This window comes from Lolium perenne, chromosome 3, assembly GCF_019359855.2.
Source record: "Lolium perenne isolate Kyuss_39 chromosome 3, Kyuss_2.0, whole genome shotgun sequence".
NCBI classification, from domain to species: domain Eukaryota; kingdom Viridiplantae; phylum Streptophyta; class Magnoliopsida; order Poales; family Poaceae; genus Lolium; species Lolium perenne.
In genome coordinates, this window is record NC_067246.2 from 316,786,553 (window position 1) to 316,858,641 (window position 72,089).

The following is a 72,089-nucleotide window of genomic DNA, read 5'->3' on the forward strand; positions in this document are numbered from 1 at the left end:
CTCCTCTTTCGTCTCTCTCCAATCCTTCCCTTCAAGCGAGCCGGAGTGGAACTCCGATCACGCGCCAGAGAGCAACCTGCCTCTGACCGATGGGGAAGAGGACCTCAAGTTCCTCATCGATGGGGAGCTGATGAGCGAAAGAGAAGACGACCTCCATCCTTGGGTGAAACCCACCTCCCCCAACGGGAAGGGGGAAGAAGTAAAGGAAGAAGAAGAAAAAGAGGAGGGCGGCCCCTCTTCCTCCGCTAAGCTTCTGCCGGCCAAGCGATTCCGCGCTTGGGCGGACAGCGAAGACGATGATGATGACGAGGAGGAAGAGGAGGAGGATGAATCCTCCTCCTCCATCGGGTATCCGCCGACCAAGCGCTTCCGCTCCTGGGCGGACAGCGAGGATGATGATGACGACGAGGAGGACGAGGCTCCGGCCAAGGGCTGGGGCAGCAGCGACGAGGAGCTTCCTGGGAGCAGCGCCGACGACATCGACGGCGGTGATGACGAGGACATCGACGACTAGTAGAATAGGACTAGTAGTAGCAGTGCACTAGGCACCAGATCCCCCTTTTGAGAGCCATCGGCTCTTTCTTGTAAAGCCGCTCCTTTGAATTAATGAAAATTGTTCTTTCAATTCATCTTTCAATTAATCCAATTTCATTCCTTCCGCCTGTCATGCCAAGACCGATAGCAACGTATCGGATTTCTTTTCTTTTGGACGCCCGTGAAGCCGGACTCACATGCCGATTAGCCCGTCGGTCAAGCACTTCTCAATTTCAGGCTGCGATTTGATATCTGACCATAATTTTTCGCAATCCCTTAGCCGATGACTACTCATCGGCTATTTTGAGAATCCAGTCCCTTTCCTTCTCTTGCAGCGACAGGACGGTCCAAAACCTGTAAAAGCCGACGGCCTCCTTTCCCGATTCCTCTCCATAGCTTCAGTAGTCTTCTTTTGCAACACCTTACTACTTCAGAGAAGATCACAATGCAAGGCCAGTTGATGTGACTCCAATCGGCTCCCAAAACAGGACATCTACCAAGTTAACTGCCCCCCGAGCCTTAATCAAGGCGAGAATACAGGCAAGGATGCACAGGTCGCTGATCAGCTTTCTTCTACTGCACGTCGATGTTGATGTAAACTTTGAGCACATAGCCAGTAGGTCTTGGTCTTGTGTAACTGTACTAGAGTCGATGACTGCGCATCGGCTGTACGTCATAAATTTTTATTTGGCCGATTTTTCTAATCGGCCCCAGAATGTTTCACTGCACGCATGTTTACACATGTTTATCTGCACATGTTCATCTGACTATATGCCCCCCGAGCCGAATCTGCCAGATGACTGCAGATATCGGCTTTTATGGTTAGCCAGGGGACTGCACTTGCACGTCGGCTCCGTAAGGATTCGTGCTGACTTTCATCCGCCGACGTGGCCGCTGTCCAGTGGATCGATGTTGAACACAAGCAGAACATGTGGTGAAGATAATTTTGGCCGATTGCTGGAATCGGCCTCCATATCCATTGGAGCGCTGACTGAAGGTTCTGTAATGCTCCTTCATAATTTTTGGGGCCGATCACAAAGATCAGCCTCGCCCCGTTTGCTCATCGGTTTGTTCTTGCTACTCGGTCAGGCTGGTGGATAAAACCAGCCCAACCTCTGACTTGATGCGCCTGCTGTCGTCCACCTTGAGTGCATCGTAGAATCGTGGAGCACTAAGCTCCGTCGGAAGGACGAGCACCATGTTTGTGCCAGCCGATGTTTCATCATCGGCTTTCCTTTGCTTGGGGCGCCACTCCATTTTCCATGGACGACCCTCTTCATCCAGGGTTCGCTGAACTTTCGCAGCCAGATCAGGTCGTGCCTTCCTTAACGTATGCAAGTATAACCTTTCGGCTTCCTCGAGGCCGCGCAATCACTGAACCCTGCGCTTTTGGGAACGGCTGAGTCCGTCAGGGCACCACCTTGGACGGTGGCACCTGTCTTCTTCCTCTTCTTGTCCCTCGTCTTCTGAATCCTCGAGATCTGCCCACCGAGGGGACTCAGCACGTTTGCTTTGTGGCGGGAGAGGCCCTAGGCGCTTGAACACAGACACGTTGGCTGCCTCCTTCTTTTTCTGGTTGCATTCTGGGCAATTGCCGATTGTGGGCAATTGGCTCATTCCTGAATCCCAGCAGTGTCTGAAGAAGGGGCAGTCCGGTGCTGTCGTTGTCATCTTGCTCCCTTGATTTTTCCGTGGCACGGCGCTCGTGCTCCTCCTCATCGCGATCGTGCCGACGATGTCTTCTGGCTTCTCTAGCCAGACGATCTCTCTCATCATCATCGCTGGATCGTCGGCGTTGGTCATACTGACTCACATACTTGTTGAGGAGGTGATCAGAGAGGGGTCTTTGATATCTCATGTTCTTCACTTCTCCCTCTGTGACGTAGCGTTTGCCATCATGATGGAGCCGATCGCGTGGAGCGGCCTCCTCTGTGTCTTTGCTCCGAGAGCAGCTGCCCTCGTCTACATCTTTGCCAGAGTGGTGCCCAGGTCCTACCATGTTGATCTTTGAACGAGGATCCTGGTGGCAACCTCCAGGGTAAGTGCGGTCTACCATGTTAACGGCGGGAAAGGGCTGGGTGTCGACCTTCATGGCGTCTTGGTTGAAAATTAGACGCCCTTTTTCTATCGCCGCTTGGATGTGCTGACGCCATACCACTGCGATCGTTGGTGGCATGGGAGAGCGAGTTGTGCCATTTGCGGTATGGCTTTCCGTTCAGCTCTTGCACCGTGGGGAATTTGAGACCTTCGGGAATCGTCAGCTGTTTCTCCTTGAGCAGGAGGTCGAAGATTTGCTCGGTCTTGGTCACGTCAAAATCAAACCCCGGGGCGGGCTGGTGGCTTTACCCATTTGCGGGACACGGGGTTCCTCCCCGAGTCCATTCAGCCACTGCTACCTCTTGGTCTCCGCGGGAACCGTCTTCCTGCATCGACCGGGACTACTGCACGCTTGAACTTGTCTTGGTACAGGTCCAGGTGGCGCTGTTCATATGCCGATAGTTTACGAACCATGTGCGCCGGTGAGGGGTAGTACGCAGGAGGCCATGTCCTTGAGCGGTGTTGCGAGGCCCGCTACGCCAACTCGGCGCTTCCTTTTCGGTTATACGAACCGAATAACATCGGTTCCTAAGATTTCTGAAGCGGCGGATGTATTACGTCACGGTTTCTCCGCGCTTCGACGTAGTTGTGCTAGATCGGCAATGCCGGACTCGGAAGCCTACGAATGGTACTGCATATGGAACTGCTCTTCCAATCGCTTCCAAGTCCGGATGGAGTCTGGTGGCAAAGAGGTGTACCATCCAAAAGCCGATCCCGTGAGGGACTGTGAGAAGAGCCTCACGCGTAGTTGATCCGACAACGAAGCCGGTCCTAGTTGCGCCAAATATCGGCCCACGTGCTCGATGGAGCTGGAACCATCTGATCCACTGAATTTGGAGAAATCAGGGAGCCGATACTTAGGTGGTAGCGGGATCATCTCGTAGTCGTCGGGGTACGGCTTGGAATAGCCGATTGCCCTCCTCTTCGGCACCATGCCGAACTGGTCTCTCAGTATGGTACTGATCTGATCCACTGTGGCTGCGGGCAGAGTTGAATTCTGAAGATTCGCCGGGGTGGCGTACTTAGCCAGCCATGTTTGCTTTTCCATCTCTGAGCCAACTGCAGGAGCTGAGCTCTGGAGGTTCGTCGGGGTGGCGTACTTAGTTAACCACGTCTGCTTCTCAAGCTCTGTCGCTGACGTCCCTCCTGTTTTCCCAGAAGTCCCTGATGTTGTGGCCTGGTTTGTGAGTGCCCAGTTGCCACAATCTGGCACATACGTGCACGTGTACCCGTGAGGGATCTCCTTAGGCGCCTCGGGCAAGAACTGGTAGTCACTAGGGTCACCACCGATCTTGTAGACGACGAATGCCGGTGTAGCCGGCACTTACAGTGCTGCCAACGCATATGGCAGCGGTGGACGGGACTGGAGTGGCAACTCTCCTTGATGCGTCCCGAGAGCTGGTCTGACGGCGAGTGCGGTGCCTCATGATCTCTGGATCACGTGAAGAGCGACACGCTCCAACGTGTTGACCAGGTTCTCGAGTGGCGGTGTAGCGAGTGAGCCACCAAGTAGTTGATCTCTGCGCGAGGACCTGGTGCGTTCTTCCGACGGGCGAGAGAGGTCTATCCCATCTAGCGCACCATTAGGCGAGAACCCCTTCCACCGATGCCATGTGAACGGGTTACGTGGAAAGAGCCGATGAGATCGGCTTCGAGGATGACTTTGATCTCGTCATACTTCTTCTTGAGCTCGTCCGTCAGATCCTCGTACGTGACTGGCGTGCCGTCCGCCATCTCAGATGTAGATGGCGATGTGGTTGATGTAGAAGCTTGTCCCACCGGGCGTGCCAGAATGTGTTGTCGTCAGAAACCCACCGGCGGGCAGCGACGGGCAACACCGTAGAGCCGGGAACAACCTAGAGCTGCGGCTGGCTGAGGTCCCTCCGAGCGACGGCCCGCAAAGCCTTTCTGGTCACACGTCCGATGCTGATGCAAGGGCGTGCCACCTGACCTATACACAGTCGGGAAGGTGATGAAGATGCCTCGCTTAGTTTCCTGCATGGCATACACGTAAACATTAAATACGAGCCTCGATCGGCTCTCAGGTTATCCTGTGAATCGGCTCAGGGAGCCGATCCACCCATGATTCGTACGAGGTGCACGAATATATGGTGGTCCTGCTTGATCAAGATAAAGCTAATGAGATCTACGACGATTTAGGGTTTTCACCGCATAATCGGATCATCCTACTCACGGTTGGGCCTCGCGGCCACGCATGGTGATCGTAAGCCGATCCTAAACAAGGCCTAAAAACCAACACGAGGTTGATCCCCGGAACATCCTGTTTAGGGCTAGCGAACGACACCCTACGTGCCGCTGGATCCTCCACCCCTTTGTAAGGCCTAACTATTGCAGATATTAAACTAATCCTTGTAGAACAAGGAGCAATCGTAACGGATCAGATCTACTAAATAATGATCAAGCGGGGTGCCGCCCCCACACCTAAGATAGGTGTGAGGGCGGCTAGACATGCAAGGGTTGCACTACGATAGCATGTTACGCGAAGAACTATGCTAACCCTAACACATCTATGATAACTACGCTGCTCGCCATCAACAAGGCTTCAGTACGAGCAACGCATGAACAACGTGGAGCTTGTGCTGCCTAGATCGCAAGATGCGATCTAGGCAGCATGTTGCTTACCGGTAGAAACCCTCGAGACGAAGGAGTTGGCGATGCGCCGAGATTGATTTGTTGGTTGAACGTTGGTTGTTGTTTATTCCATAAACCCTAGATACATATTTATAGTCCAGGGGACTTTCTAACTTAGACGTGCACCTAACCGTGCACGGGTAAAACTCTATCTAAGATACGATCTATTATATTACAGATATATGGGCAACCTAGCCCAACTTTGCATATAAGGCCGATCTACTTATTTTCTCCGTACATAATCTTCAAGCCCATCTTGATCGTGGCCCACCTCTGACTTGGTCAAATTCTGGTGATAACACATGCCCCCCTGGTTTTGGAATTATCAATTCCAAAATCACTCCGTTTTTTTCTTCGTCGGGTCATGTCATGGCAGAGCAGAACCGTCGCAGCATTCTTCATCATGATGCCCCGTCTTCTCAACTATTCCGCGTGATTTGACCGTTGTCTTTGGGCACCGCCTCCTCGGAAATTGCTGTAGCATTGAATTTTTTACCATAGCCCCTTTATTTAACCGCTCTGAGCAGTTTGCCATCATCATCCTGCTCTGTTCTGGTCATCGGCACCCAAAAAACCCCCAATCTCCCATAGCCATGTCTTCCTCTTCCTCCTCTTCCTCGTCGGTCTTTTATGACTCCTCCCCCTCCCGCGAGCCGACGCCGGAGTGGGGCTCGTTGGCGGCACACGACATTCTCGCCCCGACAACGTGGGACAAGGAGGAACACGATTCCTCCATCTGGTCTGAGGATGACAAGTCCCTGACCGACGGAGAGGGCGACCTTCAATTCCTCGTCGAAGGGGAAGAAGAGGCGGAGAGCGAGGACGACCGCTTCTCCTGGGACGACTTCACCTCTTCCGAGGAAGAGGCGGAGGAAGAGGGCGACGACGACGACTCCCTTGAAGGTTACCCACCAGCGAAGCGCCTCCGCACCTGGTGGGACGACGACAGCGAGGACGACGATGAGGAAGATGAAGCCCCCATAGAAGGCTACGGAAGCTCCGATGAGGAGCCTCTCAGCAGCTGCGCCGGAGGCAGCGACGACGAGGGCAGCAACAGCCCCCAGATTAGGGATCAGTAGTAGTAGTTGGCTTTTGCCCTCTTCTCCCTCGAGCAATCGGCTCTTTCTTTGTAAGGAATCCCCCTATTAATGAAGAAAAATCCCTTAATTAATTTCGCTTCCTTGTTAACCTTGCCGATTGTCGAATGGGGCTGCCGTACAGGGAGCCGATAGCAGAACATCGGCTCATATTGCTACCCGAGGCCAAGCAGTTGCCTAAACACCTCAACAGGCCTAACTCTCGTCCAAACCATCAGATTGAATCCCTCAGCAACCATTAGGAGATTCGTCTCTCATATCATGATTTACGGCACGAACCGATTCCGTTAACTTGCTAATCTGAGCTTATTCCTCTAGAGTCGATATCGGTGTATCGGCTTTGTTTTTCTGAAGTCGATGCCCGTGCATCGGCTGTATTTGCATCTTGTTATCTCCATACGTTTTCTCAAGTCGATGTCTGCGCATCGGCTGTGATTTTTGATTTTTTACTGGCCGATTTTAAATCGGCCCCCACATCTTACTGCCCATCGTCCCACATGCTTGGGAAATACTTCTTAAGGTGTTGACCATTGACAGCTACTGGGAACTTCTCGCCGCTCAACTCTTCTAGCATGTATGCATTACCCTTCAAGGCCTGGACAACCTTGTACGGACCGTGCCAATTAGGAGACCATTTGCCATATGCCTTGTCCCTGGTTCCCAACGGCAACACAGCTTCCCATACTAGATCACCAACCTGGAACTCCTTTGGTCTAACCTTTTTATTGTAGGCACGAGCCACCCTGGCTTTGTTCTCCTTAATCTTCTCCAACGACCAAAGCCTAAGTTCTGTTGCGTCCTCAATAGTGTCGCTCATCAAAGCTGCATATTCTTCAGCTGTCAGATCATTCTGAAACGTGACACGTCTTGATCCAGCCGTAATTTCCCAAGGCAATACGGCTTCCTGTCCATAAACGAGCTGGTACGGCGAAGTCTTTATAGCTCCATGGCACGACATGCGGTAGGCCCATAATGCTTCTGACAACTTCTCATGCCAATCTCTAGGGTTCTCGTCAATTTTCCTCTTGATCAGCTTGATTAGACTCTGATTGGACGCTTGACTTTGTCCATTAGCTTGAGCATAGTATGGGGATGACCGGATCAGTTTAATCCCCATGTCATCGCAGAACGTCCTGAATTTTTTAGAAACAAAGACCGAACCTCCATCGGTCGTGATCGTTTGGGGAATTCCGAACCTATGAATGACGTGTTCTTTCACAAATTTGATCACATCTTCCGATTTTACCTTCTTCATAGGGACGGCTTCCACCCACTTGGTGAAGTAATCTGTGATGACCAAAATCCACTCGTGTTTTTTGCTCGACGCCGGATGGATTTTGCCGATCATATCCATGCCCCACCCCCGAAACGGCCAAGGCTTGATGGTGGGGTTCATCGCTGATCTTTGGTACCATCTGAATCTTCCCGAACATCTGACACGCTTGGCACCCCTTGTAATAATTGAAGCAATCTTCAAGCATGGTGGGCCAATAAAACCCTGATCGTCTGATCAACCACTTCATCTTATGAGCCGACTGATGCGTTCCACAGGCGCCTTCATGCACCTCATGTAAGAGCCGATTAGACTCAGTCGGTCCCAGGCACTTGAGTAGCAACCCTTCCAACGTCCTGTAGAACATGTCGTCTCCTATAAGGACATACTTCATGGCTTTGTATCTTATCCGTTTAGGTGCCCCCCGAGCCGAATCTTTTAAATAATTGAAGATTTCGGCTCTCCAATCATCTGTTCCGGGGAATTGTATACGAACTTCTGATCCGTTATTTGTATCTATGTAGCTCCGACGCCATTTGTGCGAGATTGTTGGCCTCGGCATTTTGGGATCTTGGGACCCAATTAAAGTTGATGTCTGAAAGCTGTGTCATCAACTCACGGCATTCCACCCAATATGGGAAAAGCGATTCACTTTCGCACTTATATTCATCCGTGAGCTGGTTAATCACCAACTTTGAGTCTCCAAAAAGCTCTACTGCTTCAGCTCCGGCTTCCAATAGCAACTCCATTCCCTTACGTATTGCCTCATATTCTGCTACGTTGTTGGTGCAAGGGGTAGATAATCGATGGAGAAGGAGTATTACGCCCCCGAGGCGACACGAGCGAGAATGCCGATGCCACAACCATCGTCACAAACCGATCCATCGAAGAACATAGCCCATGCACGTATAGATAGTGCTGCTATATTGGTACCGATCCGTTCAGCGATAAGATCGGCCAGCGCTTGTCCCTTGAGCGCCTTCGCGAGCTGATACCGGAGATCAAATTCTGACAATGCGAACATCCACTTACCAAGTCGGCCTTTCAAAACAGGGGCCGACAACATGTGCTTGACAACATCCGACTTGCATATGACGATGATCTCTGCCGTCAAAAGGATGTGATGAAGCTTGGTGCAGGTAAAGAACAGGCAGAGGCAAAGTTTCTCGACCTCAGGATATCTTGTTTCCGCGTCCAGCATCCTTCTGCTGAGGTAGAAAACGACCTTCTCAATGCCATCGTAGAGTTGCACCACCACCGAAGCGATGGACGTGTCAGCTACTGACAAGTAGATGTAGAACGGCCTGTCTTCTTTGGGGCGGAACTAGCACAGGCGGCGTCGTCGAGATACCGCTTAATCTCATCAAACGCTTTATTCTTTGTTCTGCCCCAGTGAAACTCGTCATCAGATTTAGTCTTCACCAGCGCCATGAACGGCTCGATTCATCCTGACAGATTAGAGATGAACCGTCGGACAAAATTGATCTTGCCGATGAGGCGTTGGAGCTCCTTTTTCGTGGTCGGCGGCTGCATGGTACGCACCGCCTCCTGACTTTTCAGGCCGATCTCAATTCCCCGTTCATGAACTAGAAAACCTAGGAATTGACCAGCCGTCACGCCAAAAGCACACTTCTTCGGATTCATTCTCAGTCCGAACTTCCGAGTTCGGTCTAGGACGCGCCGTAGATCGTCCAAGTGTCCCTCCATGGAGACTGATTTGACTACCACGTCGTCGATATAGATCTCTACCAACTTGCCGATCAGATCATGAAATATATAATTCATGGCTCGTTGGTACGTTGCACCAGCATTCTTCAACCCAAAGGTCATGACCACGTACTCGAACAAGCCTACTGCCCCTGGTACTCTGAATGCGGTCTTGTGTATATCTTCCGGAGCCATGAAAATCTGGTTATAACCGGCGTTGCCATCCATGAAGCTCAACACCTTGTGGCGGCGGCGGCGTTTATCAACGTTTACGCCACGGGCATTGGATATTCGTCCTTTGGAGTGGCTCTGTTAAGATCTCGGAAATCGATGGCCACGCGCCATCGGCCGTCCTTCTTTTCCACAGGAACGATACTGGAGATCCACTCAGCATACCTGCATGGCCTGATGGATCCGGCGGCCAACATTTTCTCGATCTCTTTCTTGACTTCTTCCAGAATTTCGGCCCTCATCTGACGTGCTCGTTGTTGGAACGGCCGAAATCCTTTCTTAAGGGGGAGCCGATGCTCAATGATGCTCCTGTCCAACCCAGGCATCTCCGTGTAATCCCATGCAAAGCAATGCGGGTATTCTTTTAACGGAGATATCATCTGTCCCCCGAGCTGTGGATCTAGCTTCTTGCTTTGATAAAAGTTGGTCGCGGCTTATCCCCAGGACCAATGTCGACTTCCTCCAGCTCGTCAGCCGATGTAAACCCATACCCTAGCTTTCCGTCCCCTGTGAGGTCGACGCCATATACCGGGAGAGCAGGTGGTACGGATGATACAGGCCGATCGCTAGAACCGGCTTCCATCTTGATCATCACCAGGATCTTTCGGCAGTGTCGGAGCCGATCGCGTGGAGCAGCTTCTTCCTTATCTTCGCTGCGAGAGCAGTTGCCCTCGCCTCTACCCTCATCAGGGGGGTGCCCCAGTTCTATCATGTTGATGTTGAACGAGTATCTTGGTTGGCACCTCCCAGGGTAAGTGTCGTTAACCCTATCAACGGCGCACGACGGTGAATTGGGCACTTCTGGTGCCGCCAATGTGAATGACGACGGTGGACGGGACTGAAGTGGCACTTTTCCTCGGTAGGTCCCGAGAGCTGGTTCTAATAGAGAGTGCTGATTCTTCATGACCTCCTTGATCATCCGAACGGCGACATGCTCCAGAGTATTCACCAGGCTCTCAGAATGGCGATGCAACGAGTGAGTCACCATGCCACTAATCTCTGGCGCACGGCCCTGGTACGTTCTTCGACGGGACGAGATAGGTCCACTCCATCGAGTGCGCCTTCCGGTGAGAACCCCTTCCACCTGACGCCATGTGAACGGGTTCTGTGATATGAGCCGATGAGGTCGGCTTCGAGGATGACTTTGATCTCGTCATATTTCTTCTTGAGCTCGTCCGTCAGATCCTCGTACGTGACTGGCGTGCCGTCCGCCATCTCAGATGTAGATGGCGATGTGGTTGATGTAGAAGCTTGTCCCACCGGGCGTGCCAGAATGTGTTGTCGTCAGAAACCCACCGGCGGGCAGCGACGGGCAACACCGTAGAGCCGGGAACAACCTAGAGCTGCGGCTGGCTGAGGTCCCTCCGAGCGACGGCCCGCAAAGCCTTCTGGTCACACGTCCGATGCTGATGCAAGGGCGTGCCACCTGACCTATACCTGGTCAGGAAGGTGATGGAGATGCCTTGCTTAGTTTCCTGCATGGCATACACGTAAACATTAAATACGAGCCTCGATCGGCTCTCGGGTTATCTGTGAATCGGCTCGGGGAGCCGATCCACCCATGATTCGTACGAGGTGCACGAATATATGGTGGTCTGCTTGATCAAGATAAAGCTAATGAGATCTACGACGATTTAGGGTTTTCACCGCATAATCGGATCATCCTACTCACGGTTGGGCCTCGCGGCCACGCACGGTGATCGTAAGCCGATCCTAAACAAGGCCTAAAAACCAACACGAGGTTGATCCCCGGAACATCCTGTTTAGGGCTAGCGAACGACACCCTACGTGCCGCTGGATCCTCCACCCCTTTGTAAGGCCTAACTATTGCAGATATTAAACTAATCCTTGTAGAACAAGGAGCAATCGTAACGGATCAGATCTACTAAATAATGATCAAGCGGGGTGCCGCCCCCACACCTAAGATAGGTGTGAGGGCGGCTAGACATGCAAGGGTTGCACTACGATAGCATGTTACGCGAAGAACTATGCTAACCCTAACACATCTATGATAACTACGTTGCTCGCCATCAACAAGGCTTCAGTACGAGCAACGCATGAACAACGTGGAGCTTGTGCTGCCTAGATCGCAAGATGCGATCTAGGCAGCATGTTGCTTACCGGTAGAAACCCTCGAGACGAAGGAGTTGGCGATGCGCCGAGATTGATTTGTTGGTTGAACGTTGGTTGTTGTTTATTCCATAAACCCTAGATACATATTTATAGTCCAGGGGACTTTCTAACTTAGACGTGCACCTAACCGTGCACGGGTAAAACTCTATCTAAGATACGATCTATTATATTACAGATATATGGGCAATCTAGCCCAACTTTGCATATAAGGCCGATCTACTTATTTTCTCCGTATATAATCTTCAAGCCCATCTCGATCGTGGCCCACCTCTGACTTGGTCAAATTCTGGTGATAACACCAGGTGAGTGAATGTTCCATCTAACTTAGAACATTTGGAGTGAACGAGATAGGGACAGAGCGAATGGGTTAGACCCAAGTGGACTGGGCTAGGGTTTTGGGCTGCGAGGCACCTAAGTTGTCTCCTCACCCACACCCTATATAAGGAGTGGGATGGCGATGGGAAAAGGCAAGCAAGGAACTTCCTTGGAAGGCAAGTTGCTCCCTCGCCTCCACCATCCGTCTCCGGCAGCAAAGAGAAGTCTAGCACCTGCTCACAATTGTCCCGCCATCATACATGTGCGAGCCGACAAAGATGTTGCATGTGCGGTGCTAGGCCGCGGGGTCGTGAAAGAAGAAGGCGGAGAAGTTCACGGGCACCGGAGACGAGGGCGAATGAGCCGGACAAGGGATCATCGTCACTGGCTTTAGCGACGTGCTTTCTCGACTTCTGCATCTGCATGTCCAAGGGTACGATTTGTATGGTCATCTTTCTCAGCCGGATCCGTGGGCGGTGCTCGACGCTCATCGGAGAAGTTGTTAACACGGTGAAGAAACGAACGTGGCCCAAAAAAGTCTTACTCGGGAAAATAATTGTGGAGTAAATCATAGTGCTAGGGAGGAACAAATTAAGTGATTTAATGAATGAAATTTAAATATTTAGTTCAAGGTTAATTCTTAAATCTCTCTTACTTGGTGGCGAAGGCTAGCGGAAGGATAACAACATATGAAATCACATCCTTGAGCCAGTAAGAGTAATTGATTCAAGATGATGGTGATATTTTAAAGCATGGTAGTAACTGACATGTATGTCTTAATATTCCTCTAGATATTGTATCAAATTGTGTGTATACAAGAAATTTAGAAAAAGAGTTCAGTATGGAAGAGATAAAAAAATGTTGTTATTCAGATGAAACATAATAAGGCACTTGGTCCTTATGGGTGCCCTATATAATTTAGTCAACATTTTGGGATCTCATAATTACCTGCCTAGTCTGTTTAATGATTTTTTTTTATCTTGGAACAGACCGATACCATTACTTTGTGATATTCTAGGTTTCAGTGAGTGCTTTTGTTTATATGATGTATGTGCGTATATTTCTAGAGCATTGTGTGTTGATATTACTAGAGATCAGGTGTTGATGTATATTCCCTGCAATTTGAGCCAAATGAACCAAACAAATGAGCCTAGAGCATAATGGGATGACCACCAATCTTCTGTTCGGTTGAAATTAGTGGGAAGCTACGTCACTATCTATGCCAGTCAGACATCTGACGTTGCATTGTATTATATGATGATAATGTTCGTCACAGAGGCCCCGGCCCGGCCTACCTATGTATGCTGTCCATCGGTGACAGTGCACTCAAAATAATCACGGAGTATAGCGGTTTTTTGTGATACATGTAGTGCGGCCCCATTGCACCCGCGCCAAGCCTGCCCTAGTCCTTTAGTTAAGACAAGTTGGCACATTGATTAGTACTAATCCCCGTCTAAAATGTAAGGCGTCTTTAATTTCTATAGGTTGATAACTTACAATTTTATTATTATTTATATTTGTATTATGCTCACTAAATTAGTATAAAATTATGTGAAATAATTTTGCAAGGAAATATAACATATCACTTCTACATTCGGAACTCACATTATTTCCCTGACGGGGAATATACTTATATTAGTGGTTAAAGTTATACATCAAATGCGTGTCTTACATTTTAGAATGAAGGGAAATACCCAATTTACAGGAATATACAATCATACCATCTTGAGTGGGATATGTTAGACAACATGTATACCGTATAATGTACGCCATGGTAGAGGCTTTTTCTACCCTATATAAACACGTAACACGAGCCAGAGAGAGGTATCGTTTCCGCCCACATGGTATCAGAGCCACCTCTTCCTAAACCCTAGCCGCCGAACGATCACACAAAATCGCCGCCGCCGCCGCCCATCTGGCCGCCGCCGCCGCTCCACGACCCGCCGCTGTGGTGCTCTGCACTGCCGCCGCCAAATACCACGACCTAAAACCCCACGACCTGCCGCCGCCCTAGCCCCTTGCTTCGGCCGCCGCCAAAACCAAGACCCAAAAACCCCACGACCTGCCGCCGCCCTAGACCTCTGCTTCGGCCGCCGCCAAAACCAAGACCCAAAAACCCCGCGACCTGCCGCTTCCCTAGCCCCTTGCTTCAGCCGCCGCCAAACTACACCCCACAAACCCCTCCCGCCGCCCTCGACTCTGTTCGCCGGCCGCCGCCACGACAACAACGACCGATCTGATGGCTTCTTCCTCGACGGTTCCCCTCAGTGTCATGCTTGGATCTCCACCAGCCACGAAGCTCACACGCTCCAACTTCCTTTTCTGGAAGACCCTGGTGTTCCCCGCCATCCGCGGTGCCATGGTTATGGGTCTCCTTGAAGGTACTGACCGCGCACCTGCAAAACTCATCTCCTCCAAGGACGTCGACGGCAAGGACATCACCATCACCAATCCTGCTTATGCTGCATGGATGGCGCGCGACCAGGCAGTCGTCAGCTACCTGCTGCAGTCGCCCTCGCCGGAGCTCCTTCCCCACGTCTTCGGTCTCGAGACCACCAGAAGGCTATGCAGGAACGCCATCACACGCATGTTCTTCACTGCGTCTCCTGCCAAGGTGAATGCGCTGCGTGGAGCCCTCAACAACACCAAGAAGTCCTCCATGACTATGGCGCAGTTCTTCGCCAAGATGAAGGGCTATGCATCCGAGCTGGTCGCCCTCGGCAAAACCCTCGATGAGAGTGAACTCATCACCTACCTTCTCAATGGCCTTGACAGAACATACAATGACGCCGTCGCCTCCGCTAATGGACAACCTGGTATCACTGTTGATGAACTTTACGAGTTAACTGCTCATGATCTTCGTCATTCCATGCTCCAGGACACAGGCGACAGTTTCACCTCCTCTGTCAATCTGGTTCGTCGTGGCCAGGGTGACACACGCCCTCGAGGACGCTTGCGATGATGATGACCGCGGCCCCCACGGTCGTGGCGACGGTGGCTACCGCCGCGATGCTGATCGTGGTCCTCGTGGCCGTGATGATGACCGTGCACCACGCCGCGATCGTGATGATGATCGTGGCTATGGCAATCGCCGCGATCGTGACGATGATCGTGGTTCCCATGGCCGCGGCGACCGTCGTGATGATGGTGGCATCCGCCACCGTGATGACTCCACTTGGCGTCGTCGTGATGATGGACCTCGGCGTGATGGTGGTCGTCGCCGATAGTCGCGCGCACCCACTAAGTTTGTCGATGTTACTTGTCAGATTTGTACTATTCATGGCCGTCCCGCCAGCGAGTGTTGGTGGCGTTATCAAGACCGCAACAAGGAGGACTCTGATGATGACGGTGACCGCCAGGACAAATCTGCCAATGCTGCCTCTTATGGAGTCGATACGAACTGGTACACCGACACAGGTGCCACAGACCACATCACCAGCGAGCTAAGCAAACTCTCCACCCAGGAGAAGTACAAGGGATGCGACAATGTCAACACGGCCAATGGTCATGGTATGCAAATCTCTCATGTTGGTCATTCAGTTTTGCATACCCCATATAGTTCCTTGCATCTAGACAACATCTTACATGTTCCAAGTGCCTCTAAAAACCTCCTTTCCGTTCATAAACTTACACTTGACAACGGCGTTTTCATTGAGTTTCATCCTTTTTTCTTTTTGATTAAGGATCAGGCCACAAGGGAGGTTCTGTTTAAGGGGTCCATGTCTTGGTGGTCTTTACCCTCTACTTCCAGTCTATAGTGGGGGCGCAAGGAAGCTTTCATCACAATAAAACCATCTTCATCCACATGGCATCGTCGTCTAGGCCATCCATCATCCTTTGTGGTGCATCAAATAATTAGGAAAAATGAACTCTCTTATTCGCCAGAAATAAATCCATATGTCTGTGATGCTTGTCAGTTAGCTAAGAGTCACCGATTGCCATACCACTGTATCCACTAGTGTCTCTACGAGTTCCTCTTGAACAAGTGTTTTCTGATATATGGGGTCCAGCACCTGCTTCTGCTGGTAAACATGAGTATTATGTCAGCTTTATTGATGATTTTAGCAAGTTCACCTGGATTTACTTGCTTAAGAAACAATCTGAGGTGTATCAAGTTTTTCTCAACTTTCAGAAATATGTTGAAGGAAAGTTTGAAAGAAAAATTAAAACTATGCAAACTGATTGGGGTGGTGAATATGAAAAACTCAATAGCTTCTTTCAAAAAGTTGGCATAGTTCATCATGTCTCATGTCCACATGCTCATCAATAAAATGGTTCTGCTGAACGCAAACATTGCCATATCGTTGAAGTTGGTTTGTCTCTTTTAGCCAATGCCTCCATGCCACTAAAATTCTGGGATGAAGCTTTTCTCACTGCCACATTCTCTATAAACCTTCTCCCTAGCAAAGTCATTCACTTTGAGACACCAGTTGAGCGCCTCATGAATACCAAACCCAACTACGAGTCTCTTCGTGTCTTTGGTTGCGCTTGTTGGCCAAACCTTCGGCCCTACAACAAACGAAAACTTGCGTTTCGATCTACACGGTGTGTTTTCCTTGGGTATAGCCCTCTTCATAAAGGTGTCAAATGTCTTGATGTCAAAACTGGCCGTGTCTGTATCTCTCGTGATGTTGTGTTTGATGAACACGTTTTTCCCTTTGCTGAACTTCATCCTAATGCCGGCCGACGCCTCCGTAATGAAATTCTTTTGCTTCCCACTGATATATCTTCATCCACTTCCACTATTGGGGATGCACAAACTAATGACTACATGCCTTTGCCTATTGTGCCTGTTGTCGCTAACCATGATCAGGTACATCACGAAGATGCAGTCTATGATGATAGTGCTTCGATTACGATCGATCTGATGAAAATTTCGCTGAAAATGATCAAGAAATGGCCCGGTAGAGCAAGAATAAGATCCTGCCCCGTCTACACCGCCACGGGGCAACGCCGGCGCGCGATCCCAGGCGGATTCGCCATCTTCCTCGGATCGGCCGCCGCTCGATTCCCCTGGTCGCGCCAATGATTGGCTACCAGGACGAGCCAGCGATGCTGACGCTGCGCCCAGTCCGGTGCCGCCACGCGCGTGCACCAGCCCGGCTCCCGCGCTGCCTTCTCCACCAAGAGCTGCTTCACCGCAGGCGGCACGTGCCCCTTCCTCCCCTCCCGCGACCGTGCCTCCGACAGATGACGCTGTGGCGCGCCAACCTGCGCCAGTCCTGCCTGCCTCTGCTCCTGCGGGATCCTCTGCAGCCCCAGTGCATGTGGCCTCCTCTGCGCCAGGAATGCGTACACGCCTACAGCAAGGTATTCGCCAACCCAAAATTTATAAGGATGGTACCGTGCGCTATGGATTACTTACATCTTCAGGAGAATCTCAACATTTGTCTGAAGCTCTTTCTCATCCTCAATGGCGGGTTGCAATGGAGGAAGAATATACTGCTCTCATGAACAATCATACATGGCATCTTGTCCCTCCTGTCCAGCACAAAAACTTGATTGAATGCAAATGGGTATATAGCATCAAAAGAAATTCTGATGGCACTATTGATAGGTATAAGGCTCGGCTTGTTGCCAAGGGATTCAAGCAAAGGTTTGGTCTTGACTATGAAGATACCTTTAGCCCTGTTGTTAAAATAGCTACCATTCGCACTGTTCTGGCCCTTTCTCTTTCCAGAGGCTGGAGTCTTCGGCAGCTAGATGTCAAGAACGCATTCTTACATGGTGTTCTGGAAGAGGAAGTTTATATGAAACAACCCCCTGGTTTTGAAAATCCCGATGCTCCAACTTACATATGCAGGCTTGATAAAGCACTATATGGTTTGAAGCAGGCCCCTCGTGCTTGGTTCTCACGGCTGAGTTCCAAACTTCATGATCTTGGTTTTATTCCCTCCAAGACTGATACATCTCTCTTTATATATCACAAATCCACTATTATGATCTATGTTCTGGTATATGTTGATGATATTATTGTGACCAGTTCCTCAGATGCAGCCATAGATATTCTTCTCAAGGACCTCAATGTTCATTTTGCCATCAAGGATCTTGGTGAGATGCACTTCTTTCTTGGTATTGAAGTGACCCGTTCTCCCCGTGGACTGGTTCTCACACAACACAAGTATGCTACTGATCTTCTTGAACGAGTTGGTATGAAAGATTGGAAGGCCTCGCCCACCCCCCTCTCTTCCACAGATAAGCTATCTCTCACTGAGGGGGAGCCATTGGGCACTGAAGATAGCTCAAAATATCGCAGCATTGTGGGAGCTCTTCAGTATCTCACATTGACATGTCCTGATATATCCTTTTCAGTCAACAAAGTGTGTCAGTACTTACCTACTCCCATGACATCTCATTGGACTGCAGTTAAGAGGATTCTTCGTTATGTGTCCAATACTGCTCATCTTGGTATTACATTTCAGAAGTCACGTTCTATGTTGTTGAGTGCTTTCACAGATGCAGACTGGGCAGGAGATTTAGATGACCGCAGATCCACTGGAGGTTTTGCCATTTTTGTTGGACCAAATCTGGTTTCGTGGAGTTCTCGAAAGCAACCAACAGTGTCTCGGTCAAGTACAGAAGTAGAATACAAAGCTTTAGCTAATGCCACAACCGAGCTTATTTGGGTTGAGTCCCTTCTTCGTGAGCTTGGTGTACGACTGACAGAAAGGCCTTGCTTATGGTGTGACAACTTGGGTGCTACGTCCTGTTGTACGCTTACAGGAGTTTAGACGTAATCTAAATCTTTATAGAAGTTTAGATTAAGGGGGGCTGTTAGACAACATGTATACCGTATAATGTACGCCATGGTAGAGGCTTTTTCTACCCTATATAAACACGTAACACGAGCCAGGGAGAGGTATCGTTTCCGCCCACAGGATACTCTACATATAAGATTTGGCCAAATATAAATGTTCCCAAGTTTAACCAGTTGTATGTAAAAATATATTATATTTAGAAAATCAACATAATACGATTAGTACCATTATGCAATGATACTATCATATCAACATTTGAATATGTATATATTGATATTTCATGCTGAATAGTTTGTTAAAAAATTATAATGCTTGACTCTAAGTCTCTAACTAAACTTTATATGCGAAATAATATGAAACTGATGGAGTATTAATACATGGATGGTTGCGGCCAATGGTGGTGACCCGGCCTTGGGAAAGAGTAGCAGCAGCAGCTAGCAGAGGCATCAAAAGATGAGTTCGCTACCCCCCTCCCTCGTTGGCTACCCAGCGATTATCCCCTTTTGGAGCGGTTTTATGCTTGAGAAGGCTGCAAATCGGGGAGCCTTTCGTAGCATCAAGTGGCCAACCCTCCATTGGCATCTACGCTCTATTTTTCTCTCCGGAAGCCCACAGGCCACAGCGCGGGTACTCCTGTTGCTCCTCTATACGCGTCGCCTTTGCAAAGGTAGTAAAGCTCGCGGGTCTCGACATTGATCTGGGAGGATCCACGGCCACGTGCCGCGGCGCTGGAAGCCATGATCGCCCGCCATGCGAGGCCGGCACGGCCTGTCGGCAGGTGTCGACAATCCACCACCACCACCACCATGTCCGGTGTACCGTCGTAAAGAACGCCTCCTCATTGGCGCGGCTAGGTTAGCACTGCATAGATGGAGCTCCCACAACGTCTTGGCGTTAACTTTCTTCCTGTCATCCTGTGTTTGCTCTTTGCACCCAACGCAACGCAAGCTGGTAAAGACGCTAGAGCTAGCTACTGGCAGCAACCGTAGATCCGTCGACTTGCGCATACCTAGCTAAACTGTGCTGCCAATTACTCTAGTACTTTCTCCGTTTCATAATGTATGTCGTTTTGGCCAACTATTTTTGTTTGATAAAACGTTTTACATTGTGGAACAAAGTGATAACATATAAAGTGAGAGCAAGTTGCCAAGTTCACATCGACATGAATGGTAAAGTGGTACTACGTAAAGTACTTACTAATACCTCCAACTTCAAAAAAAAAAAAAAATACTACTACCTCAGGTTCCAAAAACCAAGTTCTTCAAATTTAGTCAAAACGTAAAGTTCACTAAGTTTAACCAAATATATAAAGAACATATTAAATATATATGTTATGTGAAATACATAGATATATTTTTAGTTTTAGATTTATGGACGTTTATAGTTCTAGCTGTAAAATTGGTCAAACTTAGAAGGCACTAACATTTGACTAAGTTTATACAGCTTTTTTTTCTAGAACAGAAGGAGTGCTGAAAAGATACACATATAAGTACTCTACACTTTCTGCTCAAAATGCTCTTAGTAAATTATTTTTTATTGGGCAAGATGGTCAGTTGGATATTTTTATCCCATGAGCGAATAAATGTGGCGTCTACAATTATAAAATTAAAATTTCCCATGGAAGAATAAATGTGTCATCTAAAATTTAAAAATTAAAGACGAATCATTAACCCGCAAGGAATGATGAACGACTGCAACACTATGCCACGATATAACATTCCGCACTTTTTGAGCATTCCAAGAATAAAATAGGCAAAAAATTGCGGCTCTCGATGTATAAGTAGAGCCAGGTGTGGTAGCTACTTTTGGTGTGTCTGAACTGTATATATTGTTGAGACCAAGATCGCGCCCTTAACTTATGCATATACAAGATAGATATGAGTAGAGAGGATTTCATCAATTTTTCAGGTTTTACCCAACCGGGCCGTCTCAGCGTTCCTAGGGCATCAACCTTAAGCTTAAGCTCAGTCCCCGGAGATGTCAACGCGCAAGGAGGCCTGCTGCCGATCGCCAACATCGGGCGAATCATGAAGGGCATGCTGCCGCCGGAGGCCAAGGTGTCAAAGAGCTCCAAGGAGACGATGCAGGAGTGCGCCCACGGAGTTCATCGGCTTCGTCACCGGCGAGGCCTCGGAGCGGTGCCGGCGGGAGAGGCGCAAGACGATGAACGGTGACGACATCTGCCATGCCATGAAGAGCCTCGGCCTCGACCACTACGCCGGCGCCATGCACAGGTACCTCCAGAGGTATCGCGAGGGCGAGGAGCTCGCGGCGGCGCTCAACAACAGCATTAGGGCGCCGCCGGCCGATGACGACATGATCCAGATAGACGTCAGGGCGCAGCTGTCCATCTCTAGGGGCCAAGAGAAGCATGGTAGGAATTGATTAACCGTGGGCAATGAAGCAAATTATACTCCCCCGATCGTCGATCGATCCTCTCACGGGTTAATTGTGTGTTTGTTGCAATTTGTGTGTGTACGCTGGTGACGTACTGACGTGAACTAGCTCTTGTGTTTATGCACTACTCTCGTATTCGTGCGTACTATCATGTATTAACAGTGTACCCTTCTTTTGCAAGAACACTGTACCTTGTCATGCAATGGATATTTTCATGAAATGTTTCAACTTGGTTGTCGCCCACTTAGTCATGTAAAGAGTAGTAATAAAGTGCCCATTATCTAAAAAAAAGTCATGTAAAGAGTTTTATAAATAAATGAGTACTGATTTTTGTAGTGAGAAAAGTTCTATTTCTGTCAGAACAATATGGTATGGTTAATTACAAACCAATTGCTTAAAGTTTCGTGGGGTCAAGATGAGTTACAAACAAAAAATAACACTCCAACTGGATGTGTGCATACAACGTCATTCTGGGTAATGAAACCAAGACATTCGATCTGATATATTGGGTCTTTTGATTGCTAGCTCTCACGTGTAGACAGAGGTTTTTGTTTCCTCTCGAGAAGAGATAGACATGGGTTTTCCTTTCACGTTACTCTATGATACATGCATGGGTTGTATTAGATTCATGTGCACCTAGCAGCAAAAGAAGAAAGTTTGGATCAAAGAGCCCAAGAGGGCACCGAAGATTAGGGTAAATTTGCAGTTCACTACAATTTTGTAGGGGCCATCATTCCTTGAACAATTCCCCTTGCTTTTGTTTTCGAAATGCCACTATTCGTCGTGTGTGAAGAGCCCTACGCATGGTTAATATATATTTGTTCTTCGCAAAAGCGATTTTTGAAGCATATTGATGTTGGGCAACAAGTGTCAAGTTGCGAAGTGAGGGTTGCCCTGTAAACGCACTGCCTGATAAAATCACCTCGAGTGATGCAATGAATGATAATGTTCACATGCTCGGAGGCTCGCTTTATGTAAACTCTGCCCCCTTATTGGTGCTAGCAAAAGAGATCCTATAATAGCAATACCGGTCTAGTGGTGAAATTTTATTTGATTAGTCAATCAGCCGCCATTCAAAGCAGGTAAAGGAACCGCACTACCAGTATTCGGTGAAGTCCTTATTGGATAGGGTTTATAGTGATAGGTTATATAGCTTTTTGTATCATTTTTTATATATTTACGGAAAGAGGGTGGGGGCTCATTCCCTATCACACTGAGAAACACTTGTTGGAAACTTCAAACTATGTTGTGTGTGTATCCCAAGTTATCATTGATAGTTGTTTCGCTACAACCATATGTCAAATAAATGTAGTTAGTTTGGTAGTAGCCTTTGCCAAATTTTGTATACACAAGCTTTCTTCGTACTTATAGATAAATCCCATAATTGTATGACCCAACATACCACTTCATGTTGTAGTACGCAAGTCATTGATATAACACCAGTGAAACACCATTCCACGAGTATTATATCCAGCAGAGTGGTACAATAGAAATATTTGCGGTTCCAAGGCGAGTCTATAGAATTAAAGCACTCATTCTTACAAAAGATCATCACAACCTCATAATTTACAATGAGTTAAAACTGCAAATAAACTTCAAAAGAATAACTCATGGACTAAACTTTTTTCTAGATCTACATATAGAGATACTTGGTTGGCTATAGAACTATGACTGAATTCTAGCTACTTAGTTTCTAGGATTAGGGAACTGATTTCCTTCTACTACTCGTCTAGGTTTACACCATAGTGTATGTAGAAATTGACTTTGTTGACTCCTCTGACTGGTTATGTGCTTTGACTCCTCTGGTTGGTTCACTTCTACTCATAGTCTAGGATTCCACCATAACTATGACTGAACTTTGACAGTTTAAGTTAGCTTTAGTTTTAATCTATCATAAGCATGCTCTTGGTTTATAATTGTGTACTGATGGGTATGTTCTTTGGCATTGGTATGGCTTTACAATGATCTTATGATCTTATGATCCTCTAGATACTCTTTTATGTTAATTATCTACATGTTGGTAAAGTGTTTTAGTGCTGGTATTTGATAAGAACATCCACATACATACTTGTCCCGGTTGTTGGTGATGATTTTCTAAGGCTGATTACTTCTAGGTTGTTGGTGATGATTTTCTAAGGCTGATTACCACCCTGGTGTTCCAGGGAATTACTTGGTGGCTTTATCCATTGAAATGTTGTAGTGGATTATTTCCACTCATATATAGGTTTTGCCATGCTTTGCAGATGCTTTAGATTATCTGATCATGACCTGATCATGTACCTACCTGATCATGTAGTGTGCAAAGTATTGGAATGTATCCCATGTACAAATTAATTGCTTATAGAGGGATGCTTTATTTGTCGGCTTGCTTATACTTAAGCTGATGATCTTGTAGTTTAGATTATTGTATTTTATTTCTTTGCATAAGTGCCCATGTGCTTCTCACTAGCATAATTATCATGTGGTTCCTTAGATGAGTGTGCACATGATAATGATATGTTGGAGTGAGTCCTGGTTCTGTAGGTGCTTGTGTAGAGAAGAAATAAGCATTTACATTGGCTAGATGATCAGATGATGTTAAATGTTCATCCAAGATCTTAGTGATGCTTGAGTTGATTTTAGTGGGCATACATATGCTTGCTTTAACTGATCACGCAAAGGCCGAGGCAAAATCTTGAATAAGAACAGATACTTTTGAGTGGCCATTTACTCTCTCTGATGAAATTAGCATATCATTTCTATGCCATCTATGAGAGAATCAATTCTTCTAATCATCCTATACAAAATCTGGTTGCAGGGTGGTTGGATTTGGTGGATTGTATGATTCCCCTTTTATTTTCCCTCTGATGATCATGCATAAGCTAAAAAATAAATACCCCTCGAACTAGCTTGTATTTCTGGTAAAATTTTACCTGCTATACTTCTATAGCTTGGTGGCTGTTCTTCTGGCCTTTGAGATCCATATGTAGTTCTGAAACTGTTCTTGTGTGTTGAGGCTACTATTGTTCTTGTTGTTCTAGTGTGACCAAATGAGTTGCAAAGTGAACTTGCGAGGAAGCAAAATGAGGTCTGGCTAACATTCTTAGTACAATTACTGTAACTATGTAATGTTGGGCTATGTCTCTGAGGTTGATAACACATAGTTGTATGTGAGCTACCTACTTGCATGGTTCAAGTTTCAACCAGATACATCCCCGTGGTGGATATGCATTGGCTAAGAAATATCTACTTCTTTTGTACCCTCTTTCTTTTTAGTCCTATGCCATTTGGCATTTCTATTGTTTGTCTTTGTTGTGGAGGTTTCCAATTGGTGAAAATGATCAAGACTTAAGTTAGGCTTTTACTATTCTTTTTCATAATTTGTAATTCTATTTGTAATATTGATTTTAAATTTATTCATTGTATTAATATCATTGTATAATACATATATTCTTGAATTACTTGTCTTGTAAATATTGGATGATTATAGATGTAATTAAGTGTTAAATGCTCTATCAATTTTTAGTTTATATATTTTGTTTTATTAAACATGTGTATTTTACATAATGGTTTAGAATTCAAATTATTATTTGAATTTCTATTATTCAAAATTGAGTTGATTTTAAATTGTGTCCCCCAAAACCAAATAGTTCAACAAAGGTCACATTGAAGTACATCGCACTGATGTCAATGACCTAAGATAATTCCCATCAACACAAGCGAAACCCCGATCTCTTTAACTGGTTAAATATATGCGTGAAATTTCCTCGGGTTTTCGATGCATGAATACAATGCATACAACTGGGTTCGCTCAATTTTTAGTCTCGAAATCCTAGGACGTTACAAAAATATAAGGCTCTTCTCTTCACAACCAAATAGGTATTGTTTAGTTTTCATTTTTCAAGGTCATCGTAAGCAATCATCTATTGAAATATTCCTCCCTTAATATATGTATGTTGTGTGTGTCTTTGTAATTATGGAGAGGTGTGTGTAGGAAAACTTCTTGAGCGGCCAAGGATGGGAAAGAGTGTATAAACCACACATTTTGAAGGAGCATCATGCCGCACATGGGTGACGGAATTGGTTTAGCTCAACTAGCGGAGCTTAATGTAAAAGAAGTTGGATATGTGGCGCCCAGATGGAGTCACACTAAACATGTTGATGTTGTGGCAATGACATGTGCGGATATATTTGCTAGCAACAAAATAGCATGAGCATGTGTTTTTTTTCTATTTTCTAGCATGAAAATTAAAATAAAATCATGAATAATTAACAATATCAATTTATATAATATAATTATTAATTTTGATAATATTTCTACCATCTAGTGTTCATGTGTGTTAAATAGGGTGTTTACGCTGTTTGTAAAATTCGCTCGAATAGATGAAGTAATATGCATGTAAAAAAATCTTGAATAGTGTTCTATGGTCCATAAAAAGTTTATGTGTGGTGAATACGATGTTCATGTTTGCATAACAAATCCAAAACAAACATCCAGAAATGGCTTTATAAGTTTTCTTGACAATTATTAATCGATTTGTACATTTTCTATAAACATTGTCCAACGTTTATTAAATATGCGGATATATGTTCTTGAAAAATATATCCATGTAACTTGATAAAAGTTTACAACATCTCACAAAAAAAATACGATATGTATCAGTGCTAAATATTCAAGCAGATATTACTATCAAAACAAATTATAATCGAGTTACCTCAACATTTTTGTACATGACGTATCACAGAACAGATGGAAACTTATGGAATATATTATATAAAAACAAAACAAAAAATTAAAACTGAGGTGAACAAATATAAAATTGAGAAATATGAGAAGAGAGAAAATAACAAAAGGCAATGAATTTCGTTGGTTCATTGAAGAGCGAGACATAGATACTACTCCCATGCCTTGGTGCTATGGTGTCCATAATTTCAGCACCATGATTTCGAATAACATTTGAAACTTTTGAAGTGCAAATACACCAGGACAAAAGGGAGGTGAAAGCCCGGTCACTGATTTTTCTTTTGTTTTTTGAGAAGTCCCTGTCACTGATTAGTGACAACCGTGTAGAAACTGAACGCCATACGTTTAGAATAACAAACGGTGTCATTTAAAGGCTCCAGCGGGCGCGATGCATTTTATTGTCCGCGATCGTCCGTTTACGTCGCGCCATGATGCTAAAATGATCATTTTTATCCGCACGTCCGTTTGCATCTGAGGGTGGCTCTAGCGAGGCGACGCATTTTTTTACTTGTTTTTTTTCCTCTTCTCCATTTAAACATAGTTCCAAATATTATATATTGAAACATGATTTTACACAAGCTAATACATAGCTTGGAACATGGTTTACACAAACTAATACATAGTTTGAACCATGGTTGACACAAATAAAATATTTTTTAAAAAAGAAAACAGTTGTGTTGATTTTCGTATGTTCGCTGCCAAGAAAGAACATCCGAGGGCACACCCAGTCACCCAAACTGGAAAATCCAGCTGGTGACGGTGGCCCTGTTGGTTCTTTCGAGAAAGAACAACCAGAAACCTCCACTAGCGGCTCCAATTGGCTCGTAACCATATTCGCTGCAAAGAAGAACACTCTAAGTTCTAACTATCGGTGTCCGAGCCGGATTCGCCGGTGTGTTAGTGCCTGCGGCACGCTGTGTCGCCGAACATCTTAACGATCATCTCGTCATCACCCTCGTAGAGGAAGGTGACCTGGCAGACGGGCTCATGCTCGAGGTCGCGGGCGAACTTGTCCCACCCCGTGTGCAGGTACATCTTGCCCTGCCCATCGAACAAGACCTCGACATTTCACCGGTAGAAGTTGCAGCTGGCCTCCCGTAGCTGCAACTGCGCCGGTTCGACGACATCGACAAAATCAGCGAACTTGTCCGGGAGCCGTTTGATGCCGAGTGGATCGTCGTCGATGCGGAGCAGGAACTCGAAGCAGTGGTCCTCCTGCGAAGACGAGGAGGACGCAGGCGATGACGACCGTGGTGTCGTAGCTGCTCCACCACGGCGGCCCCTGCCCCGGCCACGGCCCCGGGGGCGCCGAGGCCCGCGGCCTCGACCGCCTCGTTGGCTACTAGGTCCCGCCATGGACTTTCTCGCGGGCCTGGCTGCGTCACAGGAAGAGCTAGACGACACTACGGTGGAGCTTGTGGTGGCTAGGGTTTGCTTTGAGGAGTGGATGAGGAAAAAAACGCGCGTCCTCTTTATATAGGCCGAAGGCCCGCGGGACGCGTGGCGTCGCTATTAACTTCGTTGGCGGAGCTGGGCGGCGGCCGCTCGGCAGCAGAGGCATCGCCATTAACGTGGCGTAGACTTCCGAAGTGACGCAGCGGTGCCAGTCGCTGGCGCGCTTGAGAAGACACATCGACACAGGGTCGCTACCAGGCGGGCCCGACGAAACATCCGCTAGACGCGAGCGAACACTTCCGCGTCCAGCGTCCGCAGAGACGCATCCGAGACACATACTTGGGCCAGATTTGCGTCGCCACGGACGGCCTGATCACTTTCCGTCGCCCCGCTGGAGGAGGCAGACGTATTTTCGGTCACGGCGACGCAACCGTTGGAGATGCCCTAAGTGATCCACGGTTCAGAATAACAGTACACGGGCCTGGCCTGTGCTTATAAGCTGAAGATGGGCCGAGTGAAAACTTTTAAAATCTTATTAAGTTTCAGGCCATAGCCCATCCGCGTGTGTGTGAACGGTTGAATGAATTGGCGCACCGCGTTCGGACTGGATTTCGAATTTCCAGCGAGACGCCGGTAGTTGGCGCCACCCGCCGGAGCTATATATAGCAGCCACGGATGGAGTGACCAAGCAACGCAACGCCGCCAATGGCGACAATTAGATCCGCCACGGCCCCCCCAGTCGAGCACAGCATCGAGGTAGACACGATCTGCTTCTACGAGCAGGCCGCCCCCGCCGGCCGATTTGCGGTGTGCGTGGCATGCTATCCGATGAGTTCCATCGGCTTCTGCAGGCTCGGCGCCGCGCTGCCCCACGAATCGGTTATGCAACCCGGCGAGAACTCCCTGACGACGTTCCTAGTCGCTGACCCCGCCACGCTCCGGAGCGCCGCCGCCTGCCATGGCGCCCTGCGCGAGATGCTGGCGGCGCTCCCAGAGCTCCAGTCGCTCCGCCTCGCGGAGGACGAGTGGGACGCTGTCGTGCCCGAGGATGTGGTGCCGGAGATCGTGGGCGTGGCGGGCCGTGCCAACGGCTTCATCTTCTGCTTCCATATGGGGGTGCACCGCCGGGTGATACACGACGAGCGGGGTCTCCTCATGGCGTGCAAGGAGTGGCGGCTGGCGGCATCGGCGCTGGGAGAGAAGGACTGCGGGATCTGCCTCGATGAACTCGAGCGAGAGTCCGCCGTGCAGATGACTTGCTGCGAGCACGCGTTCCACCGCCGGTGCATTTCCGAGTGGATCACCAAGGCGACGTGCCCCATGTGCCGCCGCGACGTCTGGCGCCCTGCCGTGCCGGAGATCCTTGAACTGTCTTTCGCCGGCGCGCCGGCTCAAGGCATGCCAGATATTGAGTAGTTCAATCTCGTCTTTTTTCCCAGAAACCAAGATTGTAAGGCTGGCGTCATTATTTGTCGTTGTTGAGATCGATCTTGAAGAAACGTCGGGGGTATCATGAATGTATCTTGCCGGCCGGCCGGAGACAATATCAAATATATCACTGGCTACATGCTTAGCTCTATGCGTGTTTTTTTTCTTCTTCTTTAGTGTCAACCAATTTGCATCTACAATGTTTCGATCCCAGTAATTTTGTGCAATTTCCAATATGGGGAAGCTCCTTGAGGTCTCATATGATTTTGGGGAATCACTCTGACCATGCAACGCCGATGGAATCCTGCACAACCAGACAGCCACACTCCGATCTGATGGCGTGCAAGACGTAGAAGTCGACGGAGGAGAACAAAGTGGACAGCCAGACCCAAGGGACGATCTTGGAATACGAGAAGGTATCTATGCACCGCCCGATCGGGTGGGAGCACCGTCGTGAAGCTCCTAGGCTGCTCGCTTAGCTTCCTTGTTCCTTCCGCTGGGGATTCAGAGATGGTTGTAAGACTGCCAACATGATCAATGGGAAAGATCGTGCTATATTGCAGCTTTGTGCGCTAGGGTTAGCTACTTGTTAGCATTTTTGTTGATAATCTTCTGTTGTTCTAGATGGATATTCTATGTGCTCTAGAAAATGGATAATTTGTGTTTGTGTAATAGGAAAAAAGAGGGGTTCTGAAAAAAAGTATAACAAATGCTTGAATAAAAAGGGTTTTCTTAAGAGAAGTTTAAAAGTCGGTGAACATAAAAGTGCAGCCATGGAAATATACACCTCTATGAAAAAAATATGGATCCATTATCATAAAACTTATTTTTTTGGTGCATCACACACCATTTTAGTGTTAAATTGTGTGTGACTGCCTACAACATGACACATCCTTCTTAAGTGAAAACATGTTCGATTGATTGGCATAAAATCATTTAAATGGGTGAGGGTTGATAGAAAGCTTACAAATTTATACTAGCAAAGGAGATCTTTACAAAACGAGAATTCCTCCGGTGAAGGCTGGAGTCACATAGGGAAGGGAGTTTCTGCAGATGAAGATCGAGTCCATCCAACATGGTCTAGTTTTTTTTAATAAAAAGAGTGATGTCATTTTGCACTATATTGTTTATGTTTGCTTTCTAATAGAACACTATATTTGGCACTTAGAAAATGGAAAATAATTATTTTAAGAAGTTGGTAACTCTCTTTGTAGATGTTGTTTACCATGGAACTATGGAATTATAAACCTATATGCAAAAAAAAATGAACCCGATATCATGAAAAACAAATTTGGTGCATCACACACCATTTTTGTTTTAAAACCTTGTGTGATTGCCTCCTGCATCACACGGATTTCTTTTTAAAAACTTATTCGGTTGAAATCGGCATAAAGTCAAAGCAGGTTACTATAGATAAAAAAAGCCTACAAATTCCTAATAAGTGGGCGTTATCGATCCAATATGGTTAAAAAAAATATTCTATAGTGGTACCATTTTGCACCATTTTGTTTATGTTTGCTTCACATAAAACCCTATTTTTGGCACATAGAAAATGTAGAATGATTTTTATATACAAAACATGGAAGCTCAATTTGGTACTAATGTTGTTTGCCATGGCAATGTATACCGTTGTGCAAATAATGGACCCATTATTATGAATTTATTTTTGGTGCATCAGTCACAATTTTTAATGGAATGTTTGGGTTTGTGGCATACGGGTCACCCGCTCCCTAACCACCCCTATGCAGCAGGTTTGTGCCCACCGCCGACTCCTCAAAACCCACCGCCGACTCCTCAAAACAGGCGATCGATATAGGTCTTGCATGTAGCTTTGGTTACCGGTGCTCACCCTCCTTGACCCATCAACCACCCCTATGCAGCAGGTTTGTGCCTACCGCCGACTCCTCAAAACCCTCCTCCTAGCACCTCTCCTCCAATTGCCGCCGCCAGGGGCATCGTCAGGCAAAGCCTGTGTGGCGTGGCGGTGCTTTTCCTCGACCGTTATTTAGGTCTCAGTGGCGGCGTTCACTTAGGCCCTCCATGCGGCAATGGTATGGGTGGTAGCAGTGAGGATGGCTAGACGATCTCGCGGCGGAAGGCAGCGTGAGGCAGTGGCAGGGTACATGTAGTCATATGCTCAGACGAGCCGCGATCTTCACATCACATGTTGTAGCTCGCTGTCTTTTTTTAGACGGAAGGCTCGAAATGATCCCAACTTTAATTAACGAATCCATCAACCGGCCAGGAGTTACACCAACACACACTCAAAACGCAAACCAAAAACTAACAACAAAAGACAACACAGAGGACGACCAAGCGCCAGGTTGAGGGAGCCCTGTCTTCTGTTGCACCGGAGCTAGCACGTTCTAGACCACGCCAACAAACCTCCTACACAACAACACATCGGCTCAAGGGGGACTCGACGACGGGCCAACAGCATAGCAGAACTTGAGGATCCAAAGGAGAGGGGGTCTTGTGGCGACACCTCCAAGAAGGTGCATGGCGCCCGAATGCGTCATCGTCATCGGCAGAGACCGAGGTCCTGCAAAGCTTTCACCCAGACCCTGAACCGCCACCCCCCGAGCTCGGGTTAGGTCCATACCAGAAGCACAACATCTTCCAATGGCATTGGGATAGGCACATCGGCCAAGACTACAACTAGACGCCGACCTAGCAAAGCCCCCCAAGGCACTAGGCGTGCCGTCGGCTCTGAAGTCAAGGCCGTGTATAAGCAGCCAGGGGACGAGGTAGAGGGGCCCGGGAGACCAACGAGAGGTCAAAGGGTGATCCACAAGACACTACAAAAGAGGCTTGACCGAAGCGGGGCCACCAAGATTAGCAGGTTGAGGCGGAGGGACAAAATCCATCAAATTGATATGGAGGATCAACATCGGGACACCTTCAACAAGGGAACGACACGATAAGTGACGCCGTCACCGGCAATGGCAAGGCCATGCGTAGTTTTAGCCTAGATCCCATCGGGTCAAAATCTGGACGTCATCGCGAGGACGCACAACGAACATAATAGAATCGCTACCGCACCTCCAACCCAAGCCACACTAAAACCTAGCCCCAACTAAATTCACCCACAAGAAGGGCGCAAAAGCTGGTAGGCTAAGCCCGACCAGACCTGGAACGAGACGTCGCTCGACATTGTATTGGTGGCACCACGTTGGACACACCATCCCCAGCATGCCAACACCTGCGGCAGCGCGACCCAAGTAGATCGGAGGGAAAGACCGCAGTCGCACGAGCGGTTGCGATGCGAACATGCTTCCTACCCCTGCTAGCAAGCGCCAGCTTAGGAACCTATCCCAGAAAAAGCGGCCAGGACGTCGCCCAGTGCAGCGTCTGAGTGTCGAGATGCCTCTGCAAGAACCCGGAAGACACCGACACCGACGGGCTACTATGATGCCAGATTCGCGAATGGGGCCACCCCCGCATTCGAGGGCTTCATCGCCCATCACAGTAGAAGGGAAATCCAGCCAGGCCCTGCCAGGCCCAGATCTGGGCCCACAAACCTAGATCTGGCTGGAACCCTAAGGCTCAAGCCCATGGCCGACGGCGGCCAGAGCAGCACCGTGGCTGCCGGATAAAGCCCACACAGCACCGGCCGGAAACCGATGCCGCAGCGCCCCCCACCATGAAGCCGTGACCCGCCCCAATGGGCCCGCCTGATGCGCGGGAGGAGGACGGCCAGAGGCGCGACGACGGGCGAAGAGGCGCCGCCGCGACCACACGCCGCCGTCCGCGACCTCGGCCGGAGTCAGTGCCGCCGCTCTTCAACGCTGCGAGGAAGGGGCCGCCCTGTCGGGCCTCCAAGCACGCAGAGAAGAGGAGCTCTGCCGCCGCCGGCACCGCGCAGGCTTTGCCCGGCAGCTCGCGCCGGCGGCGGTAGGGGAGGAGGGGGAGGCAGCGAGAGTTGGCTGGGGAGGAGGGGACGCCCCGGTCGCCTAGGGGTGGCAACGAGAGCTGTCTCGGGTATGGGTGTTCAGGTCCCGGTAGTTCACCGTCTCTGACGATGTTGCCCGGATGTTCTCCTGGGCTAGGCCCATAGCATTAGAATGCCGGGGATCCTGGCCCGGTGGCGGTGGTGACCTCCTTTTTTTGTTGGAGGTGATCGATCAGTTGGTTGTGGCTCAGGATCCCACATCTTACTCCCTCAATTCCTAGATATAGGTCATATAGTTTTTTGAGAAAAAAATCCAGAATATAAGCCGTATTGTGTTGCACCATTTGTCTCGATAGTTTTTTAAGAAATTAGTTTATGTTTTCTTATCTTATGCAAAGTTCTCTATTTTCTCTTCAATTGTTCGGTGGTAATCTCCACAAAAACTGGTATGATTTTTTTCTCAATGTGCATTCATTAGTAGAGGTGCCAAAAACTATATGGGTTATATTAAGGAATGGCGGGAGTATCATTTAAGTCATCAACAGTTTAGAACAACAGTACACGGGCCTAGCCCATCTGGCCTGTGCTTATAAGCCGAAGATGGGCCGAGTGAAAATCCTTAAATCTTAGTACGCCAAGTTCAGGCCATAGCCCATCCGCGTGTGTGTGAACGGTTGAACGAATTGGCGCATCGCGTTCGGACCAAATTTCGAATTTCCAGCGCGACGCCGGTAGTTCGCGCCAGCCGCCAGAGCTATATATAGCAGCCACGGAGTGACCAAGCAAGGCAACGCGGCCAATATGGCGGCCAATAGATCACGGCGCGCCACCACAGCTCCCCCAATCCAGCACCGCATCAACGTGCCGACGATCTGCTTCAAGGAGGAGGCCGCCCCCGCCGGCCAATTTGCGGTGCGCGTGGTGTGCTACGTGACGGCTTCCATCCAGTTCTGGAGGCTTGGCGCCTACCGGCCTCACGAATCGGATATGGAATCCTTCGGGGCCAGCACGACGACGTTCCTCGTCGCTGACCCCGCCCCGCTCCGGAGCGCCGCTCTGCCCGCGGCGCCTGCGCGGGATGCGGCGGTGCTCCCACAGATCCGGTCGCTGCGCCTCAGGGAGGATGAGTGGAACGCCGTCGTGCCCGAGGATGTGGTGCCGGAGATCGTGGGTGCGGCGGGCCGGGGCACCGGCTTCACCTTCTGCTTCCATATGGGGGTGCACCGCCGGGTGATACACGACGAGCGGGGTCTCCTGATGGCGTGCAAAGAGTGGCGGCTGGCGTCAACGGCGTTGGGAGAGAAGGACTGTGGGATCTGCCTCGATGGACTGGAGCGAGAGTCCGCCGCGCAGATGACGGGCTGCGAGCACGCGTTCCACCGCCGGTGTATTTCCGAGTGGATCTCCAAGGCGACGTGCCCGATGTGCCGGCACGACGTCTGGCGCCCTGCCCTGCCGGAGATCCTTGAACTGTCCTTCGCCGGCGCGCCGGCTCAAGGCATGCCAGATATTAAGTAGCTCATTTCCAATCTCGTTTTTTTTTCAAGAAAAGATTGTAATGTTGCCGTCACTGTTCGTTGTTGTCGTTGTTGAGGTCTTGAGGAAACGTCGAAGGTGTAGCATCGTACTGCATAATGCATATCATGAATGTGTCTTGCTGGCCGGCCGGAGACAACATCAACAAATATATCATTGGTTATGCTTAGTTCTATATATGCGTTTTCTTCTTCTTCTTCTTCTTTGATGTCTCAAGCGATTTGCATCTAGAATGTTTCCTTCCCAGTAATTCCTGTGCAATATATATACTAACAACAATCTCCTTGAGCTCTCATATGATTTTGGGTAATCACTCTGACCGTGGAAAGTAGAGAGAATGAATAGAATGATTCAACTTTCTCCGTGACTTGTTGGTATATGTGGCGATGCCAGCGACAACTTCGCCACTATATACCTGAGCCCAAGGTCACTGGGAAGCTGGCTGTGGAATTTCATGGATTCAGAGATGGTTGTCAAATTCAGAGATGGTTTTAAGATTGCCAACATGATCACAGGGAAAGACCCTGCGAGTGGTTGGGGATGGTGGCGTGCTATATTTGCAGCTTTGTGGGCTAGGGATAGCTAATGGGTGATACTAGTACTAGCATTTTTGTAGATAATACTTCTGTTTTTTTTTAGATGGACAACTATGTGTTCTAGAAAATGGATAATTTGTGTTTGTCTAATAGGAAAAAAGAGGGGTTTTGAATGAAGTATAACAAATGTAGAATAAAAAAAGGTTTTTTTTAGAGAAGTTTAAAAGTGGCTTAACACAAATGCAGCCATGGCAATATACACCTCTATGCAAAATAAAAGTAGATCCATTATCATAAGACTTATTGGTGCATCGACAGACCATTTCAGTGTGAAAACTGTGTGTGATTGCCTACTATATCACACATTCTTCTTAAGCAAAATCGTGCTCGATTGATTGGCTTAAAGTCATTTAAATGCGTGAGCGTTGATACGGAGTTTTCAAAATTTATAATAGTCAAGGAGATCTTTACAAAACGAGAGTTCCGCATCCGGTGAAAGCTGGAGTTCACATAGGGAACGGACTTTCTGCAGATGGAGATCCACATTATCCATCCAACATGGTCTAGTTCTTTAAAGAAAAGTTAGAATGATGTATTTTGTAGTATATTGTTTATGTTTGCTTTCAAATAAAACCATATCTTTAGCACTTTGAAAATGAAAAATAAATTTTTAAAGACGTTGGAAACTCTCTTTGGCCATGTTATTTACCATGGAACTATGGAAGTGTACATCTATATGCAAAAAAATGAACCCGATATCATGAAAACAAAATGGTGCATCACACACCATTTTTTAAAACATTGTGTGATGCTGATACGTCTCCGACGTATCGATAATTTCTTATGTTCCATGCCACATTATTGATATTATCTACATGTTTTATGCACACTTTATGTCATATTTGTGCATTTTCTGGAACTAACCTATTAACAAGATGCCGAAGTGCCGATTCTTTGTTTTCTGCTGTTTTTGGTTCCAGAAATCCTAGTAACGAAATATTCTCGGAATTGGACGAAATCAACGCCCAGGGTCCTATTTTGCCACGAAGCTTCCAGAAGTCCGAAGAGGAGACGAAGTGGGGCCACGAGGTGCCCAGACCCTAGGGCGGCGCGACCCCCCCCCTTGGCCGCGCGGCCCTGTGGTGTGGGGCCCTCGTGCCGCCTCCTGACCTGCCCTTCCGCCTACTTAAAGCCTCCGTCGCGAAACCCCCAGTACCGAGAGCCACGATACGGAAAACCTTCCAGAGACGCCGCCGTCGCCGATCCCATCTCGGGGGATCCAGGAGATCGCCTCCGGCACCCTGCCGGAGAGGGGATTCATCTCCCGGAGGACTCTACGCCGCCATGGTCGCCTCCGGAGTGATGTGTGAGTAGTCTACCCCTGGACTATGGGTCCATAGCAGTAGCTAGATGGTTGTCTTCTCCCCATTGTGCTTCATTGACGGATCTTGTGAGCTGCCTAACATGATCAAGATCATCTATCTGTAATTCTATATGTTGCGTTTGTTGGGATCCGATGAATAGAGAATACTTGTTATGTTGATTATCAAAGTTATGTCTATGTGTTGTTTATGATCTTGCATGCTCTCCGTTATTAGTAGATGCTCTGGCCAAGTTGATGCTAGTAACTCCAAGAGGGAGTATTTATGCTCGATAGTGGGTTCATGTCTCCGTGAATCTGGAGGGGTGACAAGAACCTCTAAGGTTATGGATGTGCTGTTGCCACTAGGGATAAAACATTGGTGCTATGTTCAAGGATGTAGTCACTAATTACATTACGCGCAATACTTAATGCAATTGTCTGTTGTTAGCAACTTAATGCGGAGGGTTCGGATGATAACCTGAAGGTGGACTTTTTAGGCATAGATGCATGCTGGATAGCGGTCTATGTACTTTGTCGTAATGCCCAATTAAATCTCACTATACTTATCATAATATGTATGTGCATGGTCATGCCCTCTTTATTTGTCAATTGCCCGACTGTAATTTGTTCACCCAACATGCTGTTTATCTTATGGGAGAGACACCTCTAGTGAACTGTGGACCCCGGTCCAATTCTCTATACTGAAATACAATCTCTTTGCAATCTTGTTCTACTGTTTTCTGCAAACAATCATCTTCCACACAATACGGTTAATCCTTTGTTACAGCAAGCCGGTGAGATTGACAACCTCACTGTTTCGTTGGGGCAAAGTACTTTGGTTGTGTTGTGCAGGTTCCACGTTGGCGCCGGAATCCCTGGTGTTGCGCCGCACTACATCCCGCCGCCATCAACCTTCAACGTGCTTCTTGGCTCCTCCTGGTTCGATAAACCTTGGTTTCTTTCTGAGGGAAAACTTGCTGCTGTGCGCATCATATCTTCCTCTTGGGGTTCCCGACGAACGTGTGAGTTACACGCCATCAAGCTCTTTTTCTGGCGCCGTTGCCGGGGAGATCAAGACACGCTGCAAGGGGAGTCTCCACTTCTCAATCTCTTTACTTTGTTTTTGTCTTGCTTAGTTTTATTTACTACTTTGTTTGCTGCACTAAATCAAAATACAAAAAAAAATAGTTGCTAGTTTTACTTTATTTGCTATCTTGTTTGCTATATCAAAAATACAAAAAAATTAGTTACTTGCATTTACCTTACTTGATTCATCATGTTTCCTTTTAATTTTACCACGAAAGACATACCGGTAGGACGTGGGTCTATAGTTGGGAGAAATAATATAGAGGAATTTTTCAACCATGTCAGTACCGTTGACGATTTTGAGGATAGACACTTGGTAGACCTTGCCCCTACCTATGAAATTGCTGCTGCTGCTTTAGTTCGCATGTTGGAAACTAAATTTGTTAATCTCAATCCTATAATCCAACACATGTTTCTCACACTTGGTGATATGGAAGAAGGGGAAAAGAAAGATTTTGTTTTAGAAACCCTTCTTAGAGAATTTGGTGGTATAGCAAGAGAGGCTACAAAGGTCTTTGCTAAATTTAATATGCTTGGTTCTTATGCCAATTTTGTTAGTCTCCTTGAAAAGATGGACATGGATAGAATAAGATACACTAATAATATTGATGATGGTGGGGAGATCAAAGCACCAATACCATGTAAACTCCTAGCTATGAATGATGCACTAGAAAATAACTATGCTTGGCTTGTTCCTGAAAATTTGTTTGATGAGAGTAGCACGCCTAAGACTAATGAAAAGGGAGATGCTAAAACTTATGTATCTAATATACTATGCATAGTTGAGAAAACTCCACACCCCGCTGAGAATGCACCACTCTCCGATAATACTTGATACACACTTTCTGCGCCTAGCTGAAAGGCGTTAAAGAAAAGCGCTTATGGGAGACAACCCATGTTTTTACCTACAGTACTTTGTTTTTATTTTGTGTCTTGGAAGTTGTTTACTACTGTAGCAACCTCTCCTTATCTTAGTTTAGTGTTTTATTGTGCCAAGTAAAGTCGTTGATAGAAAAGTTCATACTAGATTTGGATTACTGCGCAGAAACAGATTTCTTTGCTGTCACGAATCTGGGCTGTTTTCCCTGTAGGTAACTCAGAAAATTATGCCAATTTACGTGAGTGATCCTCAGATATGTACGCAACTTTCATTCAATTTGAGCATTTTCATTTGAGCAAGTCTGGTGCCTCGATAAAATTCGTCAATACGAACTGTTCTGTTTTGACAGATTCTGCTTTTTATTTCGCATTGCCTCTTTTGCTATGTTGGATGAATTTCTTTGATCCATTAATGTCCAGTAGCTTTATGCAATGTCCAGAAGTGTTAAGAATGATTGTGTCACCTCTGAACATGTTAATTTTTATTGTCGCTAACCCTTTAATGAGTTGTTCTAAGTTTGGTGTGGAGGAAGTTTTCAAGGATCAAGAGAGGAGTATGATGCAACATGATCAAGGAGAGTGAAAGCTCTAAGCTTGGGGATGCCCCGGTGGTTCACCCCTGCATATTCTAAGAAGACTCAAGCGTCTAAGCTTGGGGATGTCCAAGGCATCCCCTTCTTCATCGACAACATTATCAGGTTCCTCCCCTGAAACTATATTTTAATTCCATCACATCTTATGTGCCTTGCTTGGAGCATCGGTTTGTTTTTGTTTTTTGTTTTGTTTGAATAAAATGGATCCTAGCATTCACTTTATGGGAGAGAGACACGCTCCACTGTAGCATATGGACAAGTATGTCCTTAGTTTCTACTCATAGTATTCATGGCGAAGTTTCTTCTTCGTTAAATTGTTATACGGTTGGAATTGGAAAATGATACATGTAGTAATTGCTATAAATGTCTTGGGTAATGTGATACTTGGCAATTGTTGTGCTCATGTTTAAGCTCTTGCATCATATACTTTGCACCCATTAATGAAGAAATACATAGAGCATGCTAAAATTTGGTTTGCATATTTGGTTTCTCTAAGGTCTAGATAATTTCTAGTATTGAGTTTGAACAACAAGGAAGATGGTGTAGAGTCTTATAATGTTTACAATATGTCTTTTATGTGAGTTTTGCTGCACCGGTTCATCCTTGTGTTTGTTTCAAATAAGCCTTGCTAGCCTAAACCTTGTATCGAGAGGGAATACTTCTCATGCATCCAAAATACTTGAGCCAACCACTATGCCATTTGTGTCCACCATACCTACCTACTACATGGTATTTTCCGCCATTCCAAAGTAAATTGCTTGAGTGCTACCTTTAAAATTCCATCATTCACCTTTGCAATATATAGCTCATGGGACAAATAGCTTAAAAACTATTGTGGTATTGAATATGTAATTATGCACTTTATCTCTTATTAAGTTGCTTGTTGTGCGATAGAGAGTGGATTCTGTGACCGGGTGTATACGTGAGCACGCGCCCGTTGCCATTGGATTTGCTTTAAGATTCTCACTTTATGGGGAGATGTTAACGGGCATCATACGGCGTCGAATCTACTTAGTTGACCACGCGAAGTGAGCTGAGCTGCAACCGCTAGAGGACATCATAGTTCAGAGTTTTTTAGTGCTTTCTGTGCTGGTTTGGATCATCTCTTGGACGGGGCGGTGTTCACGCTGACGCTTGCTGCGTGGCTCGCTGCTACCAGAGGCCGAGGCTGTTGAGGACGCGGGTTCCGAAGAAGCAGAGGTAGATGACGATGAGCCCGACCCCGTACAGCCGACCCAGCCGCATCCCCCTCGCCGGCACCACCAGCAGCGCCCACGCGAGCCCGGCGAACAGGAACGCCACCGTCTCGTACACCGCCCCGTCCGCCGGGATCGTGAAGGGCGCCGGGTACTGCGCGCCCGCCGCCAGCGTGAGCGACAGCCCGAGCCCCACCACCGTGTTGAAGAGCGGGCCGGCGTAGCAGGCCGACACGGCCGTCTGCGCGCCGCCAGGCCCGCCGTGCGTGGCCATGGCGACGTTGGAGACCAGGTCCCCCGGCGAGTCCCCCCACGCCAGCACCGTGGACGCGCAGCATGCCCGAGTCAACGCCCACCATGTAACCGATGGCCACCAGCAGCGCCACCAGCTCCCGCGCCGGCGTGTAGGCCCACGACACGCTCATCGGGAACCCCGCGGCCAGCCACGGCACGCGGTGACGCCGGCTGCGGGCGCGGAGCCGGCGTCCGTGGTGGACGCGGCGAGGGCCGCCGGGGAGGAGGCCCGGGAAGGCGGCGGCGAGCAGGATGCCGACGCCGTGGCCGTGGTCGAGCGAGGCCGCCGCGGCGCTGCGCGAGGTGAAGGTCGTGGCGACGAGGACCGGCGCCAGCGCGGCGGAGGCCACGGCGTAGGGCTTGCGCCAGCGGTGCCCCGCGATGTCCGGGATGGTCAGGCGCCGCGGGAGGTAGAGCGGCATGGTGAGCGCGTGCAGGACGCGTTGAAGACGCGATTTTTTCGCCGGGTCCGTCGGCTTCGCGGAGTGGGACGGCAGGGTGGGGGCGTCGCCGTCGAGGAGGAGCGGCTCGGCGAGGTCCGGCTTGCCCGCGCCGGCGCAGCACTGGGAGGTCCAGACGAGGACGACGTAGGCGGCGTAGAGGGAGACGAAGGCCGCGGCGACCCAGACGGTGACCGTGCCGGTGGCGAGGACGGCCACGAGGAAGCAGAGCGCGAAGAAGAGGAAGCAGAGGTCGCGGACGAACCCGCTCAGCTCCACCACGGCCCCGCCTTCGCCGCCGCGGGAGGTAGAAGAGGACGAGGAGCCAGAGCAGAGAGGATTAGGTGGGGGTGTGAGGACCGGTCAAATCTGGTGAAACAGTTTTTTAGTAGTAGTATATCACCTCACGGGGGACTAACGCCGTTAGACACGTGTCGACTTCTGAGCGCGTGCTCACGTATACACCCGGTCACCAGGCTTCATCCGTTGTGCGATAACCATGTTCACTGGGGACGCCATCAACTACTCTTTGTTGAATTTCATATGAGTTGCTATGCATGTTCGTCTTGTCTGAAGTAAGAGCGATCTACCACCTTATGGTTAAGCATGCATATTGTTAGAGAAGAACATTGGGCCGCTAACTAAAGCCATGATCCATGGTGGAAGTTTCAGTTTTGGACATATATCCTCAATCTCATATGAGAAAATTATTAATTGTTGTTACATGCTTATGCATAAAAGAGGAGTCCATTATCTGTTGTCTATGTTGTCCCGGTATGGATGTCTAAGTTGAGAATAATCAATAGCGAGAAATCCAATGCGAGCTTTCTCCTTAGACCTTTGTACAGGCGGCATAGAGGTACCCCTTTGTGACACTTGGTTAAAACATGTGCATTGTGATGATCCGGTAGTCCAAGCTAATTAGGACAAGGTGCGGGCACTATTAGTATACTATGCATGAGGCTTGCAACTTGTAAGATATAATTTACATGATACATATGCTTTATTACTACCGTTGACAAAATTGTTTCATGTTTTCAAAATCAAAGCTCTAGCACAAATATAGCAATCGATGCTTTTCCTCTATGGAGGACAATTCTTTTACTTTCAATGTTGAGTCAGTTCACCTATTTCTCTCCACCTCAAGAAGCAAACACTTGTGTGAACTGTGCATTGATTCCTACATATTTGCATATTGCACTTATTATATTACTCTATGTTGACAATATCCATGAGATATATATGTTACAAGTTGAAAGCAACCGCTGAAACTTAATCTTCCTTTGTGTTGCTTCAATGCTTTTACTATGAATTATTGCTTTATGAGTTAACTCTTATGCAAGACTTATTGATGCTTGTCTTGAAGTGCTATTCATGAAAAGTCTTTGCTTTATGATTCACTTGTTTACTCATGTCATATACATTGTTTTGATCGCTGCATTCACTACATATGCTTTACAAATAGTATGATCAAGGTTATGATGGCATGTCACTCCAGAAATTATCTGTGTTATCGTTTTACCTGCTCGGGATGAGCAGAACTAAGCTTGGGGATGCTGATACGTCTCCGACGTATCGATAATTTCTTATGTTCCATGCCACATTATTGATGTTATCTACATGTTTTATGCACACTTTATGTCATATTTGTGCATTTTCTGGAACTAACCTATTAACAAGATGCCGAAGTGCCAGTTGCTGTTTTCTGCTGTTTTTGGTTCCAGAAATCCTAGTAACGAAATATTCTCGGAATTGGACGAAATCAACGCCCAGGGTCCTATTTTGCCACGAAGCTTCCAGAAGTCCGAAGAGGAGACGAAGTGGGGCCACGAGGTGCCCAGACCCTAGGGCGGCGCGGCCCCCCTTGGCCGCGCGGCCCTGTGGTGTGGGGCCCTCGTGCCGCCTCTTGACCTGCCCTTCCGCCTACTTAAAGCCTCCGTCGCGAAACCCCCAGTACCGAGAGCCACGATACGGAAAACCTTCCAGAGACGCCGCCGCCGCCGATCCCATCTCGGGGGATCCAGGAGATCGTCTCCGGCACCCTGCCGGAGAGGGGATTCATCTCCCGGAGGACTCTACGCCGCCATGGTCGCCTCCGGAGTGATGTGTGAGTAGTCTACCCCTGGACTATGGGTCCATAGCAGTAGCTAGATGGTTGTCTTCTCCCCATTGTGCTTCATTGTCGGATCTTGTGAGCTGCCTAACATGATCAAGATCATCTATCTGTAATTCTATATGTTGCGTTTGTTGGGATCCGATGAATAGAGAATACTTGTTATGTTGATTATCAAAGTTATGTCCATGTGTTGTTTATGATCTTGCATGCTCTCCGTTATTAGTAGATGCTCTGGCCAAGTTGATGCTAGTAACTCCAAGAGGGAGTATTTATGCTCGATAGTGGGTTCATGTCTCCGTGAATCTGGAGGGGTGACAAGAACCTCTAAGGTTATGGATGTGCTGTTGTCACTAGAGATAAAACATTGGTGCTATGTTCAAGGATGTAGTCACTAATTACATTACGCGCAATACTTAATGCAATTGTCTGTTGTTAGCAACTTAATACTGGAGGGGGTTCGGATGATAACCTGAAGGTGGACTTTTTAGGCATAGATGCATGCTGGATAGCGGTCTATGTACTTTGTCGTAATGCCCAATTAAATCTCACTATACTCATCATAATATGTATGTGCATGGTCATGCCCTCTTTATTTGTCAATTGCCCGACTGTAATTTGTTCACCCAACATGCTGTTTATCTTATGGGAGAGACACCTCTAGTGAACTGTGGACCCCGGTCCAATTCTCTATACTGAAATACAATCTACTGCAATACTGTTCTACTGTTTTCTGCAAACAATCATCTTCCACACAATACGGTTAATCCTTTGTTACAGCAAGCCGGTGAGATTGACAACCTCACTGTTTCGTTGGGGCAAAGTACTTTGGTTGTGTTGTGCAGGTTCCACGTTGGCGCCGGAATCCCTGGTGTTGCGCCGCACTACATCCCGCCGCCATCAACCTTCAACGTGGTTCTTGGCTCCTCCTGGTTCGATAAACCTTGGTTTCTTTCTGAGGGAAAACTTGCTACTGTGCGCATCATACCTTCCTCTTGGGGTTCCCGACGAACGTGTGAGTTACACGCCATCAGATGCCTCCTCCATCACAAGGAATTTTTTAAGAAAAATATTATGCGATTAAAATCGACATAAAGTCATTTAAAAGGGTGAGCATAGATTTAAAAAAAGCTTGCAAATTCCTAATAAGTGGGCATTATCCATCCAATATGGTCAAGTTTTTCTTATAAAATTATAGTGGTACCATTTTGCGCCGTATAGTTTATGTTTGATTCACATAAAACCCCATTTTTGGCACATAGAAAATGTAAAATGATTTTTATATACAAAAAACAGAACCTCAATTTGGTACTAATGTTTTTTCCCATGGCAATATATACACGGTTGTGACCCATTATTATGAAAAAATAATTCGGTGCATCACACATAAGTTTTATGGAAGTAGGATGGCTGAGATTAACGATACCAGGATAACTCTTTGGGAGTTTATACTGTTTTGAATTTTGGGGCCTATCAAAGCACAAACCTTAGTAGAATGTTTAGTTTTGCGACATACGAGCCGCTCGCTCCTGTAACTCTTAGCGAGGCGATCTACAGGCAATCGATCTAGGTCTCGCATGCACCGTTGGTCACCGGTGCTTACCCTCCTCGGCCTCTCACCTGCCCCTATGTGGAAGGTCCGCGCCCGCCGGCGGATCCTCCAAACACGCCTCTGAGAACCGCCCCTCCAGTTGCCACCGCTAGGGGCATCGTCGTTGAAAACACGAGCTCTAACTCCGTTCATTGCGGGCGATGGTGGCGTACACGTGTCGTTATCTTGTAGAAGGCATCGCCGTCTGATGCATGTAAAATGCATACATGAACTTTGTACTTTATTCTCACATATTTGCAACATATATGATGTAATCTCCATGTTTTATACTGATTTATGTGGATTTACCAATGATCCCCTTTATTTGGGTTATAACCATGCAGAACAGGAAACCCCTGTTTTGTGTATTTTTGACTTTCAGAGACCTATACAGAGTCAAATTGAGTTAGGATTTCGGCAATGTCATTATTTTATAAAGAGAAGCGGTATGTGCACTTGAAAATTACCTGGAGGGCCTGGAGTCCCAAAATAGGGTAGGTGGCACACCCAAGGGGGGCGCCGCTCTGTCTCTTTTTGCCGTCGATCGACCGATTCGCTTGATTCTTCGCAAACCGACTTCTTTTGACCTAAAAAACCCTATATATGACCCTGAGGGTTCTCTAGAGGAGAGCACCGCAAAATCACAAAAATACGAAAATGGGGGCCGCATCAGCGAAGATTGGAGGGGGAAACTCTACCGGAGCCGCCGCCGGAGGGATCTCCACCTTCTCCAACGTGTTCGTTATCAACACCATGATCAAGGGGGAGTAGTCCACCTCTGGACTATGGGTTTGTGAAAGTAGCTTGATCTATTTCTCTCATGTTCTTCATAGATCTTAGTACCATATGAGCTGCCCAAAATATTTATGGTCATATATGTAATTGCTATGTGGTGGATCTTTATTCTATGATATTGTGATATGAGACTTTACTCTACTTTGTGTAAGATGTATTGATAGATGTATATTGTGTACCCAATTTTTAAGTATTGGTTCTGATCCAACTTGTATGCAAGAACATGTGTGGGGAGATGTGTGTATTAGATGGAGTAGCATAGTTTTAGTGATCGAATAGTGACAAAAAATTCATGATCTATTATGATTTTGCCTTTTCTTTTGCTACGTACCTCACTAGAGATAAAGTGAATGCATGTGCTATGTTCATCACGTGATAAAAGTGATGATCTTGTTTGGTCAAGGTAGCATATTTTATATTCAAACATCATGTCAAAGTTGTAATGTCCCAGGTTTAGAGACGATCGAGGGGTAGATTTTAGAAAGGGATGTGCATTGCATCGTAAATTCTGGGAAAATTTCGCGCTTTTAAAACAAAACTGCATCGAAGGGGGACAAGTTTCTCTCTCGACACCTTACAGGGTTAGAGTTTCGAGAGTGCGACAAACTTGCTCTTATTCAACTAAACTAGGGTTTTGGAGAAGAGAGAAGGGATATTGTATTACAAACTTAAGTTGCATGATTGAATTCAATTTTAAGTTGCATGATTGAATTCAAACCTAAAGAGGAATTTGAATTTCAAATTCAAATATTAAATAATACCTCATAACTCAAATGTGAGGAAATTCATTAAGTAAATTATAAATAATACACATTATGAACAGTACAAATAATAAGTAAAGCTCATTAGAGAAAACCTTGAGCTTTATTGATTCACACACAATATACATTGTCTTTACAGTATTCACAAATTGAAATAAAAGAATATTACAATACATTACAAGAATTGGCAAAATAGAAAAAGAAAATAAAAGAAAAGTACAATGTCATATGCTACCCTAAAACTACAAACTAATCTTCATTTCAGTTTGAGTTTGATGATCTTCATCTCCATTTGATCATAATCTGGAAACCTGCACTCAAACACAACAAACACAAGTTATGCCAAGTGACATAGCCACTTGGCAGATTTGAAAGAAAATAGAATTGGAAAGGATATGACCAACAGCTCTGCCGAGCTGATCATCTCACAGCCAAGTCCCAAGCCAGATACCAAGCATCTGGTACACACACACACACACACACACTAGCTGCTCACACAGCTAGTGTGCATGCCCAACAGCTAGTCAGCATGTGTGCATGCAGCACAACACACACACAGGACAGTGTGTCACCAAGAGTGGCCAGGCCTTGTTGTCGACCAGGAGAGCAAAGCCAGGGAGGTATAAAACCTTTTCCACCGCCAGAACCAGGAAACCATCGACAGGCTTCACTGGTAAGTCACCAGAGATCAAAAACACAAGAACAGGAAGAACAGCTTTGCTGTTCAACCTGCCCAAGAACACCACAGAACCAACTCAAGCATCACAGGCTTGCAAGGAGGAGCTGGGCAAGCATAAGATCAACATAGCAGCAATCCTCTACAACAACAAAACCATCTAGGAGCTGGAGTGAGGTATAAAACAAATCAACCTGAGCAAAACACTGATTTGCTCATAAATAAGCATACACATGCATCACAGAAGCAAAGTGGGTAGAAACCCTAGTTGTATCATCATTTGGCTACTAGCCAATTGGTGCAAGCAAAGAAGGGAGAGGCCAATAGGAAATCATCCAAGGGAACATTAGTTATGTCCAATCAGTGGCACAACTAAGGAAATCCAGCAAAGGATGGATTCATAGCTAGCCTAGCCCAGATCACCTACCACCTACAGCTAGTACTACCATCAGATAGATAGGCAACTTGTGCCTATCTTGTTTGTCAACAATAAAGCTCACTGGAAATCCAACAAGGGATTGTCCAGTGATGCATTCATCAAGCCACAGCCAGCCAACAGGGGTGGGAGCTTCCTGAACAGCAAGAACTGCTGTTGAGGCCACCTCAACCACTACAACAGTCCCAAATCACAAGCCTTGCACACTTATCATCACCAGAAGGGTTCAAATAATGGACTAGGGTACACAACCAAGGGTTGGCATCCATCTAGCCTTTCACAAGTAAAAAGATGATCATAACTGCAAGCAGTTCACATCATTTATCCACTTAGCCAAGCAAGACAACACAGATAAATGAATACACAAGCAATAGATTAACCAGAGCCTTACAGATGATCCACGGAATCATTACAAGCATCAACTGATGCTTAAGCAAGCAGCAGCACACACCAGGCCAAGCTTGTGTGATGCACACTCAACACAGAGAGAGCAATAGTGAGGCACAGTTATGAAACAGCAACATTTACAAGCAACTGATGATCATGTGATCATCAGAAGCTTGCTAGAGCATGCTAGTACATGCTAGAGTCAACCTAGCAACAAATCATGAATCATTTGACTAACACAACACCAATTCATCAACAGTTGCTTCACAGCTAATCACATAAATAATTATGATTGTATGCAGAAGCACATCAAATGCTTGATGAATCACTGGATCATAATACACCAGCCAAACATATAAATTCATCACTGTAGAACACATATAAGCCACAGTGATACTCAATTGAGCATAAACATAAATTGAGCACAAGAATTAGCCACAATTGCTCTGGCACTTGCAAAATTGCAAGAATTGCACACTGTTATCAAGCCATGGCAATTTAAATGAATACACTTGAGTATCTGGCAAGCTTATTAACAAGAACAGAGGCACAGGGATGGACTTAGACAAGAAATGCTAGCACAGCAAGTGCTTAGGCTAGAAATTCTTGCACAGAGGCATGGCAGGGCTACACACAGCAGTAGCACACGCATAGCGCAGCATCATAGCACAGCAGGAGCAGGCAAACATGGCACTGCAGAAGAGCACAACAGCTCTTGCGTAGGCAAGCAAAGCACAGCAGTAGGGCTAGAAGAGGAAGAAGGTCAGGCACATGAGGGGAGCAGAAAAGGAGGCGCACTTACCCGGAGTCGAGCAGAACAGCGCAGCCATGGCGGCCACGGCGGCACACACCGGAGCGCGGCGGCACCAGGCCAAGCTAGGCCATGGCAGCACCACAGCACCACACGCACCACGGCGGCGAAGCCACGGTGGCGCCACAGCACCAGGGCGTCAGGAGCGGCGGGATCGCCCAGATCCCGTAACCCTAGCCGCCGCAGAGGAGGTCGAAGACGAGCTGGAGCAGCACCCGCTCAAGATCGATGCGGATGAGGATGACCGCCGTCGTGAGGCGCGTCGATTGCGCATCATGGCGGGGGCCAAATCCGGCGGAGCTCGCCGGAATCGAGCGGCGACGGCGGAGGCGACGCGGATCGCCAGAGAGGGATTAGGGTTAGGTTTCGGACGCGCGCGAGAGAGAGGGAGAGGAGTGAGGTGGTCGAGCCGGAGCAGGTGGGTCGGTCGACCTAACACCACTGGGCCTCACTGACATGTGGGCCCAGGGGCATTTTTTGCCATTTCACTAATTAACAAAAATACTGAAACTTTAAAAATCAATAGTAAATGTTTCCTAGCTCTAAAAAAATAACTAAAAATATGAAAACCACTCAGTATAAAAAACTCTATCATAATAAAATATGAAATAGATTTTTTGAAGATAAACAAGAATAAGTTCAAATTTGATGATTAAAATAATCATTTAAATCACACATATTATTTTCAATAATGAAAATAAGTCCATAAATTATTTTGGACTTTAAAAACACCTTGACAACATTTCAAGGTTGTATTTTGCCCTAAAAAGAGTATCCCCAAATTATTCTTAGTATAAACCTCTCACATGAAATAATAACGACATCGGAAGGGGGTGGGAACAAACCCTAAAACTGGAATCATGCATCAATGCTTCTTTAACCATTGCCCTTATCGGACAATGATGCTATTTTTCAGCAACAGAGGACAAGGGTCAGTCCACACCATCCAACTGCAACACTTTGCAGTGTTCAGGCAAGTTCATCGCTTGTTCATGTCATTCGAGTATTTTTATCAAATTACTTGCAAAGTACTATGTTTATCACTATTGCATAAAAACCAAAACCACTATTTTCATAACTATGAATATGACTATGTGGTGGGCAATGGAACCATGGATTGTGTTGATATGGTGGAGGTTCCATTGCAAGGGTTTATATCCATCTAGGATTAAACAACAAATGTCGTCCAGTGATTCTTGTGCCGTAATACCCGTGTTAACCATAAGATCTGGAGTGGGACGGAATAGTCAATCGTATTTCCACCTCTTGTACATCAACGGACGCGCTTTACCGTAGCACACTTGTCATCTGTCGGGGCAAGCGGTAGGCTGGGGAAGCCAAAAAAGTCCCCACGGCTTTGTCCGTAGCACACTTGTCGCCGAAGTGCAAGCGGTAGGTTGGGGAAGCCATAATATTCCCCACGGTATTGCGGTCTATGAGGGGTTGCAGCTACCGGTGAAGGAGTTTATGGTATGAGCCCAGAACTGTCGTCGTGGTCGGGGTCCACCCTAATATGGGAATAATGGGACCGGCGAGGACCCAGGGTCGGGTGCCTGCAACAAAGGGTGGGTGTGCGAGGTAGCGGAGGAATATGATTGGCTATGACCTTATACCGGGCCTCACACCGAAGGAAGTGTGGACGGGAAAGCTGCCCGGTTGGCACCAAGGTTAAGATCTCTTATGGGTAAAGCAACACACCTCTGCAGAGTGTAAAGAACCGTGACCTGTCACTCCCTGTTCCGGGATATGGAACTGCGAACGCGGCCGGAAAGGAGCTCCATGAAGTTCTAGTAAACCGGTGAAGGCTGACGGACATATTTCTTTGAAATAAAAGCAACCTCTTGAAGAAATGTTTATCAAAACCTGCATTGGTATTAGACTTTCTGGTCTAATATCATAGCTAGTGCATAAAACACCTCTTTTCTATAATGAACTTGTTGAGTACGCTCGTACTCATCCCACTCTTAAATCCCCTGCTTAGATTGTCTGAACCATCTGGAGGAGGACAACGACAACCTTGAAGGAGCCGACATCATCGGCTATGAGGAACCAGACCTCTCTGTAGGTGTTGAAGGAGTAGACTACCTTATAGTCTACGGAACCGGGGAGGGTTCCGGAGGAGATCGAGTTTAGACTAACCGAGTAGTAGTAGTATCCGAGCAGTACGAACTCTTAGTACTGAACTGCTCGAGGGAATAAATGTACCACTTAGTAAGACTCTTGTATTATAAGTTAAGTTGGGTTCGCCTCGAACCCAGGAGTATCCCTCTTAGGACCCAAGAGGAGCTCCGAGATGATATGTACATTATGCTTGTAATAATAAATGGATGAGTTATGGACCTGCTATGTTCTGTTGTACTACTCTGAGGGATGTAATATTTGCGGAATGGTACTTCGTGAATGTTATATCAACGACTGGCATACTACAACATGCAGTGGTATGCAGGGTCACCACAGTTGGTATCAGAGCAAAAGCTTTGACCTTAGGTTGGAACCTAGTAAATGGGACCGAACGTTAGGAGTCAAATAGGATTAGTAAAGAATTCTCTAAAAATATAGTGTATATTCAATTGAGAATACAACAATCATATCTTTTAGTGCGATAATTCTTTATTATCTCTATTATGATGCATTATTACTAATCTTATATTCTTTCTATTCTACAGCCAACTATGGCAAGTTCACATCCGGGACGAAACGTGGAAGTGATGGATTCAACACTGAGTGAATATGAAGGAGGACTCGCAGATATTCTTCGTGCCATGTTACTTGAATTTGGGTGTGATCCCCAGATCCAAGTAAGAAATACATGTACTACGACGGTACTGTATTGGCGAAGTGTAGGGTAGGACTAAGACTTCCAGAATCCCTAGGAATGAGCATAGTGATGCCAGCAGGTGAGGCTAGAACTACCCAAACAGCCTACCATATAGCCATTATGAGAGCCATCACTGATATCCAGGAGCATAAGACGAAAGAGCTTATGGGTTCTGAATTCTCACACATTCCTCATATGGAGGAGGAAGATGATCCTATGCTTAACCACTTCAAATTTGCAAAACGCAAACCAGCAGAAGCCGCTAAGTACATGGACAATAGTCGCAACTTACTGTCATTGTTCTTTCAGTTGAACCGACACCTGTCGGGAGCAATTGATACAATGCTAAAGGAGTTTACTGAGCCCAAGGAGGAGACTAAGGGGAAGGAAACCATGGAGAATGAAGTACACACACCAGTTTACTCAGCCGGTGACTACATTAGTATTGACCATCCTGAACTACAAACCACACCCCTTACACCTAGGTACTATCCTAGTAGTTCCTATAGAGGTTATGAGGGTGGAGAGGAATCCGGAAACAATCAGCGTTCCGAGACTCCTATAGAGAATTCAACAGGTTGGCGTTGGGGGTCAGACACCGGAAACTCTGGCAATTCAGTCAGAAATAATGCGGAGATGAATGAGGACGCCACAAACCAGTTCCAGGGAGATCAGTATAATAGGGGTGACTATGAAGAGTACCCTATACTGATTGAGTCAGATACTGATGGAGGTAATACCTATGGCGGAGTCACAGGGGAGTATACCCGATGGGTGGATTATGAGGTTTTGAATAATCAATTCATGAACACAGATTTCTCCCTCGGATCATCCTCTGATTCCGACTACCAGCCAACGGGGAGACCCTACGTTTCAGATTCTGTCAGGAGGACGACACGTTCGACCGGATGGAAGCCTGGGATGTACCGGGAGTGAAGTACGACTAGAGACCACCAAGGGAGGCGAGACTACAATACATAAGTACCACATGTATTGTAGTGTGTAATATTTGTAGAAATTTGTACATATACTTCAATAAGTGAGTTTGCATACTCACATCGACCCTGAGTATTGTAATAAGACCACTTAAGTATGTATATACACGGTATATGTTTTGTATGATTTGGATTTGCTTCTTGATTTCCATTGCGTGACTAGTTCTGTGCACAAAGTTGAGCTCAGAAAACTTGCGCATGGAGTAATTATGAGTACCACTTTGTGTTGCAGAACTAGGGGGAAATGTCGGGACCGGTAGGTGAGGAGAGTGAAGCGCAGCGCATGGAGCGCAAGGCTAAGCAGAAGGAAGAGGCTGATGAAGCAGCCAGAAATCAGTTTCCACCACCACCACCACCCATGACGCAGCAGAACTTCCTCCAGTACATGCAAATGTTGGAGGAAAGGCAACAGATAACGTTGGAGCAGCAGAACAAGTTCTTCCAGGAGCTGCTTCAACAAAACAAGGTGGAAAGACCGGACAACCAGGGAGTCACTCTGTCAGACTTCCAGAATACTAAGCCTATATCGTTCGCATACGCGCCCGAGCCTATGGACGCGGAGGATTGGCTGATGGACACTGAGCGAGAGCTCAACACCGTTGGATGCAATGACCTGGAGAAGGTCAGATACGCAACACACTTGTTGTGTGGACCTGCCGCATCATGGTGGGACAATATAGTAGCCGTTTATCCGGCTGGGAAGGTATTCACCTGGGAGGAGTTCAAGCAAAAGTTCAGGGAATCCAATGTCCCTGAAAGCATTGTGGATCTGAAGCGTCGAGAATTTGAAAGTCTCGAGCAGAAGGATAAGGCCATCCTGACTTATGTCAGGGAGTTTTCGAAGCTGTCCCGGTATGCTGTTGAGGAGGTCAACACCAAGGACAAGAAGAAAAAGAGGTTCATGCGGGGATTGAATCCCCAGTTCAAGGTTCAGCTTAGGATGATGAGGGCAACTGAGTTCCAAGAGTTGGTGGATGCAGCCATCACTCTTGAAGATGACTTCAAGCAACTGCAGGATGAGAAGAGGAAGAAGGCTAAATTCGAACCTAAGAGGTTTGTCAGCAACAAGCCTAGTACTGGTTTGAGTTTCAAACCAAGGTACAACAACAACAACTACTACTACTACAACAACAACCAGGGGAGGAATCAAGGATTCCAGCCTGCAAACCTGGTATTATGCCGAAGCTGTGGAAAACCAGGACATTTCTCCAAGGATTGCAAGAGGCCAAGGATAATATGTTTTGGTTGTCGCGAGGAGGGCCACATGATGAAGGATTGCCCTAAGAATAAGAATGGAGGAGGCCAGTCTGGAGGAGGAGGAAACCGAGGAGGAAACACCGGAGGGAACTGGAAGAACAAGAAACCCTTCGGCAAGTTAAACTGCACCAGCTTGGAGGAGGTGGTTAACTCCGATCAGGCAGTGATAGGTACGCTCCAGATACTTACTCATCCTGGCAAAGTACTTTTTGATACTGGTGCAACTACATCATTCATTTCCCAGCAATTCATCATCAAACATGGGATTAGTTGCACTAAGTTAGATACATCCATAACCATACTTTCCGCAGGGGGAACGATAGTAGTAACCCATACCAAACAAAAACAAGTCATCATGATCAATAAATGCACGTTTGACGCAGACCTGTTCATTTTACCGATGAAGGACATTGATGTCATTCTTGGTATGAACTGGTTAGAAGCTAACGGAGCATTGATCGACTGTGTGAACAAGACTGTGTCTTTGAAAAGCCCCGATGGAAGTAGAATGATTTACCAAGGAGACAAGCATACACAGATCGAAGTCGAGCTACAGCTGAACAGCATGAAGGAGGTGAAGTTGGAAGATATACCTGTAGTAAATGAATTCCAGGATGTGTTTCCTAAGGAATTACCTGGAATGCCACCAGATAGGGAGATAGAATTTACTATCGACCTAATTCCAGGAACAGCTCCGATTGCTAAAGCATCATATAAGATGGGGCCTAAGGAGTTGACAGAACTTAAGGAGCAATTGGATGACTTGGAACAGAAAGGATTCATACAAGAAAGTGTTTCACCATGGGGATCACCTGTGATCTTCGTGGATAAAAGAGATGGAGGTAGAAGGATGTGCGGAGACTACATGAATTTGAACAATGTCACAATCAAGAACAAGTACCCACTTCCTAGAATACAAGATCTATTCGATCAAGTTAGAGGTGCGGGAGTCTTTTCCAAAATTGATCTAAGGTCCGGTTATCATCAAATTAAGATCAAGAAGGAAGACGTTCCGAAAACCGCCTTTGTCTCAAGGTATGGACATCATGAATACCTTGTAGTGCCTTTTGGATTAACCAATGCCCCAGCAATCTTCATAAATCTTATGAATAAGATCTTCATGCCATATTTAGACAAGTTTGTCATCGTATTCATCGATGATATCTTGATATACTCCAAAGATAAAACTGAACATGCTGAACATCTAAGGTTAGTGCTGCAAACACTAAGAGAACATCAACTCTATGCCAAGTTCAGCAAGTGTGAATTTTGGCTAGATCAAGTGGAATTTCTTGGTCATGTCATTAGCAAAGATGGAATAGCTGTTAACCCGAGCAAGGTAGCAGCAGTTTTAGATTGGGAAGCACCCAAGACTGTCAAGGAAATCCGAGGATTCCTAGGAATGGCAGGATACTATCGGAGATTCATTGAAGGATTCTCCAAGATAGCAGGACCAATGACGAAGCTGTTAAGAAAGACACACCATTCGTGTGGTCAGAGAAGTGTGAGAAGAGTTTTCAAACTCTGAAAGAGAAACTCACCACAGCACCGGTGTTAGCAGTTCCAGAAGTTGGCAAGGATTACACCGCGTACTGTGACGCATCCAAACATGGATTGGGTTGCGTACTCATGCAGGATCGGAAAGTAATATCTTATGGATCGAGGCAACTCAGACCTCATGAAGTGAACTATCCAACACATGATTTAGAATTAGCAGCAGTCGTTTTTGCACTTAAAACTTGGAGACATTTTCTCTATGGAGCCAAGTGCGAGCTCTATAAGGATCATAAGAGTCTCAAGTACTTCTTTACTCAGAAGGAGCTCAATATGAGGCTGAAAAGATGGTTAGAACTAATCAAGGATTATGATTTGACCATCAATTATACTCCAGGAAAGGCTAATGTTGTAGCAGACGCCTTGAGTAGGAAGAGCACTGGAGGAGTAGAACAAGAGTTATCACCGGAGTTGAGTGATACGTCTCCGACGTATCGATAATTTCTTATGTTCCATGCCACATTATTGATGTTATCTACATGTTTTATGCACACTTTATGTCATATTCGTGCATTTTCTGGAACTAACCTATTAACAAGATGCCAAAGTGCCAGTTGCTGTTTTCTGCTGTTTTTGGTTTCAGAAATCCTAGTAAGGAAATATTCTCGGAATTGGACGAAATCAACGCCCAGGGGCCTATTTTGCCACGAAGCTTTCAGAAGTCCGAAGACGAAACGAAGTGGGGCCACAGGGTGCCCAAACCCTAGGGCGGCGCGGCCCCCCCCTTGGCCGCGCCGGCCTATGGTGTGGGGCCCCTGTGCCCCCTCCTGACTTGCCCTTCCGCCTACTTAAAGCCTCCGTGACGAAACCCCCAGTACCGAGAGCCACGATACGGAAAACCTTCCAGAGACGCCGCCAACGCCGATCCCATCTCGGGGGATCCAGGAGATCGCCTCCGGCACCCTGCCGGAGAGGGGAATCATCTCCCGGAGGACTCTACGCCGCCATGGTCGCCTCCGGAGTGATGTGTGAGTAGTCTACCCCTGGACTATGGGTCCATAGCAGTAGCTAGATGGTTGTCTTCTCCCCATTGTGCTATCATTGTCGGATCTTGTGAGCTGCCTAACATGATCAAGATCATCTATCTGTAATTCTATATGTTGCGTTTGTTGGGATCCGATGAATAGAGAATACTTGTTATGTTGATTATCAAAGTTATATCTATGTGTTGTTTATGATCTTGCATGCTTTCCGTTACTAGTAGATGCTCTGGATAAGTAGATGCTTGTAACTCCAAGAGGGAGTATTTATGCTCGATAGTGGGTTCATGCCTGCATTGACACCTGGACGATGTGAGAAAGTTCTAAGGTTGTGTTGTGCTGTTGCCACTAGGGATAAAACATTGATGCTATGTCTAAGGATGTAGTTGTTGATTACATTACGCACCATACTTAATGCAATTGTCTGTTGCTTTGCAACTTAATACTGGAGGGGGTTCGGATGATAACCTGAAGGTGGACTTTTTAGGCATAGATGCAGTTGGATGGCGGTCTATGTACTTTGTCGTAATGCCCAATTAAATCTCACTATACTCATCATGATATGTATGTGCATGGTCATGCCCTCTTTATTTGTCAATTGCCCAACTGTAATTTGTTCACCCAACATGCTGTTTGTCTTATGGGAGAGACACCTCTAGTGAACTGTGGACCCCGGTCCAATTCTCTTTACTGAAATACAATCTCTTGCAATCTTGTTCTCTTGTTTTCTGCAAACAATCATCTTCCACACAATACGGTTAATCCTTTGTTACAGCAAGCCGGTGAGATTGACAACCTCACTGTTTCGTTGGGACAAAGTACTTTGGTTGTGTTGTGCAGGTTCCACGTTGGCGCCGGAATCCCTGGTGTTGCGCCGCACTACATCCCGCCGCCATCAACCTTCAACGTGCTTCTTGGCTCCTCCTGGTTCGATAAACCTTGGTTTCTTTCTGAGGGAAAACTTGCTGCTGTGCGCATCATACCTTCCTCTTGGGGTTCCCAACGAACGTGTGAGTTACACGCCATCATTGAGGAAGGAAATAAGCCAAGCCCAAATACAACTTTGGGAGAAAGAGGCTCATGAAGGGCTATCGGCTTTACAAGTAGCCGATGAGCTAAATGTTAACTTAAAGAATGAGATAATGATGGGTCAATTGGACGATCCATTCATCGTGGAGGAGATGAGAAGGATTGATGAAGGAAGACCATCAGAATTCCACCGAGGAGAATCAGGATCGTTATGGTTCCAGAAGAGGATTTGCGTTCCGGATATTGCTGAGATCAAGGAAGTAATACTCCGGGAAGCCCATCAAACACCATACTCCATACATCCGGGAAGTACAAAGATGTACATGGATCTTAAGGAGTTATTCTGGTGGAATAACATGAAGAGAGAGATAGCACAATACGTGGTAGAATGCCATACCTGCCAAAGAGTGAAGGCTGAACATCAGAGTCCAGCAGGAAAGTTACAACCTTTACCCATCCCAGAATGGAAATGGGAAGAAATAGGAATGGATTTCATCACCGGACTACCGATGACTAATAAAAAGAAGGATATGATATGGGTAATCGTGGACGGTTGACGAAAAGTGCACACTTCTTAGCAGTAAATCAGCAGGATAAAGGAGAGAAACTCATCGATCTTTACATCAAAGAGATCGTGAGTAAACATGGAGTGCCCAAGAAGATCGTGTCAGATCGAGGATCCGTGTTCACATCAGCATTTTGGAAGCAACTACATGAAGCTTTAGGATCCAAACTGGATTATAGTACCGCCTATCATCCTCAGACAGGTGGACAAACAGAGAGAACTAACCAGATCCTAGAGGATATGCTTAGGGCTTGTGCCCTAGACTTCGGAGGATCATGGGAGGAGCACTTGCCACTAGCAGAGTTTTCCTACAATAATAGCTATCAAAGCAGCATCAAGATGGCACCGTTCTAAGCTCTGTATGGAAGGAAGTGTAGATCACCGATATGTTGGTATGAGGCAGGATCAAGCAAGGAGTTCAATCCTGATTATGTCAAGGAAAAGCAACAGATCATTGACATTATAAGAGATAGGTTGAAGATAGCCCAAAGTCGACAAAAGAGTTATGCCGATCAGAAGAGAAGGACATGGGAGCCACAAATTGGAGACATGGTATATCTCAAGGTGAGCCCAATGAAAGGACTTCAGAGATTTGGAGTAAAGGGGAAGTTAAGCCCTAGATACATCAGACCTTTCAAGATTCTGAGTCAAAACAGAGGGTTAGCCTTTGAATTGGAACTACCCGGAAGGTTAGCTCAAGTTCACAACATATTCCATGTGTCGCAACTCAGGAAATGCTTAAAGACCCCAGATGAGCCAGTGTCACATGATGAGCTCGAGTTACAACCAGATTTAACTTACATCGAGAAGCCAGCGAAGATTCTCGAGGAGAACTGGAAACAACTCAGGAATCGAGCTATTAAGTACTGCAAGATACAGTGGAAACATCACCCCGAGAGGGAAGCCACCTGGGAAAAGGAAGAAGACCTGAGGAAAACATACCCCGAACTTTTCAGGTATTGCAACCACAACTTCAGGACGAAGTTTTCATTAAGGGGGAAAGGCTGTAATGTCCCAGGTTTAGAGACGATCGAGGGGTATATTTTAGAAAGGGATGTGCATTGCATCGTAAATTCTAGGGAAATTTCACGCTTTTAAAACAAAACTGCATCGAAAGGGGACAAGTTTCTCTCTCGACACCTTACAGGGTTAGGGTTTCGAGAGTGTGACAAACTTGCTCTTATTCAACTAAACTAGGGTTTTGGAGAAGAGAGAAGGGATATTGCATTACAAACTTAAGTTGCATGATTGAATTCAAACCTAAAGAGGAATTTGAATTTCAAATTCAAATATTAAATAATACCTCATAACTCAAATGTGAGGAAATTCATTAAGTAAATTATAAATAATACACATTATGAACAGTACAAATAATAAGTAAAGCTCCTTGGAGAAAACCTTGAGCTTTATTGATTCACACACAATATACATTGTCTTTACAATATTCACAAATTGAAATAAAAGAATATTACAATACATTACAAGAATTGGCAAAATAGAAAAAGAAAATAAAAGAAAAGTACAATGTCATATGCTACCCTAAAACTACAAAGTAATCTTCATTTCAGTTTGAGTTTGATGATCTTCATCTCCATTTGATCATAATCTGGAAACCTGCACTCAAACACAACAAACACAAGTTATGCCAAGTGGCATAGCCACTTGGCAGGTTTGAAAGCTCTGCCGAGCTGATCATCTCACAGCCAAGTCCCAAGCCAGATACCAAGCATCTGGTACACACACACACACACTAGCTGCTCACACAGCTAGTGTGCATGCCCAACAGCTAGTCAGCATGTGTCACCAAGAGTGGCCAGGCCTTGTTGTCAACCAGGAGAGCAAAGCCAGGGAGGTATAAAACCTTTTCCACCACCAGAACCAGCAAACCATCGACAGGTGGTAAGTCACCAGAGATCAAAAACACAAGAACAGGAAGAACAGCTTTGATGTTCAACCTGCCCAAGAACACCACATATCCAACTCAAGCATCACAGGCTTGCAAGGAGGAGCTGGGCAAGCATAAGATCAACATAGCAGCAATCCTCTACAACAACAAAACCATCTAGGAGCTGGAGTGAGGTATAAAACAAATCAACCTGAGCAAAACACTGATTTGCTCATAAATAAGCATACACATGCATCACAGAAGCAAAGTGGGTAGAAACCCTAGTTGTATCATCATTTGGCTACTAGCCAATTGGTGCAAGCAAAGAAGGGAGAGGCCAATAGGAAATCATCCAAGGGAACATTAGTTATGTCCAATCAGTGGCACAACTAAGGAAATCCAGCAAAGGATGGATTCATAGCTAGCCTAACCCAGATCACCTAGCACCTACAGCTAGTACTACCATCAGATAGATAGGCAACTTGTGCCTATCTTGTTTGTCAACAGTAAAGCTCACTGGAAATCCAACAAGGGATTGTCCAGTGATGCATTCATCAAGCCACATCCAGCCAACAGGGGTGGGAGCTTCCTGAACAGCAAGAACTGTTGTTGAGGCCACCTCAACCACTACAACAGTCCCAAATCACAAGCCTTGCACACTTATCATCACCAGAATGGTTCAAATAATGGACTAGGGTACACAACCAAGGATTGGCATCCATCTAGCCTTTCACAAGTAAAAAGATGATCATAACTGCAAGCAGTTCACATCATTTATCCACTTAGCCAAGCAAGACAACACAGATAAATGAATACACAAGCAATAGATTAACCAGAGCCTTGAAGATGATCCACTGAATCATTACAAGCATCAACTGATGCTTAAGCAAGCACCAGCACACACCAGGCCAAGCCTGTGTGATGCACACACAACACAGAGAGAGCAATAGTGAGGCACAGTTATGAAACAGCAACATTTACAAGCAACTGATGATCATGTGATCATCAGAAGCTTGCTAGAGCATGCTAGTACATGCTAGAGTCAACCTAGCAACAAATCATGAATCATTTGACTAACACAACACCAATTCATCAACAGTTTCTTCACAGCTAATCACATAAATAATTATGATTGTATCCAGAAGCACATCAAATGCTTGATGAATCACTGGATCATAATACACCAGCCAAACATATAAATTCATCACTGTAGAACACAGATAAGCCACAGTGATACTCAATTGAGCATAAACATAAATTGAGCACAAGAATTAGCCACAATCGCTCTGGCACTTGCAAAATTGCAAGAATTACACACTGTAATCAAGCCATGGCAATTTAAATGAAGAGTAAATTCCGGTTTTTACCCTCTAATTTCATATTTTTGACAGTAATTACCCTATTTAACAATTATTCATCTATATTACCCCATTTAGCAGAAGTTTTGCCAGCTTTTACCCCTTTTAAAAATCTAAGAGCTATTTGCTAGTTCGGTCCATTTGTCAGGTACACGTGACCGGCGATGTCGCTCTTTTTCTCCCGGCGGACGTTTCCATGCCTAAATTTGTCTGATCACCGGGCGACGCTCTAGTTTTTGCAGTCATTGTGTGTACGTACACACTATTTTGATGTAGCAATAGGGAACTAATCGACACACTATTTTGATGTAGCAATCAATGATGGTAGGGAACTAATCGATGTGATCCGAGACCAAGTAAAATTCTTTCTAAATGTTGAGGCGTTGTGTTATACCAATGACAACAACACATACTAAGTTGTTGGCTCATCAGGCACATGCACGTAAGTGTGTGACGTATTTCTTGGGTTACATGACGAGTACACATGATTATATACCTACACCAGAATGCCATGGCACATTCAAGGTTGTAGTTATAGGCAAAACTTTAGGTTCAAGGTTTTCTTCATATGCTGAAAGAAATTGGAGAAAAATTATGATGCACTCACATGACAAATCACGTGTAAAATTTTAGGATAGGTAAAAATTGGCAATACTTTCGCTAAATAGGGTAATATGGATAAAAAAATATTAAATGGGGTAACTAATGTCAAAAATATGAAACTAGGGGGTAAAAACTGGAATTTACTCTTAAATGAATACACTTGAGTATCTGGCAAGCTTATTAACAAGAACAGAGGCACAGGGATGGAATTAGACAAGAAATGCTAGCACAGCAAGTGCTTAGGCTAGAAATTCTTGCACAGAGGCATGGCAGGGTTACACACAGCAGTAGCACACGCATAGCGCAGCAGCATAGCACAGCAGGAGCAGGCAAACATGGCACTGCAGAAGAGCACAACAGCTCTTGCGCAGGCAAGCAAAACACAGCAGTAGGGCTAGAGGAGGAAGAAGGTCAGGCACAGGAGGGGAGCAGAAAAGGAGGCGCACTTACCCGGAGTCGAGCAGAACAGCGCAGCCATGGCGGCCACGGCGGCACACGCCGGAGCGCGGCGGCGCCAGGCCAAGCCAGGCCATGGCAGCACCACAGCACCACACGCACCACGGCGGCGAAGCCACGGTGGCACCACAGCACCAGGGCGTCAGGAGCGGCGGGATCGCCCAGATCCCGTAACCCTAGCCGCCGCAGAGGAGGTCGAAGACGAGCTGGAGCAGCACCCGCTCCAGATCGACGCGGATGAGGATGACCGCCGTCGTGAGGCGCGTCGATTGCGCATCATGGCGGGGGCCAAATCCGCGGAGCTCGCCGGAATCGAGCGGCGACGGCGGAGGCGACGCGGATCGCCAGAGAGGGATTAGGGTTAGGGTTCGGACGCGCGCGAGAGAGAGAGGGAGAGGAGTGAGGTGGTCGAGCCGGACCAGGTGGGTCGGTCGACCTAACACCACTGGGCCTCACTGACATGTGGGCCCAAGGGCATTTTTTGCCATTTCACTAATTAACAAAAATACTGAAACTTTAAAAATCAATAGTAAATGTTTCCTAGCTCTAAAAAAATAACTAAAAATATGAAAACCACTCAGTATAAAAAACTCTATCATAATAAAATATGAAATAGATTTTTTGAAGATAAACAAGAATAAGTTCAAATTTGATGATTAAAATAATCATTTAAATCACACATATTATTTTCAATAATGAAAATAAGTCCATAAATTATTTTGGACTTTAAAAAAACCTTGACAACATTTCAAGGTTGTATTTTTCCCTAAAAAGAGTATTCCCAAATTATTCTTAGTATAAACCTCTCACATGAAATAATAACGACATCGGAAGGGGGGAACAAACCCTAAAACTGGAATCATGCATCAATGCTTCTTTAACCATTGCCCTTATCGGACAATGATGCTATTTTTCAGCAACAGAGGACAAGGGTCAGTCCACACCATCCAACTGCAACACTTTGTAGTGTTCAGGCAAGTTCATCGCTTGTTCATGTCATTCGAGTATTTTTATCAAATTACTTGCAAAGTACTATGTTTATCACTATTGCATAAAAACCAAAACCACTATTTTCATAACTATGAATATGACTATGTGGTGGGCAATGGAACCATGGATTGTGTTGATATGGTGGAGGTTCCATTGCAAGGGTTCATATCCATCTAGGATTAAACAACAAATGTCGTCCAGTGATTCTTGTGCCGTAATACCCGTGTTAACCATAAGATCTGGAGTGGGACGGAATAGTCAATCATATTTCCACCTCTTGTACATCAACGGACGCGCTTTACCGTAGCACACTTGTCATCTGTCGGGGCAAGCGGTAGGCTGGGGAAGCCAAAAAAGTCCCCACGGCTTTGTCCGTAGCACACTTGTCGCTGAAGTGCAAGCGGTAGGTTGGGGAAGCCATAATATTCCCCACGGTATTACGGTCTACGAGGGGTTGCAGCTACCGGTGAAGGAGTTTATGGTATGAGCCCAGACTGTCATCGTGGTCGGGCTCCACCCTAATATGGGAATAATGGGACCGGCGAGGACCCAGGGTCGGGTGCCTGCAACAAAGGGTGGGTGTGCGAGGTAGCGGAGGAATATGATTGGCTATGACCTTATACCGGGCCTCACACCGAAGGAAGTGTGGATGGGAAAGCTGCCCGGTTGGCACCAAGGTTAAGATCTCTTATGGGTAAAGCAACACACCTCTCCAAAGTGTAAAGAACCGTGACCTGTCACTCCCTGTTCCGGGATATGGAACTGCGAACGCGGCCGAAAAGGAGCTCCATGAAGTTCTAGTAAACCGGTGAAGGCTGACGGACATAGTTCTTTGAAATAAAAGCAACCTCTTGAAGAAATGTTTATCAAAACCTGCATTGGTATTAGACTTTCTGGTCTAATATCATAGCTAGTGCATAAAACACCTCTTTTCTATAATGAACTTGTTGAGTACGCTCGTACTCATCCCACTCTTAAATCCCCTGCTTAGATTGTCTGAACCATCTGGAGGAGGACAACGACAACCCTGAAGGAGCCGACATCATCGGCTATGAGGAACCAGACCTCTCTGGAGGTGTTGAAGGAGTAGACTACCTTATAGTCTACGGAACCGGGGAGGGTTCCGAGGAGATCAAGTTTAGACTAACCGAGTAGTAGTAGTATCCGAGCAGTACGAACTCTTAGTACTGAACTGCTCGAGTGAATAAATGTACCACTTAGTAAGACTCTTGTATTATAAGTTAAGTTGGTTCGCCTCGAACCCAGGAGTATCCCTCTTAGGACCCAAGAGGAGCTCCGAGATGATATGTACATTATGCTTGTAATAATAAATGGATGAGTTATGGACCTGCTATGTTCTGTTGTACTACTCTGAGGGATGTAATATTTGCGGAATGGTACTTCGTGAATGTTATATCAACGACTGGCATACTACAACATGCAGTGGTATGCAGGGTCACCACAAAAGTAATTATGGCTATGCTCTGTTAATTCTTAATACAAGATTTATGGAGTTTTTCCATTCTTGTGGAGTATAAGAGAGATGTGTTGCAATATCTATATGTTAGGATCGTGATGCCCCTATGAATGTGTATCTTAGACATATTGAAGTTCTATTCTTATCATCTCAGTGGTGAATTCTAATTATCCACTACAACTTAAAAGAGAGAGTAGACAAGTGAACCCATGAAACCCGGTACAATTTTAATCATAAGAAACACATTTTCATTGCATTTACCTTATTTTCTACTTGCAGCACTATTCTAATCCGAAAATATAAAAATATTTAGTTCTCTTAATTACACACAAAACCCAAAAACAATCATTCCTTTACTGTTTTTACTTAGTTTACTTGTGTTACTACTTTTATTTAATATTACTAATATGAAACCTTGTGCTTGACAACCACATGGTGGATCGAGTTGTGGACAGAAGACTTAATTTTACTTTGCATGATTGCTAGAAGAAGAGGAAGGGAGATACCTCTTGACCAATTCCCCGAGAGTTCGATATAACCCTCGAGTCGTCCTTGTGGGAAAAATACTCCGCTGACACAACATTCTGCACTTGGAGTCCCAAGGTCACCACCGTTGCAGTTGACGTCTCCTAACTCGTGCTGCTCCAGGGGAAACCGTAGATATGGGCATCCCAGATTGGACAATGATGATGCTTTCGACGTCTCTCTCCCTCACGGCAGCATTTTTTTGGAGGAGTTGCTGGATGGTGCAGTCAATAGGTAGAGCGGTGTGCATCTACCTCGTCGACAATGGCGAGTTTCGATGGCGTGGCGCAGTGAGATATCGGTATCGGGTGCCACATATTGACTTACGTAGGCGGTGGTGTTCTCTTGCGTTGTGGTGGTGTCTACTACATTCCTAGAAAGGTCGATGCCTTTGATCATTATGCTGAAGATGGGTCGGGACTAGATGTCCTCGGCGAGTTGTGGATCATGCACAACGATGGATGTTGAGGGTATGATATACCGGTTTATGCTCCTGGATCACCATGGGGCCGTTTGGTAGAGCCTCTGGTTTTTCTGATGATGTATGTATGTGTGAGGTTAGGGCAAACAACAGTAACATGGTCACCCTTTGTCAAGCTTGTAGGTGATGCGTCCGCTGTCGCTAGAGATGTAGCTTCGGGTTAATCTTTGTATTCTCGTTATAAGTATTTGTTGATAATATTAATAAACAAGGTTGTGTGCATCATTTGATGAAGGGGGCGGGGGTTCAACCTCCATTTGAAAAAGACGTACTTTTTAGTTTCAGATCATGTGTGGTTGCCTCCTGCGTCTCACACCCTTTTACAAAAAGTGTGTGCGATACATCGCATAAATGTTTTCAAAGGGTATTTGGCTGTCTTATATCGCAAATAGCTTGATTTAGAATATCCCACACGGTTTTCAAAATTTGCAATGGGTCGGGGGAGCTTAAAATACCCGCTCTCTAGTAGTGTTAGTCTCATAACCATTTCTTACCACCATCAAAACTCACTTAGGGGGACATGTGTCATTTCACTTTCGCATAGTCCATGTGCTGCCAAGGGTAGTGGTATTTTGTTGCGTGTTGTTCTTTGCTTCACCATAACATTTTAGTGTCATATCTTTATCTCTCATTGTATCTTAACATTGTGCTTTTGCAAAGCAGGGTGTAACTGGCACCATCTTTATATTAGGTATAGATATTAGCTTGTATTGAATAGGTAACGGCAGAAAACGGAGGCGCAATTAACACAGCTACATTTTTTTCCCTTCAAACAAAGTACACGTGATTCGCAAAAAACAAAAAACAAAGTACACGTGGCCACCCTCCCTTCCATGGAAAAAGCCTCTGTTCAGGAAGTGCCCAGGGTGCACTTTTCTCCATAGATCTCTCACGTACACCAAAGGACGAAAACGCTGGTCCATAAAACACAAGCATATGGTTAGTCGCCATATGCCTGCCGAACCTGATGCCAATTGCAAAGCACCAGTGTGCAGGTTAGGCTCGATCAGAGCTTTTCGCTAATTTGCTTCTTGCGTGCCTGCACTACTGTTAGCTCAGAAAGATGGATCGTGCGAGCCTGCCCTTGGAACGGACCTACGCTTTTCGGTGGCTTTTGACGAGAAGTCGAGAAGGGTGCGGATCCTGTGCCCCATCGATATACGCGGCTGGCCGCTTGCGTTCTGCCGAACAAACCGACCCACAGCCCCTCTCTGAGCTCTCCCTCTATCTCTCTCTGCGCCGTTTTCCTCCCAAAATGCCCCCGAGTAAAATGTGTAATCGCGGGTGAGTAACGGCGTGTGAGTGTTGGGCATGGAAACCGCGCTGAGTTTGGTTGTGTGCGTACCTATTTAAGTGGAAACCGAGCATCGGTCTATTTCTGCATTTTGTTTGGTTGCCTACAATATAATATATATTTTTTCGAAATGGGGGTCGACCCAGAGTTCAAAGTATAATTGTTTACAAATCACTTGTCATCGAGGACAATATAATATTTTTGGTGCAGTTTCGGTTTATTGTTTGTTTAACCGCCTATTGGCATTAGCTTGTTTATACTTGTGTGCTATATAATTTTAGCTTGGTTATATGCAATATCTCTACCATGGTACGTTTTACCATCACTAAGATTATAGCACACAAGTAGCACATATAACACACATAAGCACAACAGTTAGACACGTAACATCAGATGCAATAAAAGGTTGTGTGCATCCTTTGAATGCAGAGACCGGGATCTTACCCCCATTTCAACAACAAAAATTGTAACATTAGATTTCTAAACAGGTTAACACATGTGTATGCAATCAGGGCTTCAGACACTGATCAAAATCTACCACCATCAAGGGCATCACATGCCCCTCGAACATCAAGGGTTTAACCCATGATCAAAAGCCAGTACACAACTTCAATGGTTCATCGGTTCATCCTGCTAACCTACTACTCCCTCCGTCCATTAATAGATGTCCGATGGTTCGTCTAAATTCGAATGTATCTATGCACTAAAGTGTGTCTAGATACATTTGAATTTAGACAAACTTTTGACATCAAAAGATGGACATAAGTAGTAATACATATAGACTTAGAGAGATAAACAAGCTGGTCGTCGCCTAGCCGTGGCTAGAGTAGGAGTACTTCCTGGCGGTGCAGCCCTTGGACTTATAGATCGTCATCTTTCGGCCTGAATCTTGAACTCCAACGTGTTGTTGTACTGGAGATTGTACTTGTAGATGATCTCCGGCTAGCTCCTCGCAACACCATCTGGCCGATGTGATAAGCGACATGCACCCACTGATTGCACCAGCGGCAGACGGCCACGACCACGCTGTGGGGGCAGTGGGATTTTGATCCACTCCTTCAAGTCCTGCTGGAACGCCAGTGGAATGACGAGCATGTGCAACTCGTTCACGTCTAGTTGGATGTACCACCGTTGAGTAATGATGGCCCTAGGGATGTTCCCGAGTTTCAGTTGATGGCCATGGGTGTGTGGTGGCACCGCCACCGCTTGTATCCTGTCCAGCACCACCGGCTTCAGCGACTTCGTCCAGCGGTTTAAGCGGATCTTGTCTTGGTACCTAGGTGGAGGATGCCAACCCCTACCCACTGTGTCGCGGTCCAACTTAATGACCTTGTTAGTACATAGACAAAGACGTAAGAAGATCAAGCCAATGGACAACAAGATCAAGCCTATGAACAACAAGATCAAGCAAATGCATAACAAGATCAAGGCAATGCACAACAAGATCATGCCGATGCATCACAATATTACGGCAACGCACAACAACATCACGCCAATGCACACTTGCAGTACATGTAGAAGAATATATGCAACAGAATAATAATGCATTGCAATAGATCATGCACACACATATCATTCTCAATTTGGGCACTGCACTGCACAAATCACACATGCAGACATTATCACTACCAAAGTTGGAAATCCGAATCCAAATCTAACCTACTCCAATCTACATCGAATCTACATCAAATCTACATCTGTTACTCGCATCTACACTAAACCACCAATGGAACTACGCCCGCTCGCCGGAGATGCAAAATCAATCACCCTAAAAAAAATCCCTAACTTACAATGTATAATTGGCTGCTAGAGTCGCAGACGATGCCCTTGGAGGTGTCAATGAAGCTCGCGGAGTTGAGGATGAAAACCATCATGAAAGGGTTATGTGCGCTACCGCGGGCGGAAAAATGCGTGCCAGGTCAGCTCAGCCAAGGTTAGAACAATGAAAGCAAGCGTCTTCCCCGCAGCCACACTAGATGCCCCGGCCACCGATGCAGCGCGCCGATGTAGTCCCTGTTGTTGCCACCCTCATTGCAGCTTCGAGCACACCGGGGAAGATGATTTGAGCGCATTCACCAAATCGTGCTCGTTGTCGGCCGCCAACTTCTGAAGCTGGTTGGTGGCCTATAGCTCTTGCACCGACTGCTGGCGGACCGCGCGGGGCTGCCGTGGTAGAGGTGGAGGTGGATGTGGAGGAGTGCTGGCCATGGAGGGCAACGCCTAATGGGGTGAGCAACTGGGGTTTCATCGGCGAGGGGAGCAGGGTAGGGTGTTAAGGGGAGTGCCCCGTCTTACGCAGTTCAGGCCACGCGTAAACAGCTGAATCAAGGGTGCCTCTGGGACAAACTTTTTAGATGGTTTTAAGCTCGTGCGATGCAGATAATCTATACGAGGAGGCTAAGCAAACACCTGATTTTTGCCCCACTGGATGCGGAAAACAGGCTTGTGAGCAACCAAACTCGCCCTAAGCTCTCTAATCAGCGATGGAGGATTGGCTTGCTGAAGCCGAAGGTTAAGGTTGTGTCTATGTCTTTATCTTAACTAGTTCTCAAACAATTTTGCAAATTGTTCATACAGATTCTAAATAGAATAACATGTTGCAATAAACAAATTAACCAAGTGCAAAACAAAGTAGTATCGGTTCTCATATTCCAGAAACCATGTGGATTCTTGCTTGGATCTCAACCTCAAAACCAACACTTTTGGATCCGAAAGAGAGATAACAAATTATTGTACGACTAAGAATCAACAAAACTATTTTTAGATAAAAGAAACTTGAATTGCAATTTCATTGACGGAATCACAACGATGCATAGTCTACTTTAGCGGATGATAATACATAGCATCCATCATCTTGCCTGCATTATCAAATAATGGAACAACAACAATAAATATCTTCGCAATAGCTATTTACAGGGTTAAAATTCTTCGATTGACAATAAATCTTGCACATCTCATCCGCGTATGATTTTTTTGGAGGATTACATAAGCGAAAAGGTCTACAGACATCATCAAGATTCTTGGTACCTACCACCAGGAAGCATAGCATCCCGTTAGTGTCCGCGCATATGTAATATAAATTGAATGAGTTACTCAAGATTGTCTGAATAACAAGGCTTATGTATATATTATACTCCGTATAAAATTGAATTGTGATTGTACCTTCGTTTATCCCAGTCGCATCGCACGACAATAAAGTGGCAGACATCATCAAAAGAACTACCAAACATAGAACCCTTGAGTTTCTCTTGATGAGTTCCATGAGGAGAGGTTTCTATTTGCTCTTCCTGCTATAGCTCTATATTATTTCTCCTTGATATTTCACAAGCTATATAACCTAATGGTGGCATTTATTTTAGAGGCCCGATCAAATCTTGAGGATCTTTCCTGTATAAGAAAATACCAGCTAATATATTAAATTAATTATGTATCGTACATAGAAGCTTATTATTACCTGCAGGTATTTGGTACGTACAAATGTAATTACTGCCATTAAAGAATACTAGCACAAATGCCCGCGCGTTGCAGCGGGAGGAAAAAAAAACCTAGAATGCGAGTACACAATGTAAGTTGCTGGTTAAGCGTGATGTCCATGGCTCGCTCCAAGGTTAGGCGTGTCTCCTCTGATAAATGAAGAAATATACTATTGTCAAGTGCTAAGTGTAATTGGTAGCCAAGTTTTATAATACTATTAATTGTAGAAAAGTATGTCATAAATTAACTCTACAAGTAGAGTACTAATAAGAATTGTGTAACAAAATTATATTTAGAAAGCGAGAAAGTTGAACAAACCACAATACCTGGAATTTTGATGTCCCAACAATCTCTTTATAATCTGCATCTTCTCAACAAGAGTATATATCTTCTCAAAGGCATATCATGATGCACGTCGAGAATGAGCTTTCGATATACTTAATAAAAGTACCAATCTCTCTGAAACTAAAACCATGAACTTGATCAGCCAGTATCAACGAAGATACCCTGCCAGTCTGGGCGTTTCCTTATCTTGCCTTCCTCTGTTAGCTGAAGTATCCAAATATTGCATCGACACGTCAACACACCTCTAAGTAATGTGAGGATGAATTTACTTTAACTCTCACGACCTAGGAAAAAAGGGCGACAGGGAGGTGGGCGTCCATCTCCTCTCCTGCCCCAGCTCTCGCCCCGCCTGGTGAGCTCGGCCTGCACCTTTAATAACGTTTTGTATGATCAATCAGGGGCACATTCATGGAGCACACATACACTCATTGAAGCAAATTCATGGCAACGCCCCGCTGCTCTTCCATGTCCAGCGGCCGTGGCCTTGGTTGGCACGCATGCACGGCTAGAACGATGACCTGCGTGCCCTTCCGTTGTTTGTTCCCCTGAGAGGCGCACTACCAATATCGGTTCTCCACCTCTTGAATCACAGGCTCGCCCACCTTGCCTCCATCAACTATAGGCAGATCGTCGTCCGCCGGCACAGCGTCAGACGCTTCGAGGCACGAGAGCTTCACCCGCCCCAGCGACGACGGTTCTCACGACGCGGCTTGCTTCACCTCCTATGAGGCAGCCGATGGCATAGACTCCCCGGCGTTCCGCCGGTGCTGCTCCTCATCGGCGGCTACGCCCTATGACCTGCTTTACAACCAGAACTCGCCGCCGTCATCCAGCTTCATCCCGACGAGGTACTGGTTAGTCTTGTGTGGCAGCAACATTGACGTACGCCAACCGTCAGTACGCCTACAGCATGGCCGCCCTGTCCGGCTGCTGGCATTGGGGAGTCCGGCTGATCGAACCCTATAGGGTATAGCCCCACGAGGATCTTGGATGCGCGAGCGGTGCATCATGCGCACCGCCGTGGCGATGGAGCCTCTCCATAAATCATCAGAGTTTCCGGTTATGATCGGAGGTAGCCACGTCCTATTACGTCTTAGCCTGGCTCCACCCTTATGTGATCAGATCTGCTGCCTGCAGCTGCATCATAAGACCTGTCCCCGTTCATGCTTAGGCCTTTCCTAGATGCAATCTACCTTTTGCTGCATGCTAGCTGATGCGTGTAGATGCTGGCTTTCCTCTCGGTTGCGTGTACCCGTTAGTGCCTCTTCACGAGACAATAGGCAGGGCTGCCCGCCGGCGTTCGTGCCGGTCCGGCGTTTCCGATCGGAGTCTTGGAGGAACGTCTGCACAAACTCGATTGAGTCGCGCTGCAGGCCATCTCGTCGATGGCTTGGAGGGGCACCTCGGCCTCGGTTCGTCCCTTGTTTATGGATGGTCGTGGCCTCGTGGGTTTCGTCGTGCTAGATCTCGCGTCTGGTTGATCTGTCATTCTGTCGTGCTCGATCTTTAATTATGTATCGTACATAGAAGCTTATTATTACCTGCAGGTATTTGGTACGTACAAATGTAATTACTGCCATTAAAGAATATATTCTTACGACATCTTGAGCATATCTTTAGGATTTCCTTGCTATTAAGTGCATCTGGTCAGCATATCTTTTTTGGAGAACACAGTACAATGCAGACGTTCACAAATACGCATGTATACTTACCCTATGAACGCACACACGCACAACCTACCCCTATGAGTATCTTCGATGGACAGAGCCAACATATTTTGAGGTTGATAAAGTTACCACTGGCGCCTCGCTATTGACGGGCACATCACCTACCACTGAAAACATAGCGTCGATTAAATCCTGAAATTAATCCAGGTAA

General features: G+C 46.4%; 3 protein-coding genes and 1 pseudogene across 3 annotated transcripts; 3 read left to right on the forward strand and 1 right to left on the reverse strand.

Annotated features, from left to right (window-relative positions):
- Positions 1–20,674: 20,674 nt before the first annotated feature.
- On the forward strand, positions 20,675–21,394 carry LOC127340318 (transcriptional activator hap3). Its single transcript, XM_051366087.1, is given in 2 exon segments — positions 20,675–20,893; positions 20,895–21,394. Coding segments are annotated over 2 exon segments (507 nt in total). The 3' UTR covers positions 21,183–21,394.
- A 6,623-nt stretch (positions 21,395–28,017) lies between these two features.
- On the forward strand, positions 28,018–28,728 carry LOC127340320 (uncharacterized). Its single transcript, XM_051366088.1, has one exon. The coding sequence runs from the start codon at positions 28,018–28,020 to the stop codon at positions 28,726–28,728; it is 711 nt and encodes a 236-aa protein (XP_051222048.1).
- Positions 28,729–33,433: 4,705 nt separating this feature from the next.
- Positions 33,434–34,150, forward strand: LOC127340321 (uncharacterized). Its single transcript, XM_051366089.2, has one exon. The coding sequence runs from the start codon at positions 33,434–33,436 to the stop codon at positions 34,148–34,150; it is 717 nt and encodes a 238-aa protein (XP_051222049.2).
- A 5,545-nt stretch (positions 34,151–39,695) lies between these two features.
- On the reverse strand, positions 39,696–40,918 carry LOC127340322 (cation/calcium exchanger 1-like; annotated as a pseudogene).
- Positions 40,919–72,089: the final 31,171 nt, after the last annotated feature.

Coding starts and splice junctions, on each gene's coding strand:
- LOC127340321 (XM_051366089.2), top strand. CDS start 33,434: ATGGCGGCCAATAGATCACGGCGCGCCACCACAGCTCCCCCAATCCAG.
- LOC127340320 (XM_051366088.1), top strand. CDS start 28,018: ATGGCGACAATTAGATCCGCCACGGCCCCCCCAGTCGAGCACAGCATC.